The sequence below is a fragment of the Coffea arabica genome, chromosome 5e (genome assembly GCF_036785885.1).
Source record: "Coffea arabica cultivar ET-39 chromosome 5e, Coffea Arabica ET-39 HiFi, whole genome shotgun sequence".
NCBI lineage: Eukaryota > Viridiplantae > Streptophyta > Magnoliopsida > Gentianales > Rubiaceae > Coffea > Coffea arabica.
The window spans coordinates 47455328-47522060 of record NC_092318.1 but is presented as its reverse complement, the minus strand read 5'-3'; the positions used below and the strand labels follow the sequence as shown (position 1 = coordinate 47522060).

At 33.2% G+C, this 66733-nt stretch overlaps 5 protein-coding genes and 1 long non-coding RNA gene across 7 annotated transcripts; 1 reads left to right on the top strand and 5 right to left on the bottom strand.

The window, feature by feature from the left end:
• Positions 1 to 6822: 6822 nt before the first annotated feature.
• LOC113687575 (uncharacterized) lies at positions 6823 to 7623 on the bottom strand. The gene is made up of 2 exons (XM_072048141.1): positions 7322 to 7623; positions 6823 to 7175 (listed from the first exon to the last, which is right to left on the bottom strand). Exons 1-2 carry the CDS (start codon positions 7601 to 7603, stop codon positions 6981 to 6983), a joined length of 477 nt encoding a protein of 158 aa, XP_071904242.1. The 5' UTR covers positions 7604 to 7623; the 3' UTR covers positions 6823 to 6980.
• A 12026-nt stretch (positions 7624 to 19649) lies between these two features.
• LOC113687574 (transcription factor bHLH162-like) lies at positions 19650 to 20565 on the bottom strand. Its single transcript, XM_027205156.1, has 3 exons — positions 20437 to 20565; positions 19999 to 20319; positions 19650 to 19850 (listed from the first exon to the last, which is right to left on the bottom strand). The coding sequence occupies exons 1-3, from the start codon at positions 20563 to 20565 to the stop codon at positions 19650 to 19652; spliced, it is 651 nt and encodes a 216-aa protein (XP_027060957.1).
• A 2081-nt stretch (positions 20566 to 22646) lies between these two features.
• LOC140006312 (transcription factor bHLH162-like) lies at positions 22647 to 23783 on the bottom strand. The gene is made up of 3 exons (XM_072048140.1): positions 23610 to 23783; positions 23176 to 23511; positions 22647 to 23024 (listed from the first exon to the last, which is right to left on the bottom strand). Exons 1-3 carry the CDS (start codon positions 23736 to 23738, stop codon positions 22830 to 22832), a joined length of 660 nt encoding a protein of 219 aa, XP_071904241.1. The 5' UTR covers positions 23739 to 23783; the 3' UTR covers positions 22647 to 22829.
• A 4533-nt stretch (positions 23784 to 28316) lies between these two features.
• LOC140006311 (uncharacterized) lies at positions 28317 to 29514 on the top strand. Of its 2 annotated transcripts, none has more exons than XR_011813947.1 (4): positions 28317 to 28472; positions 28836 to 28996; positions 29125 to 29215; positions 29364 to 29514. It is a non-coding gene; the product is annotated as an uncharacterized lncRNA (long non-coding RNA). The 2 variants fall into 2 exon arrangements; XR_011813946.1 differs by lacking the exon at positions 28317 to 28472 and adding an exon at positions 28559 to 28753.
• A 5189-nt stretch (positions 29515 to 34703) lies between these two features.
• LOC140006309 (transcription factor bHLH162-like) lies at positions 34704 to 36310 on the bottom strand. The gene is made up of 3 exons (XM_072048139.1): positions 36091 to 36310; positions 35652 to 35972; positions 34704 to 35503 (listed from the first exon to the last, which is right to left on the bottom strand). The coding sequence occupies exons 1-3, from the start codon at positions 36217 to 36219 to the stop codon at positions 35303 to 35305; spliced, it is 651 nt and encodes a 216-aa protein (XP_071904240.1). The 5' UTR covers positions 36220 to 36310; the 3' UTR covers positions 34704 to 35302.
• Positions 36311 to 47747: 11437 nt separating this feature from the next.
• LOC113687878 (uncharacterized) lies at positions 47748 to 49571 on the bottom strand. The gene is made up of 3 exons (XM_027205401.2): positions 49151 to 49571; positions 48819 to 49044; positions 47748 to 48338 (listed from the first exon to the last, which is right to left on the bottom strand). Exons 1-3 carry the CDS (start codon positions 49466 to 49468, stop codon positions 47914 to 47916), a joined length of 969 nt encoding a protein of 322 aa, XP_027061202.1. The 5' UTR covers positions 49469 to 49571; the 3' UTR covers positions 47748 to 47913.
• Between the last annotated feature and the right edge of the window lie 17162 nt (positions 49572 to 66733).

Below are 66733 nucleotides of genomic sequence, written 5' to 3'. Positions count from 1 at the left end.
TAGCGCGCTACTGATATTTAGCGTCCAATATGTGATAAATGGCGAGGGCAAGGACGTATGGTGGACAAAGTCCTGATCCACAATAGGATTTTCTTCTACTGTTTATTTGTTGTTTTCGTTATATTTTGTGATGCCTAAAATTCTCGTACCGTGTGGTCCAAGTAGATAGAGTGACCTTTGTTGACTAGAATAAGAGCTTCCTTCATCTTTGTTTGGATAGGGTATTATTTGGAATAATTACTGTAACACTTTTTATGATGTGATGCATGTGAGATAAAAAGATGGTTGGAAATATAAAAAGGTGAATTGAGAAATGTGTTTATGATACAGGCGAAATATTATTTGGGATAATTTCACTATCCAAACAAATTTGGATACCTCATTTTTCCAAATAATATTTCGCTTGTATCATAAACACATTTTCCAACTCATCGTTTTGTATTTTCAATCACCTTTTTTTCTCACATACTTTACATCACAAAAAGTGTTACTGTAATTATTTCAAATAACACTCTATCCAAACAGATGATTCTCATCCGCTAATTAGCAAGAAATGAAGGTTACAATGGAAACATTGAAGCCTCTCCCAAATCTTTTTCATCATTTGAGTCATCGAAAAACTTTACACTAAAATTAACCATTTCTTCTTAAAAAGCATTCAATCGAGTCCAACAAAAATTAGTAGGCTATGTCAATACTCTCGGCAGTAACAATCGTGTTTTGAGGTTGTACCAACCCATCCATTGTCACCTTTCACATTAATCAAGAATTGGTTCTAAAGTTAAACAACTATCAATTCAATTCAAGCCCATATTGCAAATTCATGAATCTAAGCTCTTCATCTAGAACCCTTCAATTCAACGAAGTAAGATGGACCAAAATAAATACGAGTAGGTGATAGGTGTATTTATCATGTATGTTAACATCTATGTCGTGCACTTTCACATCTTTGGCCCAAAGATCATGTGCATGCAAGCCTTCTCTCTAGACATTTATTCTCATTAAAAGGACATATTTGACTATTTCCCTGTAGGAATAATGACTCGCAAGACAAATCTATACGAAATCACTGTACAAATTTCGGCCGTGGTCCAAGTATATGTGATCATGCTGGTGAACTGGTGTCGCCGGTTGTAAACAGTGAGGTGATAATTAATTAGTGTTTGCCACGTACTATATACTGATGAAGCTTAAGTCATTTTCATGGAAACTCGCAAGATGCCCCTTTGCCGTGGAAAGTGGAAAGTGGAAATAATTCGTGAGGACATTTCCTCGAATTTGTTTAAAATGTGGGTCGGTTCTGTGGAGATAATACTGGCTTGACTGTTGGCTTTAAAGTTGAAAGTGTACTGTTTTGAAAAACACAATAGTTGATTTGAAGAAAAGAAAGCATATATAGTTGATTTGAGCCTAAGCCTGTGCTAAACCGCAAACCTAAAAGCTAATTTACAACCTAATCTAATTTAGGTAGACATGATAAGTACTACAGCAATCTTAAAGAAGTGCATATAGCATATACTAGGTGTCTGGTTATGTTCTTGTGTTTGAGTTGTATGGATTCTGAAGCTGTTTGTCATCATTTTATCGGTGGCATCTGGCAAATGCCTGCTTTGTTGATAGTGAACCAAATATTATACCCAGTTTTGCAATTGTTTATTTGCAGTGTTGTTAATCAAAAGTTAAGGTTGGAGTGACAAAAGTGAGAGCAATTTTGGATCAAAAGCTGAGAGTATTTGGGGTTTCTTGGAAAGGTCCATATTTTTTCACTGCAATATCCAGTTGGTATGTATTCAACAACCAAAGCTTTTTGGTGCTTGTCCTTATGGTAAGAAGGCCTATAAGTCTGTAAACTATGAATATATCATCATGCTCAGGATATTTCAAGGATGGAGATAAGGCGCAGCAGGGACCGGGAGGCGCAGCTGGCTCCAAATTTTTTTTAAAAGAAAAAAAAATCTTATTTTTGTATGTACTTATTTATAGCAACGTCATAAAATCTCCCTATTTCCCCCCTTCCTCCCCCTCCTCCCAAAAGTAATTAGGAGTAATTTTTCACACTTTTTGTTTACGTAACTTTCACATCACATACCAACCTCTGATCTTCTGAATAAGGTGAAATGTCAATCAAATCCTAATTAAACTGAAACGCGAATTAAAATAGAAGTAAAATATAAAAATCAGCATAAAAAGCCAATACGTTATTGTCACAAACATGAAAGGTCAGAGTTTCTTGTTTTGAACTTTAACTATTGATCTCTTCTGCTCCGACTCCAAATACTCCAAGGCAAATACTATTGCTAATTTTTTTAATAGAAATTCCTCTAGTATATTTCCAATCTTTAGTTATTCTTAACTGGTGATCATTATTCTCCCCTAGCTAAAATTTCTAGATCCGTCTATGGGAGTTTTAATCTTGTATTTGTTAGCTTATATATACTTTGTGAAATTGTTGCAAATGTATCTTCTAAGCTCTTTAAAGATATATTTATGCTTGTGAATTGACGGAGAACATTGGATGTTTTCGCCTTGGTGTTATGCTTTTGTGCCTGATAACTAAGACAGCCTATGTAATGAAGGGAAAATCAGAAGTAGCAAGTAGGAATAGAGCGAACAAACAAGTAGATGCTGAATAGTTGGGAAGTAGCCCCAACCCCAAAACAAAGGTTAATTTTACTTTACACCCTTTAAATATATTCTGATTCCCACTTCAGCCCTTAAATTTTAAATTGGAACACTTTAATCCTTAAAGTATAAAATTTGTTCCTGCTTAAATAAAATATGTCCCAATTAGTCCTTAAAGCATAATATGTGTCCCACATTAGTCCTAATTATAAAATGTTTCAATTAAATATAGAATCTGTCCTGCTTCTATTAATGATTTTATTTAAATAGAACAAATTTTACACTTTAAGAATTAAAGTATCCCATTTTGGAGTTTAATAACCAAAATGAGAATTCAGATATAGTTGAAGGATGCAAAGTGGAATTATCTCTAAAAGCAGTTATTCTTGTATAGACGGGAAATAAATTTTGGAACATTTTTTTACAAAACTTTTTAACTTACATACATCATATTTTAAAATTTATGATAAATTTATTTTTGTGCTAGCTATTTTTATTTGGCTTTTGTTTGTCATGCTTTAGTTGGAAGGATTCAAGATATCAAATTCAATATTATAGCACCAAAGTAGCCAGCAGTAGATAAATATTAAATAGGGTTCAAAAGATTTTTTTTTTTATTTTAAAAACTTGATAAAGCCAACAAAAACGAGTGAGCCGTCAGCGATTGAGACGTCAGCTATCATCGTCAGCTGTCAAAGTCGAAAAAAAGAATAAGGAAAACGGGAATAAGATGACTGCAGTTTTTCGGCACGTGTTTTTTATGTCATGTTCACGGTCTCACGTGATACAATATGATCCAGCAACGAAGTTTTTACGAAGGATCAGGTTCGATGCTATGAGCTTCCGAAGTCACATCGTGAAAAAATAAGAGAAAAATGCAATTTTAATCCCAATGTTTAGTTTCTGTGCAGTTTTAGTTTCTAAAATTGTGGTAAAAGTTTGTAGTTTTGATCTCTAAACTTTTGGTAAGAGCAGATCTAATTTCTAATGTATTCAATTTAAAGTAAATTAAGACATTTGAATAATTTTTCCTAATTACTAACAGAATTTAGTTACATTTAGTCCTATGTCCCTTAAATTAAATTTCAAAATAGAGATGGAAAATAGCAGCTAATTTTAAATAATAAAATTCATGTTCTCACTTATTAACTGGTAAAAACAAGAAAAAAAAATTTAAACTAAAACTAGTCGCAAGACCAAGTTCATCAATATAGAGTTCATTTTCACTCGCTATCCCCACAATCTCAAGCAAAAAATTGAAATACTTAATTTTCGTACAGATTAATAAATTTTCTATCTTTTTCTTGACTTTTTAGATACTGATGTGCCATCATTTAAGTTATTCTTATTTTTCAAAATACTTGCTATTTTGCATTTTTTAAGAAATTTAATCCAACAAACATATAATCATACATGACTGATTTCTCCAGTTATGATTCATGATTTAAAAAGCAAATTAATTTCTTTAAGAAAAATCAAACTTCGTTTTCCAAAATTTCCAGTCCTTCAATACAATTGAATCCTCGTCTAGTAAGGATGAACTTCGACTTAAAAAAAAAATCTACTTAACAACTAAACTATGAATTTTGTTTTCGGTAAGTACATTTTAATTTTTATGGATGTTGCGTGATGAAACAAAGCTTCTGTAGATTCGATTTTTCCTGCTGAAACGTGATCACTTACGCAAGACCCTATGAAAGATGTGTTTTGTCTTCTTCACTTTCTTTATCTCTTATTTTTCTTTTTCTTATTTTTTTTTTGTCTCTCTTGTAGAACATTTTGGCTTTCTTTGAATTATACCGTCATGGAGTAAGAAGGATTTATGAAAATTTTTTTTTCTAAAAAGGGCAAAAAAGGTAGATGCTTGAAAAGAGTTACTTTTCTATCAACTTCTCAAAACTCTTCAAATTCTGTTTCTATCAACTTAAGGTAAAAATTAAATTAAATTAGACAAAAACTCCTCAAATTCTGTTTCTGAATTAGACAAAAACTCTGTTTATTTTTTCTAGGCTTCCTAACTAACTTAATATTTGTTCAAGAATTGCAAGATAATACTAAAATAATTTTCCACCATATGGAAGATGAAACATTTCAACTTTTACTAAACTTTTTTGCATCTCAAATTTTGGCACAATTATTACATATCTTTTTTTTTTTTTGAAAAATTGTACCTCTTACTTTGAATGCTAAAATAATAGTTGCTTTTTTTTTTTTTGCAAATTATAAAAATTGTTAGGGGACACTATTACCTTGTGAATAAATAAATATAGAGCAGATCATGTACAAGTGGCTGGCAATTCCATGGGATGCAACTGATCCAAGTTGTCTAATGTGTATTTTTGATTTACTTAACCTTGAACTCCATTTAATCGGTCTGTGTACTAGTAAATTGAAGCTCAATTTGGGCCTAACTTCCTGCCTTGGGCTAAATGATCGTTGTTCACAATACGTGGGGCCATGAATATAATTACATAATCTATAAAACTCAAGAAGTTCAAGAATTTGGCTAGCCAAGTATTTGCAAGATTGAGCTTGACTCGGTTGGTTAATTCAGCTGCCGGACTTTAATTAGTTGCTTAATTCCACTTGTAAAAATGTATCGAGCAACGTGTCATGAGACATGAGTTACTAATTAAGCTGAAATTTCCAGTTTGCTCATAGTCCAACTTGTTTTTGAAACATTCAATTGCTTAACCATTTATATTTAGGGTAAATTAATTACACTTTACCCCCCTTTGGTTTAGTATTTTATTACATAATCCCTCTATGGTTTCAAAAACTATACATAACTCCCTCATAATTTGGATTAAAGTGTCAAAATGAAGGAATTTGCAATCCATAACGGAGTAAACTAAAATGTCAAAAATACCCTTATGTAAAGTTAAAAATTATTTATTAACCACAGGAAATTATGTATATATATTGAAAATCATAAGGGGATTATATGGTAAAATACTAAACCATAAGAGGGTTATATGATAACATATAAAATCATACGAGGTTAGAGTATTATGCATATTTTGTTTATAAATTTTGGTCACTTAAGCCATTTTCATTTTTAAACAAGGGTAATTTTGACATTTTCATAGGTTTCGTTATAGATGATCATTTCCGTTACTTTAACACTTTAATCCAAATTATAAGAGGGTTATATATAGCTTTTAAAACTAGAGGGGAGTTATGTAAAAATTAGCTATACCACGCGCCCGAGAAGGGTAAAGTGTAATTTGCCCTTATATTTATCTTAATGCATCTACTTTCCAAGATACTTCAAAAGGTTTCAATTTTTCACCTAGAGAAGTTATACCAGAATCTTTATAGTTCTCTTAACTCTTCGGAGAATCCTTCAACTTACATCAGTGGCTTGGAAGTTTAGATCGAGATGCTTGTGTGCAAGCAATAAGAAGAGGCATCAGGCATGCGTTGGCTAAAAATGACTTCTCGATTTTGGACACCAGCAAGGGAATCTTCCATGGTTTCGCAAGGCTCTACTGGGACTAGTTTATCATGAAGTTAGAACTTTTAGACATTGGCTTCATCGGGTCAGACTCAAGATTCAAGGAAAGTGGCTGCTGACAGTAAGAGATTATTGCACTCGCCTAAACGTAGAGTGAGTGACCAGTTGCATGCTAAAGCCAGTGAGAAGCCATGCTTTTCTCTTATGACAGAACTCTCGGACTCAAATTAATCAAGATTTGTAGCTAGAGTTCAAAATTTGTAGATTGTAGCATCATCTTTAATCACATAAAGCAGCTTTCCTGCATTTAGTACATATCCTTCAGTTTTTCTTGGGATTTAACCAGGGCTGAGCCTGAAAACAAGTGATACAAGTAGAGACACGTAAAAATGATCTTGTCAAATTCAGTTGGAGCTGTGTTTTCATGATTTTGAATAAATAATTTAACATGAACCGATCCTGTAATCTTCTCCTGAATCTTGATTAGTATCGTTTTATCACTATGACGAATGATTATATACAAAATTGAGGAAAGACTTCTTAGAGTGGCCACATAAAATAACACTGAACGAATTCACTGCTTATATGCTCACCAATTGTTTGCTTCAGTCTTGTGCTAATAAGTAACAAAATCATGGCTTGTTATCTTATGTCTCATATAACCTCAACTGACCAAAGTACAAAACGAAAATGGTTCATCATATCAAAATCAAATGCATCCATTTTATCTACAAGACAAAAGCTTTTGAGATTGCAATGTATTCCTCAATCGGTCCTTCATTTGCTGTTTACAATACATAGAGGTAAGGTGTAAATATATAATCTGAGACTCCGTTATTGAAACTGAAGCATCACTCCATAATTTCTAATGGTAAAATCTCCCTGAAGCAACTCCAATGAATCAATATTGCTGCAGAAAACAAAATTTTTCTGTTGCAAAAGGTCCAAAGAAGTCAGAAGTTAACAGATCAGGTACAATTTCAAAGTCCAACAAGTCCAGTTTCGATTCAACTTCGCCCTGTGGATAGCCATAGATCAGTTCTTTTAACCTCTTGGAAACTGCTGTAGTTTCACTGCCAGATGTTGATGCTCCAACCTATAAAATGTGAATTAAATGATTGAGAAAATTAGTTCATTTGCAATGCCATTACTTGATTTGCTCAAGCATCTGAAAAAGTTCAGGAATAAAAAAACAAAATAAGAGATGCCTAACTTTCATTGGTTCTATACCTGACTACTGACCTTCTCATGAACAACTTGAAGCGTCGAGGTACCGGTGTTGGAAAAGTTAGCAGTCACAACCTCAAATCCTTCTGCATGAAGCCGGCGAATAATGCCATAAAACGAAGCTTGTTCTTCCAGCCCACTTATCAAAATCATATTCGCATCAGGTCCTATGTCTTGAACTTCAACATCAGTTAACGTTGAGCTGTTGTTAGATTCACTTGAAGCAGATGAACATGGTCTTTTGCCATGCAGCAACTTCTTCTTTATCTCCTGATAATCCTCCAGCTTCTTCTCCATGCTTTTGATGTGATATATCGCATCTTCTATTTTATCAGGCTGTGGGCACAATCCCTGCATTCATTACATAATCAAATGTTAATCTTTCCTATGCACAAAAATTATGCATGAAATACCATCTGAATCGAGTATTTCCTGAGGGTAAAGAGACCTTGGAGATGTCACTTGGAAGAAGACGGTAAAGCTTATTACAGAGATTCTTCATCTGATCTCTTCTATTTTTCTCTGTAATTTTTCTTTTCGTTTTGGTGTTTGAAGCTGAAGCATGAAACGTCTCCATATTCTTGAATCCAAAGTTTGGTTGGTACAAAGAAAGCATATGAAAGTATCAATTTTCAAAGTAAATTGAAACTGCCGAGGATGCTGGTTTTGCTTTTATACTCGCTTAGAAAGCGGACAAACTATTACAATTAATATTAATCCAACAGATTCATAGCGTCAGCCGTGACGAAACCACCAGAAAACCGCATCATATGAGATGGCGGTTTATCTTTGGATTGGAATTATCTACAATTATTATAGAAATTGCACAATGCAATAGAGGATCCATATAGGTTTAATTTGAAATTAGATTGATGGGATTAATTGTGTTACATAACTTTCCAAATTTTGTCATGTTTTCACTTGTTATTATATAGGAGTAAGGGTTAATTTTTATTATTTTAGTTTTTTTATATCTGTTTTGCTAGTACATGTAAAAATTTTATGGTGAATTAACACTAGCAGTTGCGGAAGCTCCCGTTGTCATTCAACAGATGGCATGTTGGAAAAATGTTTAGTTCACTTACACCATTTTGCAACAGAGTATACGTGTCTATACATACGAGTATCTGCTACAGTGTAAGAACCAAGGGTAGCTAATGCCTAAACCAGGTGTCACTAATGCCTGAATCAATCAGCATTTCTACATAGAGCCTAAATTATTAAGCAAACATAAGACAAGAACATGAAGGTTGTAGAAAGGATTCAAATCCTGGATCTGACAATTGAAGATAGAAAAAGTGTGAAGAGGGGTGAAAAGATAAAAAAGTTATATCTATATATATATGAACTTGACACAGGATCTAAGGAATAGTGATCAAAAGTTGGTAGAATTGATGTTAAATATTTTGTTATTTGTTATGTATCCTTAAGAATGTTGTATTTCCTTATAGGACAATGAAGAAAAGACTGTTGATAAGTAAGAGTTTACTACTCCACGTAGGAAACGAAAAACTAAGTCGAGGCAATTGTATTAAAAATTATAATTTTCGCCGTCCATTTGAATGCTGTCATCTTTAACTCATTATTCTAAGGAACAAGTCCTTTTTGTACGTTGCATATAGCACAAATATAGTTCACTCTTTCCAAATGTCGACATTTTACTGATTTAGCTCTCCTACTGTCAATTTTTGTAATGGTTTTTCAACTTGCTTGGTAGTAGCTTCACAATCACACCTTCCTAGTAGTACTGTCGGCATGACTAATTGAAGAGATTGGAGGCTAGTAAGTATAAGTTTAGAAACTATCATATCTGTTAATTGTAATATCCAAAAAGTGTAAGTGGCAGAGTCTGAATTCGACATCTCTCACTCACGTTCCCTTTCTTTTGGACCATCCAATCCATTTCTCCCACAGTTAAGGAAATAAAGTAAATTACATTATTACATTTGGTTAAAATCAATTCCCTGGATTATATATATAATAGAACAGCAAATCAAGGTTTTCAAGCCATTTGATTTAATCATCAAATAACTTAAATCAAAATACCCATATTAAATTCTAGGCATGAGTTCGATTTTTAATATTTAAATGTTTAAGTGAAGAAAATAAAGTGGCAAGGTGAGATTTAAGAATGCTCGAATATATCTCTTGGCACTGTCATTATCATAGTTCTATACCACTAGTTCTTTTACACTAACAAGAAGGTGTTTTAGTGAATAGTTTTTCTTTTTTCTCAGCAGGAGTTAACGAAACTATTTTTCCTTTCATCTGATTGGAATTTTGATTGTGGTCTAAAAGGTGGAAAAGCATTTGAATACTAAATAAATATGACTTATCAATTCCAATAAGAAAAGAATTAGTTTTTACCGTTACAAGTAACCATAATCAACTGTTAAAAAGACGGAACCCAGATTGAAGCATCATCAGCTTGGAATAAAAAATTCTACGAAAGAAGAATAAACATGCGCGACTAATCACCGACCTAACAATTCGTAAATGGAAGATGATAGAAAGCTATGGATTGCAATAAATAAAATCAGCATCTAGTTATAAATCTCATTTATTCTAGCTCATTCAGAGGAACAAATCTGTTCATTGAATTTCACGATTTTGTACAACTCCAAACTTTTTTCTTTCTTTTTTTTCTCTGGGGTAAATATTATTTGCCATCCTATTGCCAAATGTCGATTCCGCCACATTGTGAAATCATCTTTTTTCTCTCTCTCTCTCGCTTCCTCTCTTTTTTTTTTTTTTTTTTTTTATGTCTTGGAATTGTGATAAATAATTTGACCAAGTCAAGATAAACTAAAACCATTAGTTAAATCAAAAGAAAGCGAATCGATGAGGAGAGTTTTTAGCATTGAAGAAGCTAGAATCTTATAATGGCTATTCCACAACTTAAAGGGTATTTTCATAGGTACATTTTCGTGTTCGTATCATGTTGATACTATGACCAATAATGCAAGACTCCAAACTTCCTTCTTTCTTTTTTTTTTTTTAAATTTTTAAAAAATATATTATTTGCCCACCCTATTGCCAAATCGTGGCTACACTATAGTGTGAAATCAAGCCTCTTTTTTTTTTTTTTTTTCAAGTCTTGGGGTTGCCAATTCAAGATAAGCTTCAGTGAAATCAAAAGAAATCGACTCGATTAGGACAGTTTTTAGCATTGAAGAAATAGAATCTACTCTCTCTTTTTTTTTTTTTTTTTTTTTTTTTTTAAGAGGGAAGACGATGATTCTAGGTACTTAGTACGCATACTCTAATTCTTGGTCAATATTATTTAGAAGATATCAAATTTGCTAACAACTTTTAAGATGTAGATACCTTTAAATTCAATGAATCAAGATCCATTAGTAGTCAAGAGTCAATGGTTGTCCTTGTTCCCCCAAACCTACTTCAATTTTTCTGCCTCTTCTACGCTTCAAATCTGTGTTTGTTCCAGAGGCGCCAAGAAAGAATGCATGTACAGATGCACTATAATTCCATATTCAGATATCCATCGCACTTATGTTTCATGCCTAGCAGCAGCATAGTGGAGGTGGATCATGGCTAAGCTAACCGAACCAGTTAGTTGGGATTAAGAAAGTGTTAATCAACTAAATATGCTTAGTTTCTTAGTGCATTAGAAATGGATCGACTGCTTTTTAAGACATCGATCAACACTTTCTTACGGGACATCATTATATTAGCATTTCGTTATAAGCATGCATGAAGATCTATGCCGCTGCCACTTCCAAATGCTTTTCTAAACACAAGCTGTTTGCATAGATGTTATAATTTGATCGAGAAAAAAAAAATTATAGTGGAGATGCACTATTTGCAGGTAGAAACAATTCAAAGCGAACCAATTACACTTTTTTATGCACATAAAAAACAAGTTTTTTTTTAATTTTATAAAGAAAGGAATACATGTTCTGTTGATCTTACTAGTGGATTGATCGTGGTCCCAAACCCTGTGTTTGTACAAGGACCAGGCAAACATATGAATGGTTGTAGACTTTACTCAATTATAATCCTGGTGTTATCTTATCGTCACTATGCTTTACTCTTGCTTTTATAATTTTTCTTTTTTCTAAACAAATTTTTCTGACGTTTTAAAATATAAAACAAGGTTGATTAATCTAAGGGATATCTGCTCAGTAAGCACTTTTTAGGAGAGGTGTATATCAAATAATAGGTCTTTGAAAAATTGAAATAAAATAGGAAAAGCGTTTAGATCCATTAGGAAATAATAAATGTGAGTTCGTGCTTGCATATGATAAGTTTGGCGTAAATGAAGTACACTAAAAAGTGCCGGTTAAATATAACGAAAACCCCAATAAACCATTTGGAGATTATACAAGGAAGAGGATAGGGGAAAAATTTGTGGTGAATAAATCAGGCAGAAAAAGGTCTACCTACTGAGTATCTACTATGCAATATTTAACAAAATAACAAGTGCAAAAAAAAAAAAAAATCATGGTGGACAAAGGCTTGATCTACAATATTTATTGACTATCTCTTATTGTCACTACAATGTGATATCCAAAATCCCTTTGTCTTCCTTGTTTCTGGATGAAAAAGGAAGATTGGTCATACTATTACCAGTAAACTATGATGTTGCTGATAATACAAGCGACCTTGTCGGCTAGAACAAAAGAATCTCAATTCTATCTACTCCTTCATCCCAACTCCAAGCTTACTTGAAAGGGCAAAGATTTCAATGGAAACACTTGTGCCTCGATCTCCCGAATTTTTTTTTTTAATCATAATTAGAGTTTTTGAGAAAGTTTTAGGTTGCACCAACCCTTCTTTTGCCACGCTTCACATTAATCAATATTAAAGTTGAACAACTTTTTTTAGGGGAAAAAAAAGTTAAACAGCTTTTAATTCAAGCCCATGTGAAAATTTTTAGTATCTATCTAACCACTCCTGAATACCTCCTAACTCTTCAAGTAAGATGGACCAAAATAAGAACAAGTGCTTATCAATTGTGTTAAACACTTGTTTTCTATTCTTTGGCCCAGAGACCACGTAAATGCAAGTCTTCTCTTTGGGCATTTTTCTTCCTTAAGAAAACGATATAAGTTGACTCTTTTTCCTGTGGGAACAGAGAATATTGTAAGACGTACTCATCCTAAATCACTGTGCAAATTACGGCCATACAAAGAACATTTCTCTGAATTTGTTTAAATTAATGTTGGTCGGTTCTAGGGAGTTAACGCTTGATAGACTTCAAAGTTTGAAAATTTTAATAGTTGACTTCAGCATCAGCCTAAGCTTAACTTAACTGCTAAGCTACAAGTCTAAAACGTTATTAGGCAGCAATCAAAATCAACACTAATCTGTCTTAACGGAGGTTAGGTTCATTGGATAACCAGGATAATTCTGTGTACCCGAAAAAAAAAAAAACTTGAATATTTCTCATTTTTGGCTGGAATGATTATGCTATTAGGCAACATAAGCTGTTGAAAGTGTAACACAAAAAAAAGGGCTCCCGACTTCCTCGATTCAAATCAGTTATAGATTTTTTATCCCACTCCCTGTGCCACTCTCTGTCTCATTTTTTATTGTATTGCTATTTCTTCTTCATAAATATCATGTTTTAGTTCTTTTTTGTTTTCTTAAAATCCAATAACTATTAACTGAGTAATACACAAAATTCAACAAACCAAAATGCATAAAAATGAGATTTTTTTTAATGAATTCTCTGCTATATTTTTTAATAATCTATTATATATTGCTTTTTTGAATCTGTTGTATTTATTTTTTACTCAATTAATAGTTATTAGATCTTAAGAAAACAAAAAAGAACTAAAACATGATGTTTATGAAGGTGAAATAGCAATTCAATAAAAAGTGGGACAGAGAATGGCACAGAGAGGGGAACAGAAGATCTACTACCATTGGAATCCCCTCTTCCCCCCAGTCCATTTCTTAAATTTCACATTTTCCTTGTTAATTTTTTTTTAGAAAAAAGGGTAACACGAAATAATAGATTGGACCGTGGCGGACAAGCGGAATAAAATCAATTTTGATAAAAGACCATATCATAATCAAAGTCCACTAATCTTGTTTTAGGCAAATAATTTTTCTAGGCCATAGTCCACTAATCTTGTTGGGGCAGAAGAATGATAATCGATCCCACCAATTTTGAGATTTAAGGCTCAAATGCATACTTTTTTTCACTTGATTAGTGCTAAATGCGGCAGGTATTTTTGCTGGGATAGTGACAACGAACAGGGAAGATATTGGAACAATGACAAAGCCGCAACACATTTCCAGGTAATTTGGGGTCGATAATCAATGCAATTAGCATGGGATCAAATTACGGTGAAAACTCTTGGTATTTAATTAATTTTTTTTAATATCGAAAAAAAAGGTTCAAGAGAGTTTTCTATGAATAATCTCCTAATTTACGTGTGAATAGAGTCAGGCATTTCGAAATCAGAAGCTCTAAGGTGGCCTTAGTTATTGGCTTATTGGCATTAAAAATGCTGTTAAATCTTCAATACATCCATGTTCAATGACTAAACATGGGAAACTTAGATATCCTTATCATTTTATACTATATAAGAACGAGTTTAGGACAAAGACGGTTTTTATATTTCAACCGCAGGGATGGGGCTATTTTGGAAATGTGAGAGTGTTTGCAGTACAATTGAAGTATTGAGTACAAGTCATTACAGCTTTAATTTTGCTATAATTACTTATATAACCTTTCAGACATTTAAGGTTAGGGGCAGGTTTGGTAGGCTGCAATGTTTGATGCCAAATTGAGTATCAAGTACAACTGAATTAAGCTTGTGTTTTGATAGAATTACATAAAAGCCCTTTTAATCATTTATTATACTAACAACCAAGCCTTCCAATTTATTGAAACCATTCTCATCCGTTAAGGAATTAATTGGATGTGTACATAATTGGATTTTAATTACAATTAAATAACCTAATTATTATCTGAACAATCATTATCATATTTATGCCCCCATGTTTAGCCGATACCCTTTCTACTTTCTCCGTTTCACCCCTTTGGTTTTATTATGGCTATTAAATATTTGGTGGAAGGCGTAGCTTTTCCTTTAAATTGAGGTGAGTTCTTTGGGTTTGTCTTCTTCGAATGTAGTTTTTTTTTTTTTTTCTGATGATTGGTTTATTCAAGAACTCCATATAGCTTGCTTTTTGATACTTCTAATTCAAAAAACTGACTAATTGTATTGTTTTCCTTAGCATATCCCAAAGATTTTGTCTCTGGTCAAAGTACCATTTGAGATAATATTGTCACTTTCTAAAATAATCAGAAAAGCAATTTTATCATCTTCTCCTCCTCGGCCAAGGTATTATCTTTTTATTTAAGTCAAATAACCTTATTTCTCATGAACTTTCTCCTATTGACTCCAGGAATCTGTTGACTCCAGGGATCTGTTCTTAACAATTCTATCGTAATGTTACTGGCGTCGACGAAGACTCATCAATTTGCGACCTTTTTGGACAAACATTTAGAACCATGCTTAACAATTCTGTCCTAATGTTACAAGTTTCCACGAAGACTTCCAAGTCGTCTCATCAATTTGCCACCCTTTTGGGCAAACATTTAGAACCACAATTAACAATTCTGTCCTACTGTGGCAGCTTTCCACCAAGACTTCCAAGTCGCCTCGTCGATTTGTCTCCTTTTCCACCAAAAAATTGGTTGATGGTTTTCTACTAGTTATCATAATGCGTATTACATATTTATACATACTTACATGTAAATGTGCTTGGAGAACTCATAATTTGATGTTTATAGCCATTACCACATTCAGAGGACAATGGGCTATAGCAATATGATTGGACTGCTAACGTGTTATGTCAATTATTTTTAGACCTTTACATCAATTATTTGTAGACGTTTATATATAGTCATATATTAATATATGGATCTCAGAGATATGAAAATTAAATTCAGCTTTAGCTTGGTTTACTGTGTTTTACCAATTATAACCTACTTTTTTTTCAGGGATTTGTTTGGGGAATACATCTTTTTAGCACTTTTACAAGAGACTCTGTGGGCTTTCTGGGTGTGTTCATACACCAACTGAAGAGTCTCTAAGCAAAGATACGGCCCATTTCCTTGTCTTCAATGCTTGCTGCCATGACTTCTCCTATACAGGCAAAAAAAAAAAAAAAAAGGAGTACATTTGAAAGTCCATGGGAAAAGTAATTGGAGAAATTATAATTCATTGAAGATCAAGTGCATGTCTAATCCATCAGTCTTAATTAGAAACAATTATGAATTTAAATTACAAATTCATTAGCTACAAATCTCAATGGAAAAAATTTAGATCCTGTAAATAGCAATTAAAAGAAATTCAAATCTAGTATGTAAAAGATGTTCTTTGTTTTATATTGCTTTCGGAGATCTAAAAGAAATATTGTGACATTTCTTTTCGTATAGCCTTTTCAAATCGATCATTTTTTATGTAACAAAATGGATGATTTCACCGGTTATAATCGAAAAGAGTTTTAGCATCCTGGCGGTCCCGCTCATGATTATGTAAGTTTTTCTTGTATGGCATGCCACTGCTCTAGGAGCAGTTGATGTAAAAAAATTGGGATAATTTGAGAAACCTCTTTCTTAGATTTCTAACAATATTATTTAGTACCTCTAAAGTTTAAAAAATATCACTTGCCACCCTTATTTTTAAATTTTTATAACACAATTCAAATTATATGATAAAAATACTGTTATTTTTAGGAAAGGGAAAATTATTTCATTCCAAGGTTTCCTTTTTGTTGCGGTCTCTTAATTGCGATGATAAATTAATATAAAATCTCTTGATATTTGAAAACTTGATGGATGTGTTCTTTAATGAATAATTGTAAGTTTGAGGTTGAGAGATCTTTTAACAAATTTATCTGTGATTAGGAGACAAAAATTAAATTTGACAAATTATAAATAATTAACAAAGTATGTAAAAATAATTTGAAATATTGTAAAGATGAAGAAAATAATTTTTTTCACCTTTTAAACATCTCAAATAAGTTTTAAATGTAATTTTTTAAACATTTTATCCTTTTATAATTTTCAAGCCATCGATCTAGATAAATAAAAATCAAATATTCTAAACAATTTATTAAATTTTCTCAAAACATTTTACATCAAAAGAAAGGTTTTTCTCATTTGCTAATCTAAGGGCAAACAATAAACATATGGATAAATGAAGGTGAGCTCAATATTGAAGTTTTAAAAACATAGCTTCCCTCCTGAATTGCAACACTTTGGCAAAAGAAATATACGCTTTTTTCAGAAAGTGAGGCAAATAATATTTTTAATAATTCAATGATGCAGAGTGAAACTGTCAGAAACCTCAAAGGAGATTTCTGAAATGATCCCTTTTTTCATTTTTTTTTTCCTTAAACAAGTTCAGTATCTCCTGTGTCCTTTTTTTTTTTTTTTTTTTTTAATTTTGGTGCAATGAACTTGTTAGTATAAGCATATTAAATGGGTCGGCCAAATGCAAGTGAAATCTTTTAAATTTTAAGTTGGATCTAGAGCATATGCGAGATTATTCTTCTTAAACAGCAGCGGTACCTTAAAAGTAAAGTAGTTCGATTTAGTCACACACACGTTCTGTACCTTAAAATAAGTGCCTTGAAAGTTCAATTGTTCGATTTAGCCACGCCTTATGCGTGCTGCTCAAAGAATAAGTGATAATAATAGATGCTCTAAATATGCGAATCGGATTAGCCGGAGACTCGACTCAAGAGGTAGTCTGTAATGTAAAGAAGTCCGCCAACCCATGTGGATTAGTAGATTTATTATATCAATTACTAACATAAAATAACATTCTTTTCTTAGATATATACAAAGTAAGATTCTCCTATTGAAGATTTTTTAATCGGCTATTTTAAAATCAATCAAACCTAAGTGATGCTATTGTCATTCACTCACATTCTTTAGATAATCTTCAACTATTGAGATTTTAAATTGCAACTGGTCGAGACTTGAGAGGAATGGTATACTTGATCGCGATTACTAACTATTTATTATTCTTGTGGATTGGTAATCCATTGAGAGACAATCCATTGATTTTTCTTTCAGGTAATTATTGAATGTAAAAGTGTACATTTTACAAGTAGGTCGGCCGACAGTCTGAGTTCAATTCTTTTTTCTTACCCCAGGAGTCAGAATATTAAAACCCCAAATATCCTTTCTTTTGTACTTGAAGATGAACCTTGCCATCCCGTGGCGACAACTTCATAACTGAGAAGCATCAAAGTCATGAGCAGCTTCTATTTTTAATTTTGAGGTTGCTGGCACCTATAGTACCATTGCTGAAAAAAAAAATGGTCTGCCGCAGCATTTTTCTTTTCTATTTCAAGATTTGGTTAAAATAACCTGTTCCATCACGCTACTAATTAACTTATCTAGAGGAGAACCTAACTGGTGATGGTTGATAATTTTTTGGGTCATTTTTGCACTTTGCTTCCCTAATTAATGATTTGACCCCAAGCTGATGCTAAACTGCAAAGCTGCTAGTTAATTTAGAACCTAATCAAGTAGATGTTAAAAGTGTAGTGATCATAAAAATGGGTTGTTATGTAGTGATTTGACCAAGTTTAGATTCAAAACTCTGTGATAGACGATCCGTAAGAACTAACATAAACTTATAAACTATTAAAATCGCCGAGCTGGTTTTGAATTAAATAGTGTTCTCCTCAAAAATTTTAATAAAAAATAAGTAAATAAATAAATAAATAACACGACTATTGCGTCACATGAGACTTCATGTATCATTCATCAGTTGGCAAACCTAAAAAAATACTGTGGGATTAGTCGACTCCAGTTTTCTGCATGTGTTTGTTTTTTTTTTTTTAAACACCAAATTCTGGACATCACGTGCTATGGTGCATGGCCTTGGCTTACGGGTTTTCGAGGCCAACACGACGCAGAATTCGAAGTGAATCATTAAAACTAACGAGGAACAAAATTATCAATCTGGTTACAGGACAAAAATTGTAAAACCAATATTGAATATACTGTTGTAATTCGTAATTTATGTAATAAAAGATAAAATAAGTACATTTGTTAAGTTTTTTTATACACATCGTTGAAATTTTTATGTTATATTTAAAAGTTGGAACTGAATCACTCTAGTTCTCGTAAGAAGAATTATTTAATCTTATACTCTGAATTTTCAAACTTTTTTTTTGGAAAATTAGCAGGCGCACAATTTCGTCCATCTCTGGACAACAAATTTGAATTCACAAGGTCATCACAATCACAAAAGCAGCGATTAGTTTTCATTTGCTTTAATTTGATATATAAAATGTGACAATTAATAACTTCTTGGAAATTTTGTCCAGTGATCGCAGTCACTCTACTTGACACAAGTATATACCCATTTTGAAAATAGACCCCTTTTACCAAGGCTTAACAAGATAATTTGTTCGAGGGGCAGCATGAAATTAGCCAAGAGTTCAATTTTACATGCTCCATCTTCAACTTAGACCCTCAAACGTAGTTTTTTTTTTTTTTTAAATGCGAGGGATGGAACTGAAAAAATGAAGAGGAATGGAGAATTTGAATCTAAAACTTTTAATTTTTAGGGTTTCAATTCTAACCATTAGACTAAGTTCTCTACATTCAAATGCAGTTAAAGACTTAAATATTAGCATTTTAAGATTGATGGAAAGTTGTGAATATATCTCCCTTAACGCTTCTTTGTACGTACCGACAGAATTGTATTAATGAGGAAAATGGATTCATCACATATTATGCCGCATATGTAATCGTTAAAAACTCAAGTCATCTATGCAACATAAAATACTGACAATGTATTCAATGTGGTAACAAATTATAGACATGATGCAACATTTATCATTTAATGTAAAATGTCTATCGTATCTCCTTCTGTAAGATTTCCTATGGTTGAATACCGAAAATACAAAAAGAGAAACACTCCAGGTGCAAAATATGTGTAAAATTGACAAGGATTTCCCGTCAAATTGAAATAAATAATTAAAGGCTTACTTTATGAAGTGCGCAAACACAAAATAACATAGGACTGATTCACTGCCTCGTATGCTCACCTATTCCTTATCTTAAATCTTACACCAACAAATCAGGGTTTGTAATCTTGTCATCTCATGTAACCACCAAAAATCTAACGTAGACATGATTCATCATGTCGAAATCGAATGCCACTGTTTTGTCTACATGTCAAAAGGTTTGAGGTTGCAATGATATCTTACTCAGTCCTTCAAATACTGGTTGCACTGCATACAGGTAAAGCTGTAAATATATAATCTGAGATCCCATTATGGAAACCGAAGCATCACTGTTTAATTTCTTATGGTAAGATCTCCATGAAGGACTTTAATGTTGCTGCAGAAAAGAAAACTCTCCTGCTGGCAATGGTCCAAGAAAGCCAGAAGCTAAGAGATCAGGTTCAACTTCAAAGTCCCACAAGTCTACTGTTGATTCCACTTCGCCGTGTGAATAGCCATAGATCAGTTCTTTTAACCTCTCCCTCTTGGCAATTTCTATAGTTCCAGTGCTGGAAGTTGATATTCCACCCTAGACAAATATGAATCAAATTATTGAGGAAATTAGTTTATTTGCAATGCCATTACTTGATTTGCTCAACCATTTGAGATCAGCTGAAGGAGGATATGTAGTATAACAGGATGCCTAACTTTCCTTTGTTCTATCACTACGTACTTACCTTCTCATGAACTACTTGAAGCATTGAGTTTCCATCGTTGGAAAAGTTCGCGTTGACAACCTCAAAACCTTCTTCTTGAAGCAGGTGAATAATGCCATAAAATGAAGCTGGTTCTTTCAGTCCACTGATCAAAATCATATCCGTGTCAGGTCCCATATCATGAACTTTAACATTAGTCAACTCTGAGCTCTTGGTAGATGAATATCGTCTTTTTCTGCCCAGCAACTTCTGCTTCATCTGCTTGTAATTCTCCAGCTTTCTCTCCATGCTCTTGATGTAATTTATCACCTCGCCTATCTTATCAGGCACAGGCAAAACTTCCTGCATTCATCATTAATCAAATGTTAGTCCTTCCTATGCACAATTTCAATTTTTCTACACATAAAATCATGCACAAAATACCATATGAATTGAGTACATCTTGAGGGGTAAAAAGACCTTGGAGATGTCACTTGGAAGAAGAGAGTAAAGCTGAGAATAGAGATTCTTGAAGTGATTTCTTCTGTTTTTCTCCTTAATTCTTTTTTCTGGTTTCGAATTTGAAGTTGAAGGATGAAATCTCTCCATGTTCTTGATTCCGAAGTTCGGGTAGCAGCACAAAGAAAGCCTATATTGATTCTGAAAGTTGAAAATGTTGAGGATTGTCTTGCGTTTTGGTGTTGTTTCTATACTCACTTGTTTTTCCTTAAGCGGACTAAAGATAAGAATCAATGGTCCAACAGATTTATAGCGTCGAAAAGACAAGATACTTGACAAAGTCAATAGGCACGGCGTGATGACTTATGATAAATACATTAAGACTTTTTAATCAAGACTTTTTATTTATAATTTCTCCCATCTTATTACTTAAATCAATCCTTCTTATAATCACAAACACTATGACTATCATTAATTAGTTAATAGTAAGATATTTTTATTAAAACTCATAGAGGGTTTGGCAACTAGAATTGTAGGGGTTTTGTATTTTTTCTTCTATATTTATTCCACTCTCTTCATTTCTTCTAGTGCTTTTTTTAATTTTTAATTTTTAATTAAAAATATGAGATACACGAGTAAGTTTAACATTTATTCTTTACTAAAACTTAGTTAATCACAAAAATCATGAAAGTGGTTTATCATATCTATTAACTTACTATAAAATGAGTTAATCATATCTATAAGCTCATTCTGAAATGAGTTTATCATATTCATATCCATTGACTCATTCTAGTTAATATTAACTAAATTATAAGTATCAGTACTATCATTAATTTTGAAATCCATTCTTAAGTATGAAATTCACTTACCAAACCTCCCCTTATTTCAGAGCTTTGATTCATGAGATTAATTGCAAAACAAACTGTATTGGATGATACAATTTTTTTTTGGGTGCTTTTACACGTTGTTACCTTAGTATCTAACTAGTGTGTACTATACTTGATGGGTTAGTTTGTATATAGTGACAATTGTAATTGTAGAATTCCGAATTCTCGTTATCAGTCAATAGCTGGCAAGTTGGGGAAAATAAAACAAAAGTTGAGTTAACTTGCAACAGTACTGTTGAGTATTTCTTTATTTATGCCCGAGTGTTGATGGGTACCGCGAACGGAGCGAGATCGTAGGATCCAGCTGTAAATAATATCCGAATCAATCAGCAGCCCTTTAATAATGAAGCTAAAAAGAAACAAGATTATCAACTCCTTTCTCTCTACAGGCAACTCCAATGGCGTGTCATACCTCCCATGACACGGACTCATTACACGGTCACTGTGGGTGATCATGCAATGAATATTATACACATCACCAGAATGATATGGATAAATATTGATGAAAAAGAGGAGATGGTGAGCTTTTTTTTGCAACGGATAAATTTGAATAAACATAGATAACGACTAAAATTTTATGGTGAAGTCAACGTTCAATTTTTTTTTCAACGATCATTTTTTGGTTCTCTCTATATAAACACACAGGACATCTAAAATAACAATATATTATTTTTTGAAGGATAGGAAAAGATATATTTTTCAAACTTAGAAATTAATAATATTATTTTTTAGAAAATAAAAATTCAAAAGGTAAAAAATTTAAAGAAAGTTAATAATTTATTTTTTAAAAATAACAAAATTATTTTTAAAAAAGTTACTTTATTTATTTACGAGATATGAATTGTGCATTATTAAAATAAAATATTTGATTTGACGGTGAACCTATACTATTATATTGTATATAGTGTTATCCATTATGAGTGAGAATATAATAAAAGAGAAGATAGTGAAATATTGATGTGTATAGTGAAAGAGTATAATCCACTGTAGATGGCCTAAGAAATAGTGCTCAAAAGTTTGTACTACTGATGTTAAACGTTTTTATCACATATCCTTGAGAGGGTCGAAAAAAAATAAAGAAGAAAAATGTTAGTATACCTTATTACTCTACATATGAATGTTTGTTGATTAACACTTTGACGATTTGAGTCCTTGATCAAAGATTATGTTCCGACAAGCGTAGATGAAGTTCGTGGAAAATTCATAAAAAGGTCTTTTTTTTTTGGGAGGCTCGTAACTTCGTACTCACGCTGGTACTGCGTTGACGGACGACTAGGGCAAGACTCCATGGCTTGCTATCTTATGTCTCATATAACCACAACTGACCAAAGTAGAAGATGGAAATGGTTCGTCGCATCAAAATCTGAATGCGTCCGACATTTATTATCTACATGACAAAAGCTTTGAGGTTGCAATTTATTATGTAGTACGACATTTGCTGTTTACGATGCATAGAGGTATGGTGTAAACTCTGAAACTGAAGCTTCACTCCATAACTTCTAATGGTAAAATCTCCCTGAAGCAACTTCAATGCTGCTGCAGAAGACAAAAGTTGTCTGTTGTAAAAGGACCAAGGAAGTCCGAAGTTAGGAGATCAGGTTCGATTCTGAAGTCCCACAAGTCCAGACTCGATTCAACTTCGCCCTGTGAATAGCCATGGATCAGTTCTTTTAACCTCTTGGAAACTGCTGTAGTTTCACTGCTAGATGTTGATGCTCCAACCTATAAAAATGTGAATCAAATTATTGAAAAAATCAGCAGTTCATTTGCAATGCAATTACTTGATTTGATCAAGCATCTGAAAAAGTTCAGGGAGAAAGAAACAAAATAACAGAATGCCTAACTTTCGCTGGATCTATAACTGAATACTGACCTTCTGATGAACTACTTGAAGCATCGAGGTCCCATTGTTGGAAAAGTTAGCATTGACCACCGCAAATCCTTCTTCATGAAGCCGGGGAATAATGCCATAAAACGAAGCTTGTTCTTCCATCCCGCTTATCAAAATCACAGTCGCACCAGGTCCTATTTCTTGAACTTCAACATTAGTTAACTTTGAGCTGTTGTTAGATTCACTTGAAGTGGATGAACATGGTCTTTTACCAAACAGCAATTTCTCCTTCCACTCCTTGTAATTCTCCAGCTTCTTCTCCATGCTCTTGATATGATTTATTGCCTCGTCTAATTTATCAGGCAGCGGGCAAAATCCCTGCATTCGTTACATAATCAAATGTTAATCTTTCCTATGCACAAAAAATTATGCATAAAATAGCATCTGAATCGAGTGTCTTTCGAGGGTAAAGAGACCTTGGAGATGTCATTTGGAAGAAGACGGTAAAGCTCAGCACAGAGACTCTTCATCTGATCTCTTCTATTTTTCTCAGAATTTTTTTTTCCCGTTTTGGTGTCTGAAGCTGAAGCATGAAGCCTCTTCATATTCTTGAATCGAAAGTTTGGTTAGCACAAAGAAATCATATAGAAGTATCGATTTTCAAAGTAAGTTGCTGGCTTTTATAATCTACTTTCTTTTTAAGCGGACAAACAATTACAATTAATTTTCCAACAGATTTACAGCGTCAGCCATGACGAAGCCACTGGGAAAGGGGACGCCGGCTATCTTTGGGTTGGAGTTATCCACAATTGTTAGAGAAATTCCACAATGCAATAGACCATCCAAATAGGTTTAATTTAAAATTAGATTGATGGGATCGAATGTGGTAGGTAACTTTCCAAATTTATCATGCTTTTATTTGTTATTATGTAAGCGTTTATATTTATTGCTCGTTTTTTTTTATCTGTGGTATTAGTACATATATATTTTTTTTTAGTGAAATTACAATGCAATTGCAGAAGCTTTCGTTAACATTCATTAGTTAGCAAGTTGGCAAAACAGCGTTGACATCGGCAAAACAGCTTTAGATCACTATTCATCGATTTTGCAAAACAGCGTTGACATCTGGAGTTCGTGCCTGTGTACGCACATGAACACTTGCTACAAAGTGATCTTAGGAACCAAGTGTAGCTAATGCCTGAACCAGGTGTCACTAATGCCTGAATCAATCAGCATTTCTATATTGATCCTAAATTATTAAGCAAATATAAGACAAGAATACGAAGAGTATAGAAAGGCTTCGAATCTCGGATCTAACAATTAGAGATAGGAAGGGTGTGAAAAAAGGTGGGAAAATAAAAAAAAAAAAAAAAGAACTTGACAATTTGACAGAGGATCTAAGGTTTTTTTTTGTTGCACTGATGTTAAATGTTTTATCATTTATCATGTATCCTTTAAAAGGTTATACTTCTTTAGTTTGTATCCAACATTAAATCAGTTGTAAAATGACTGACAATGGATTTATTTCATCAAACAGTGCCTGATCATCTCATGATAGCAGAATTTGAATTTTACAGTTAATTACGTACCAAAAAATGTGACAAAATTCTACAATCAGTGTCGTTGGGATACTATAAGTTGTTGTTATATATTTATCAAATATTGTACATTCAGTACCTTAATGAAAAGTTACCAATAAATATGGCATTTCAATTCCAACAAAAAAAGAATTAGTGGGATAGAGTTTTTTTTCTTTACAAGTGCCCATAGTCAACTGCTAAAAGACAGAACCCAAATTAAAATATAAGGAGATTCGAATTAAAAAAAAAAAATCTGCGAAAGAAGGTTCAACGTGCGAGTAATCACCAAGCTGACAATTCATTAAGGGAAGATGATAGGAAGCTACTGATTGCAATAAATAAAATCAGACATTTAATTATAAATAGTATTTATTTTGGCTCATTTAGAAGAACATGTCTGTTTATTGAATTTTGCGATTTTGAATCATTGACCGGTCTTTAGGTTCCGAATGTAGATGAAATGCGTAGAAAATTTAAAAGGGTTTGTTGTGGGGATTTTCTTGGTTGGTTAGTTTTCGTGTTTATACCGTGTAGATACTATGACCAATGATGCAAGACTCCAAAACTTTTTCTTTTTTTCTTTTTTTGGTAACTATTATTTGTCCAGCATATTGTCAATTCTAGACTCAGTCACAGTGTGAAATCATCTTCTTTTTTTTTTCTAAGTCTTGTAGTTGTGACACAACTACAAGATAAGCTAAAATCATTCGCCAAATAAAAAGAAAGAAACTCTTTTAGTGCAGATTTTAGGATTGAAGAAGCTAGAGGTTACTCATTTTATTATTTTAAGAGAGAAGAAGATGATGATTCTAGGTACGCAGTATGGCATACTCTACTTATTGGTCAACACTCTTTTAAGGCATCAAATGTACTATGACAACCTTTAGGATGTAAGTATCTTAAAATTCAATGAACCAATATCTATTAGTAGTCAAGAGTCAATATGAATATATAGTTATTACCACGAGCACTAAGGAACGAATGCATGTATAGATGGACTACAATTCATTTTCAGATATGGCAAGACTTGATGACTAATTAGCTTCATTTTTTTTTTCCTTTTTACCTTTTTTTCAGATACATGTGAGTGTGTTTTTGCATATGATAACTTTGGTACAAATTAAGTACACTAACTAGTACCTATCATATATATATATAATAAAGTCGTATTCTCATTCTTATCACTTTATGGTTTCTCTTTCCTACGTGGCTTAACGACAGGGCAAGTGATTTCAACACGCTCTATAAAATAACTTACGCTCTTCCATCTCTTTCTTCTTTTGCCTTTGTTCATTTATTCCATGATTTCCACCCTTTTTTTTTAAAAAATAACCTATGCTCTATATGGAGCTTATCTCTCTCTTTTCATAAGCACAAAATCAATTATCAATATCTATCTAAATTAAATTTCAAATATAAAACCATTCTTATCATCCATGTATGACTTATAAAACCATCCTTAGCATTCTATCCTATATTCACGGCCGATTACTAGTCTATTATAATCATATATTTGCGGCCGCTTGCTCCTCTTTTGGTTTGTGAACTTTTAGGTATAGCAATAAGGTATGACCCGTATAATTTCTTTAGCATGCATGCCTTTAGTAAAACTATTTTTTATTATCATCTTTTTATGTTCTTATCAATATCTCTTTATATCCTTATCAATTTTTATTTCCTACCCAAAGTTATGTACTTTAAGCAACTTAAATTAAGATAAAACTACTTTTAATATTCTTATCAATATCTCTTTATATCCTTATCAATTCTTATTTCCTACCCAAATTTACATACTTTCAGCAACATAAATTAAGATAAAATTAACTACTTTTAATATTCTTATCAATATCTCTTCATATGCTTATCAATTCTTATGCTTACATATAGCCTCTTTATATGGTTAGGTATTTCCAGTACAAGCGGTTGGCACATTAAATTATCGATTTTGGGTTTCCACTCCTCTTGATTATCAGGTAAATCTTCCTCCGATACACATATGTTTTTTTTAAAAAGACATGTTCATTTTCAATTGTAAGAATTTAGTAACATATCTTGAATTTTGTGTGTTTTGGTTTTATTTTCTATTTGTTTTGTACGAAGAGATAGGATTTAAAATAGTATTTTCATCGTAAGTTTTCATATAGAAATATGTTAGATGTTTCCACCGAATTGGACAACATTCATATGCTATAGGATGCATGTTAGATGTTTATTAATTTGCCTTTGTTTCATTTGTCCAAGGTACTGGGCTTGTAACTGGTGCTGTGGATCCTTCCTCAACGCATACTCCAAGAGTTGAATTTGTTATTTTCTCCAACCTTTTTTTCCCAACCACATGTAAGTCTGTTAGTTATTTTAGTTGAACTATCTATTCTATGTTTTTTACTGCTGTTAAACATTCATATTATTTGGCCTATACCTCTTGAGTGATCATGAACTGAGAGGGGCAAATTTATTTTCGTTCCTTTTGCAAAGACAAAATGTCTACTAAATTTTCATCTTGAATTGTAAGTGATCATGGGTTTTGTTGTCCAGAATTGTAAATATACTTAAGAAAGGTTATAATAGAATATACATTAAGTTTGTATTTCATATCGACATTTTTATAAATTTGACTAAATAGTTTATCATTTTTCGAAGATTCCCGTTCAACGAACGGGTACAAAACTAGTTAAAAAATGAAAACCAAGAGAGTATTTGGAGATTGTACAGGGAACATTATAGGGAAAAATATGATGGAGTGAATTAATCAGGGGGTCAATTCCAAAGTATATGCAGAATTCCACTTCAATTCCTAAATTTCAAAATAAGACACTTAAGTCTCTAAACTACGAAATCCATTGCACTTAAATAAAATTAGTGATGAAATCCAAAAAATTGACGGTATATTAAGGGTGTGGGCTGCACGCTCCATTAGTATGATTATGTAATTATTATAGATAAAAAAGATAGGGACATAAAGATTATTTTGCCTTTTTTCCCTTCTTCATCATCTTTCCTTTTTTTTTCATTTTTTTCTTTTTCCTAATCTTCTTCTCCCCTTGTCCACCACCACTGACGTCTCTAATCCTGCATTTATTATACTCCCCACCACTGACTTTTCCACTACTACTGCCACCATTATCAAGATTTCTCCAGAAGACAAACTTTGATTTTTCACAGGAGGAAACAAAGGAATAAATAGGAACAAAAGGGAAACAAGAAGAAAAAAGGAAATTTTGTTCAATTTCAAATCTTGCTTTATCCAATGTTTTCAGAACCGGACCGGACCGGCCGGTTCGACCGGTCCGGTCTAATATCAAACCCGGAAGGTAATGGAAAACCGCTATGAACCGGTCGAACCATACGAACCGTTAAAACCCGCATAAACCGCGAACCGGCGGTTCTCAGATTTTCCCTCAAATTCAAAATAATAGCAAGAGTGGAGGCTGCTGAGATTCGAACACAGGTCTCCGCGACCAGAATAAGGCACGCAAACCACTGAACCACAGCCGAAGGACAAGCTATTGTTGCGTGAAATTTTACTTAACTAATAACTAAAATCAAATAAAATAAAAAAAACCCTAGCATTAAGAAAGTGCAGACGGCACAGGCACATTTCATTTCAATTCACTTCCTCCGTTTCTCCCTTTCGGCTCCTGCAGTTCTCATCTTAATTTTTTTTAAATTTTTTCTTCATAATCCTTTCACATCCAAATATTCAAGACAAGATCATCACGTTATTTTATGTGGACCAAACTCCAGAGCTTTTCCATCTTGGTAAGTTTAATTTTTGCCTTTTATTGTTTTTCATAGAACAGGTATGTTGTGATGCTCCGAATTTGCAAAAGCTTGCAATTTATCTTGGAAGTTATATGTTGTGATGCTCCGAATTTGCAAAAGCTTGCAATTAGAATTTTGAGTCAAACTGTTTCTTCTTCTGGGTGTGAACGTAATTGGAGCGTTTTTGAACGCATTCACACTAAAAAAAGGAATAGGTTGGAGCACCAAAGACTTAATGATCTTGTATATGTGCACTACAATTTGCGTTTGCAACATAGGTATAATTGATTTTTTACTTTATTCTTTACATTTTATTTTATAAAGTAATATTAGATTTGTAACTAATGTATTTTATTGTAGGTTTGATCACCGAAAGAGATCTTATGATCCCATTGATTATGAATCTATTGATAAAACGGAATTTTGGGTCATAGAAGAAGAACAAGATGGCGAGCTTAATTGTGATGAATTGGAGGAAGAACTCGAAGAACTTCCTAAAGATGATTCTCAACTAGTTGAAGGTTGGTTTTAATATTAAAATAAATATATTTTTAACTTGTAATATAAGGTGCTAAAAGTACATTTTTTAATTTGAATTGTATTATAAATATGGATAAATTCTTAATTGTTTATTTATTTATTTATATAGATGATGAAAGTGAAGTTGGGGAAGATAATGATATTGATTTGGAAGCATTTCAGCGTAGGCGCCTTTTGGATGATGATGAAGATAATGATTGGTAATATAACATATTAATTAGTAATGTTTAGTAGCAATTGATTCTTTTTGTGTTTGGTTGTATCTTTGTTTTTAGAAATTTTTTGACTTTTTTTTAGTTCCACCAATTAGATTTATATTTTTTGTAATAAACTTTTTTAATTTTTCAGGTTAAATTGATGAAATTGTGAAGGAGGTGTTGTTGCCTTGTCATGCCAATGATGGAAATTTGTTATTCAAATTGTTTGCTTTGAATATGAGTTGAACTCTGTTATGGACTTTTTGAGAATTGTGAAAGAATGTCAACATTTATTTTATTTATTTTTGTGTTTTTGTTTGTGATAATTGATGAACATTTGGACTATATCTATTTATGTTTGTAATGAATTTATGAAAACCTACGATGAATTATGATATTTTAGTTATATTTATCATGCCAGGTTTCATGTATAACTTTTAGAAAATTTATTATTATCTCAACTTAAATTTAATTTTAAGTTATATTGGTAAATGTATTTTAGGGATTTAAGTTATTAATAATCATATTAGATTGTATATTAGCCGTTAAGTTTCAGTGTAGACTGTAGAGTAAAGAACTATGAAGCAAAAAAAAAAAAAAAAACGTTGAACCGTTGAACCGGCCGGTCGGACCGTGAACCGTCCCTATCTCCGGTTCGCTGGCCGGTCCGAGTTTAAAAACATTGGCTTTATCATAATAATTTCATCGAGCAAATTATCCGGTTGACCATTAAACTTTTGCCATCGTTGAGTTTTGGTCACTCAACTATTAAAAGTCTGATTTTGGCCACTCAAATATATAAAAGCGAGACGCGAGACCATTCTGTTAGATTTAGCCGTTAACTTCATGGTGCGTCCGTTTGCACGATTTTCAATATAAAAAGCAGGGTCAATTTAGGAAGTTGAAAATAGACCTTCTTCTTCTTGTTGTAAAAAGCTAATAAAGATTACTTTACCAACTATTTATAAAATTTTAAAAAAATTGTTTACAGAATAGGCCTGAAAAAATAGATGCAGAATAGCGTGCCTGCTGATCAGCAAGCGAATTGATCCCCCAAAAGGGAAAAAAAAAAAACAAACAAAAAAAAAGAAAGCCCCACATCACAGAACCTAAACCAAAAAGCCCACACTGATTGCTCTTTTGACGGATGCTATAGCAGGCAGGAGTACCTTTTTGAGGGTAAAAGCAAGAGTCTTGGAAGTGAATTTTTCCAAGCTATCACGAGCTTTTCTGGCACAATCGACAGCATGAATCTGCATAAAGGGCGGCATGTCAACAGCCACAACCTTGACGCCGGTGCAACAAAAGAAGTCAGCCAACTCAGCTTGCGAGCAGCAAAATGACTTCCTTCTGCCATTCACCGCAAGCGAAATACATGGTCTATTCATTTCACACAACGGCGTGGCTTGATTAGGTTTCTCCAATTCAAGACTCTTCGACATCAAGCCATACGCTTTCTTCACGCCTCTCCTCCTGTCATAGAACTCCTCCTCCTTTTTTTGGGCTCCTCCTCCTCTTGCTCCTGACGATGATTTCTTGATTTTAAGATTAGATTTATGCCCGTCTAATAAGGCCTTCTGAGCTGGAGGAGCATTAGCCAGGCCTTCCTAAATGGTCCCTGCTTTTTGTATTGGAAATCGTGCAAACGGACGCATCGATGAAGTTAACGGCTAAATCTAACAGAATGGCCTCGCGTCTCGCTTTTATATATTTGAGTGGCCAAAACCAGACTTTTAATAGTTGAGTGACCAAAACTCGACGATGGTAAAAATTTAATGGCCAACCGGATAATTTGCTCTAATTTCATCAGTTGGCAATTATCTGATTACCTCATCTCTCTGGTACTATTTTGGAGGTATTCAGACGCATCAAAGTCATGAGCAGCTTGTATTTTTAATTCTGAGGTTGTTGGTACCTCTAGGACCACAGCCGAAAATTTTGGCTGCCACAACATTTTTCTTTTCTTTTTCATGTTTTGGTTAAAATAATCCATTCCATGCTACTAGCTTATCTAGAGGACAACCTAATTAGTAATGGTCGATAATTTTGTGGATTATTCGTACTTTGCTCCCCTCCAGATTTGTTTGACATCTCTTTATTGCCTAAAAATATAGTTGATTTGAGACCAAGCTTATGCTAAACTGCAAAGCTGCAAGTTGACTCACAACTTTATAGGTAGATGTCAAAAGTATAGCAATCTTATTAAACGAGTATATTAAATGTCTGATTATGCAGTCATTTGATCAAGAAAAGTTTAAATTCAAAACTTTTTAATAGACGTAAGAATTATTAGTATAAACTATTAGAAATGCACTTTCTTTTATAAACTAGTATAAACTACTCTTTGGAATTAATTAGTGCTTTCCCCTCGAAAACTTTTAGTTTTAACCAAAAGTATAAAAATAAACCCAAAAAAAAAAAAACACGACTAGTGCGTCACAATATGCGACGTCATCTATCATTCATCAGCCGGCAAAGCTGGAAAAGTAGTGGGGTCAGTTGACTCCAATCTTCTGCACGTGTACTTTTCACGCCTTGCTCTGGACGTCAAGTGCTACGGTATGATACTGCCACGTAGTCAACGCGATGTAGACGTCGAAGTCAATCATTAAAAAAATTTAAAAAAAAACGTGGAACAAAAATTATCAATCTGATTATAGGAGATAAGGCACGAGAGAACAAAAGTTTGTAAAACCAATATTAAATGCTTGATTATACTAAACATTGTTGTAATTCTTAATTAATGTAATACAAGGTAAAATAAATTTATTTATTAACTCTTTTGATACATATCGTTGAGATTTTCATGTTGTATCTAAAAGTTGAAATTGAATCACTCCAATTCTAGTAAGCAAATTTGTTTAATCTTATGCTTTAAATTTTGAAATTTTTTGGCAAATTAGCACAGGCACAATTTCGTCCATCTTTGGACAACAAATTGTATTTCACAAGGTCATCAACGTCACAATAGCAGACACTAGTTTTCATTTTCTTTAAATTAATATATAGAAAGTGACAATTAATAAATTCTTGGAAATTTTTATCTGGCGATCATAGCCACCCTACTTGACCACATTATATAATTCCTATTTTGAAAATAGACCCATTTTATGAAGGTTCAACAAGCTAATTTGTTTCGAGGGGCAACATGAAATTAGACACGAGTTCAATTTTACATGCTTCATCTTCAACTTAGACCTTCAAATGCAATTTTTTTTTGAAAACAATATTTTCAATTAAGGCAAGGATGGGATTAAAGAAATTGGGATGGGGGAGAAAATTTCAAATCAGCCTGAAAAATTGTCAATTTAGTCCATCACATTTTCAAGAAAAATGTTTTTAGTCCTTCATATTCAAAATCAACCAAAATAGTCTTTCAGATATAAACAATTTTGTGCGTTTGATCACAGAACTCGTTTTTGTCTAGTTTTACACCCAAAAAAATGTATGTCTACCTCATGTGCATATAATTGCAAGGGCAAAATTGAAATAAAGTTCGTTTCTCTTCAGAAAACATACGCTCACACAAAACCACTATCATATTTCAACCATTAAAACTCTATTTCTAATTCTTAAGCAACCAAACCCCAATTCCTAGTAACAAAATTTCAGCAAGTGCACCTTCACAAAAGGTGAAGAAAAAGGGTGTACAGATCATATTGAAAAAGGATAAAAATGATCTGAGAAGTATTGGTGAATCATTGTATAGACGAAGAAGGAAAGTAAAACTTGAGTCATATGTTAGTTGTCTGAGGACGTTAAAACAAAAAGAAAAAAAAAAGTAGTTATATGAGTTTGGATATATTTTCCCTGTCCCCAAATCAAACAACTCTGAAGACTCGGCAAAACGTAGACAATTGCAAAGGGAGAATAACATCACGACTTTATCTCCGGTTATGATTTATTTGTTTCCCAATCCTTCAGTGCAATTGAAACTTCTAGCAGTCGAGGATGAACATCAGCCAGAAAATAAATGCAAAGTGCATATCGCTACAGCAAGATCGACTGGGGCCCCACTTCCCTCTTTCGTGGCCAAAATGTTGCAATACAGACATAATCACATGGGAAGATGGGAACGTTAGATAAGGAAATACGCTTAGGTAACTCACAACGGAAAAAGTTTATCCTGGTCTCAATTAATTACGTGGCAAGCCTCGTGTTGACCAATGCGATATCATTAATTAAACAAATATGGAATCCATAATCTTACTTTTGTTTGGCAATCAGAGCCGAACCTACTCAAATTTTTAATCCAGAAAAAAAAAATCCTATTTTCATTTTATATAATGTCAAATTAGGGTTCCAATATTGAAAATTTTTAATATCTTATCTCCTTATGGTTATTTAAATGGTACTTTCACTCGCTAAATTTTACACACTTCTGCGAGTATGTAACATCCCAACCGGTTAAGTAATGTTGAGGGAATTTTATATTTTTTTTGTAAATTTAGAATCTTAATCACGTAATCTCTCAAAATATAGAAGTAAAAAATATATGGAGTTCCATTAAGTTCTGCAAATAGGCTAACCAAGTATCAGCAAAGTATCAGGGCGCCCTTGGATACTCATTATTAGGGAATATGATAGGTATGATTAGTTTTAAATGCAATTGATATGGTTGTTGTACTCTTTTAAGTCTCTTTTCATGATTTAATGTGCATTCACATAATTTTGTCATATTTCATAATTTGATATACATTCGCATAATTTTTGTTATACGTCATGAAATATATTAAAGTTACGTAATTCTGTACCAAATTATGAAAAAAAAAATACAGTAACTGTGCCAATTGCACCTAAAGCTAACCTTATCTACCCCAAACCCCTTGTTATTATACTTAAATTATACTTAACTTGTTATGTATATATACAAATTCACTTTTAATGCACCCCCTACTTTATTAAACTTCTCCACGTTAGTTTCACTCTTATCGAATGATAAGAGCTAACGCCTAAACTCCCTCTTGACCGCCCCGGGCACTGTTGACCAAACCCTTTGCCTAATGCGTCTACTTTTAAGAATACAACCAAGCCTGCTACTTCAAGAGGTTTAGTTTATGGCTCTCTTTAACTCCTTAGAAAGAATCCTTCAACTTACATCAGAGGCGTGGAAGTTTATCCAGATGCTCGTGGACAAGCAACAAGATGAGGCATGGATTGGTTGGAAATGGGTCATTCTTGAGCCTCTTTGCATAGTTATTCTTGATTGAATTGGATTGCACTTTGCTACTTCTAGATTTTCGAAATCGCCAAGATAATCTTCCAGTGTTTCAGAAGGCTCTTGGGACTCTCATGAAGCTTGAGTGAAGTTTGACATTGACTAAATCAGCTCAGGTTCTTCACTAAGGATTCAGGAATGTGGCTGCTGAGCGGACAATAAGCACTCGCGTAAAATCAAAGTAAATAAGTTGCAAGCTAATTAAGACAGTGACAAGCAATGGTTTTCTCTTATAACAGAATTCTCCGGCTCAAATCAATCAAGATGCATAGCTGCAGTTCGAAATTGTTGAGATTGTATTCATCTTTAATCTCATAACAAGGGCCGGAAACAAGTGTTAATTACAAGCACAAATACATGTAAATGATCTCGTCCAATTCAGCTGGAGCTGTGATTTGAAATTTTTGAAACATAATCTTACACGAACTAATCACTGTACTCCACTTCTGAATCTTGATGCATATAGATTTTTGCAGAACCATATCACTATGATGAATGATCATGCGTAAAATTGAGGAAAGACTTAATTTATGAAGTGCGTAAACATAAACCAACATAGGACTCATTCACTGCTTTATGCTCACCTTTTCCTTACTTTAGTCTTGGACCAACAAATCAGGGTTTGTAATCTTGTCATCTCATATAACCACCAAAGTCCAACTTAGATATGATTCATCATGTCGAAATCGAATGCCACCATTTTGCCTACATGTCAAAAGCTTTGAGGTTGCAATTATACGTTACTCTGTCCTCCAAATACTGGTTGCACTGCATAGAGGTAAAGGTGTAAATATAACCTGAGATTCCCTTATGGAAACTAGAGCATCACTGTTTAATTTCTTATGGAAAGTTCTCCCTGAAGGTGAAGGACTTTAATTTTGCGGCAGAAAAGAAAACTGTCCTGCTGGCAATGGTCCAAGAAAGCCAGAATCTAAGAGATCAGGTTCAACTTCAAAATCCCACAAATCTAGTGTTGATTCCACTTCGCCATGTGAATAGCGATAGATCAGTTCTTTTAACCTCTTCCTCTTGGCAATTTCTGTAGTTTCAGTGCTGGATGTTGATATTCCACCCTAAACAAAAATGAATCAAATTATTGAGGAAATTAGTATATTTTCAATGCCATTACTTGATTTGCTCAACCATTTGAGATCAGCTGAAGGAGGCTATACAGTATATGATGATGCCTAACTTTCCTTTGTTCTATCACTATATACTTACCTTCTCATGAACTACTTGAAGCATCGAGTTTCCATTGTTGGAAAAGTTAGCATTGACAACCTCAAAACCTTCTTCGTGAAGCAGGCGAATTATGCCATAAAAAGAAGCTGGTTCTTTCAGTCCACTTATCAAAATCGTATCCGTATCAGGTCCCATATCATGCACTTCAACATTCATCAACTCTGAGCTCTTGGTAGATGAATATTGTCTTCTTCCGCACAGCAACTTCTCCTTCATCTGCTTGTAATTCTCCAGCTTTCTCTCCATGCTCTTGATGTAATTTATCGCCTCGCCTATCTTGTCAGGCACTGGCAAAACTTCCTGCGTACATCATTAACCACATGTTAGTCCTTCCTATGCAAAATTTCAATTTTTCTTACTCATAAAATTATGCACAAAATACCATCTGAATTGAGTACATCTTGAGGGGTAAAAAGACCTTGGAGATGTCACTTGGAAGAAGAGAGTAAAGCTGAGAATAGAGATTCTTGAAGTGATGTCTTCTGTCTTTCTCCTTAATTCTTTTTTCTGGTTTCGAATTTGAAGTTGAAGGATGAAATTTCTCCATGTTCTTGGATCCAAAGTTTGGTTAGAAGCACAAAGAAAGCCTATATTGATTCTGAAAGTTGAAAATGCTGAGGATGGTCTTGCGATTTGGTGCTGTTTCTATACTCACCTTTTCTCCTTTTTTCGGTTGGTTTGATTTTTATACTCACTTGTTTCTTTTAAGTGTACTAAAAGTCAGAGTCATTGGTCCACAGGATTTATAGCGTCGAAAAGACAAGGGACTTGACGAAGCCAAGAGGAAAGATGCGGGGCGTCATGACTCATGATGACAATATGTATCATTTATACGTGACGTGGGAGATTTTGAATTTACAATCTCTTTCTACTTTGTCATTTAATCTAATCCTCCTCAAAATCATAAATACTATGACCATCATTAATTAGTTAATAGTAAAAAAATTTTGTTCAAGCTCATAGAGGATTCAGCAAATAAAATAGTATGGTTTTATATTTTTTTTCCTTCTATTCTTATTCCACTCTCTCTGTTTCTTCTAGTATTTCTTTAAATTTTTTTAAATTTATTTTTTAATTAAAAATATGAGATACACGAGCAGGTTAACATTTATCCTTTACTAAAAGGTAGTTAATCACAAAAATCATGAAAGGGGCTTATCTTATCTATTAACTTATTCTAAAATGAGGTGATCATATTAACTAACTCATTCTGAAATGACTTTATCATATTCATATCTATTAACTCATTCTAGTTAACCTTAACTAAACTATAAATGTCACTAGGGGAGGGATGGGTTGGGTGGTACCGGGGAGGGAGTGTAAGCAAGAGGGTCTCGAGTTGAGTCCTCCTACTTATACTAAAAAAAAAACTATAAATATCACTATCATTAATTTTGAAACTCATTGTCAAGTATGAAATTCACTTACCAAACCTCCCCTATTTCAGAGTTTTGATTCATGAGATTAATTGCAAAACAAACTGTAATGAATGATACGATTTTTTTTGTCCTTTTACACGTTATTACCTTAGTTTCTAACTAGTTGTGATGGGTTAGTGTGGATATAGTATCGTGCAATTCACATTTGACAATTCTAGAATTCCGAATTCTCGTTATCATTCAATAGCTGGCAAGTTGGAAAAAATGTTGAGTTCACTTGGAGCAATGTTGAGTATTTCTGTCCCTTGAGTTAATCGGCACCTTCGATGAAGCGAGATCGTAGGACCCTAATGCCCGGATCAATCAGCATCGGTTTACAGATCCTTCTTTCTCTCTAAGAAGAAAAGAAACAAGAATATCAACTTCTTTCTCTCTAAGAAATAGTGGTCAAAAGTCTGTACTACTCATGTTAAACGTGTTTTCACGTATCCTTAAAAGTGTTATACTTCTTTCGAAAAAAAAAACAAATAAAGAAGAAAAATGTTAGTGTACTTTATTATTCTACATATCAAGCAAAAAATTAAATCTACCCACAACTTTTCATTGTCAAGTTCAGCATTCGAATCTTACGCATGATAGTGGAGCGTGAAAAAGGAGTAAGGAAGGATAAAAGAAAAAAAAGGTCAATGCACATAAATAGTTTATACTTTTGCCATCTATGTCTATCATGTTAACATTAACTTATTATTTTAGGGAACAAATCATTTTAGCACGTTGCACATAGCATAGATCTAGTTCCCTCTTCCAATTGTTGTAATTTATAGATGCGTAAACTTCATTTGGATTTAGGTCACAATCACAGTTTCATATTTGTTAATGCGGACATGATTAATTGAAAAGATTTGAACATCATATTAAAGGAACTTAAGTTAACCACAACACTATTACCATTTGGTAGGAACCGATTCAATGGATTAAACGAAAAATTATAAAAACAAGTTTCAACCCATTTGGTTAAGTCATAAAATAATTTTAATACAGCGATACTAAATTCCAAGAATAAGTTGGAATTTGAAGCTTAAATGTTCGGATTGTCATTATCATAGTGCTATAGCACTATGTTTTTTACATTTAGAAGATGGAAATTTTTTTTTGGTTTTTTTCACCACGAGTTAAGGACACTAATTTCTCTTTAATTAAATGAGATGTAGCCACAGAAATATCCCCCTGGATAGTGCCAACGCGTACAACAATGTGTTGAAAATGGATAATCTATATAATAGATATTAATTAATTAATAATGAATGAAAATTGATTTGTTACATTAAAGGGTTCATCATCATTTCATGATAGCAGAATATGTGTAAAGAATTAAAGATAAAATTTATTATAACTATGGTCCCAACAAAAAGAATTAGTACCTGCCAGCTGCCAGAAAATAGACCCTGCACTGAAACATCAGCCAAGCTTCGTATGGGAAAATGATAGAAGCTACGGGCTGCAATTAACCAAATGAGACAAGTCCAATGGAAAATGATAAGACGATTCAAGTTGCTCTAGGCTTTTAAGAAAACAAGTTTGTTCATTGACATTTTGACGATTTGAGTCCTTGACCAAAGATTGTTATGTTCCGACTAGCGTAGATGAAATTCGTGGAAAAATTACAAAAAAGTTCTTGGGAGGTTCGTATTCTCGTTTGTACCGTGTTGATGGACAACTAGTGCAACGACCCCATCACCTTAATTTTCCTTTTTTGTTGTTTTCTTTGTTGTAGTATTATTTCACTCCATGACTTTTATGTACCTTGTTCGGCCTTCTGCTCATCTTTAGCTTCTCCATGAATTAAGAGTCAGGATAAATTGGGACAAATCAGTAGCAAAGAAATCAGGACAGTTTTAACTTTTGAAGAAGTTACAAATCTACAATCGACTCATTTTATTATTTTAAGAGGGCAGAAGATGGTTCAGATTTTCTTTTCTTTTTATTTCTTTTCTTTTTTAGGTAATGTTGGTTCTAGGTTATTAATTAGTAGACACACTCTAATTGTTCAATATTCTTAAAGATGTTAATTAAATAATTCAACTACTTAAAGAGTTTGAGGATGTGAACACCTTCATGGCATGAAGACCTCTCCCATTTTTCCTACCAAGAAATTTAATGAACTGACCAGGTAATTAGAAGGTCCTAGTAAATGGACTCTTAAACACTTTTTTCTTTCCTTTCTTCCTGTAACACCAAGAGTTTTTTTCTTAATTTAAAAAGAAAAAAATAATACTCTCTAATTGTACATCCCGATCTATTTCTATATTTCTATCTCTTCTATGCTTAGAATTTATCTTTGTTTCGTGTTGTTACCACTAGCACTAAGGCAAGAATGCATGCACTACACTTTTTCTTTTTTTTTTCAAAATATGGCGAGACTAGATGACTTCAGCGTTTTTCTTTCTTTTTCCTTTCCACTTTATCCTTCTTTTTCTTTTCTGTCTGTCTATTTTTGGTCTTCTTCCAATGGTATGATCCATGACTAGCATGGCGGAGATGGATCATGGGTATACTAATCAGTTCCTTGGGATTAAGGAATAATTGATCAACTAGACATGCTTAATTTGTTAATGCAGTAAAACTTATCGACTGCTTATTATGACATTAACACTTTTTTTCGGGGCATCTCATTATGGATTTGCATCAACAACTTTGTCATTACCACTTCCAAGTGCCTTTTTAAGACGTTTGGGGCGTAGCCATAAGGTGTTTGTGGACACATTTCCGGTATCATCCCGGGATTCATGGCCAAAACAACAATTGGTTGAAAGATCTCATAATGCAGATGCTCTATTTTCCAGTGTTAATGCTTCAAAATGAGCCAATTACTCTCTTTCATCACACACCAAAAAACTCAAGGTGGACAAAGACTTGACCTACTCCTACTCTGGAGAGGCCCAACGAAATTTAGAGAAAATCGATGGAAACTGAATTACCATCGAACCAGATGGGAATCATCATCAAACCAGACGAGTGTAGGGACTGAATCACCATCGAACCAGTTAGGTGCGCTATACATCCGTATAGATTTAGAATAAATTACTATAAACCCTTAACCTCCCACCCCACCAAGACTTGAAGTTTTTTGTGGTGACCAACAACTCCAAAGACTTTGGTTAGTCATGATCCGTAATTGAAATTTTATTAGTTGTTCATTTCTTGTTATCACTATATTGCGATACCAAAAATACACTTTTGTCTTCCTGGGATCTGGATGAAGGAGAGAAATTGGTCATACTTGGTAGACTTTGATGTTGCTCCTAATAGATGTGACCTTATTGACTAGAACAAGAGCTTTTCATATTTGGCTTGGAAACCATTTTCATCCAAACTTTGTTTTCCAAACTCAATTCTGATTCACTTCTCCATCCAAATAAACTTATAACGGAAAAGATTACAATATGGCATTAATGGCTCTCCGAAATATTTATTACAATTAGAGTTTTTCAGAAATTATTATTATTTCTTTTTGCATTTTTCCAAAAATTTTTTAGTTAGAATAATTATTTCTTTGAAATTCGTTTTAGTTGAACTTCAAAAAATAAATAATCAGACTAAAATTTTCTCGCAGCACGACTGGCTTTAGGTTATGCCAATCTTCCACTGTCACATTTTTCATTAATAAAAAAGAAAAAGAAATAGTAAAGTTGAACAACTTTTTATTGAACCCCTTATCGCAAATATCACCATCTAAGCAGTCCCTGTGAAATAATAAATTTGATCAACTTTTTATTGAACCCCTTATCGCAAATATCACTATCTAATCAGTCCTTCCGAAAACCACGTCATCTAAAGAGAACATGGACCAAATTAATGGTAAGTTATCATCTATGTTAACACATCCATCGTTGGGCCCAAAAACCTCGTAACAGCCAAGTGTTGCCTTTGGGAATTTTTCTTCTTATGAACAGGACGTAAGTTGACTGTTTTCCAGTGGGAACAAAGACTTGTAAGACATATGGATACTAAATCACTGTACAAATTTCGGCCGCACAAAGAACAGTTCCCTAAATTTGTTCAAAATGTTTGATAGATTTCAAAGTTGTTCGTGCACTATTTCAAAAATAAAATAGTTGATAATCTAAGACTAACCATATACTGGTATTGTAATTAACCCGTGCTAATGCAAGAGATTTTTTTTTCTTTAAATTAGTTGTTGAACTTGAACGAATATGAATAATTCATAAAAAAGATATAAAAATATTTTTACTTTATAGGTAATATCCATTTTAGAAAATTAATATATCTTTTTTTCTAAATACTTCTTTATTGTAAGTAGGAGGTTTTAAACTCAAGATCTCCTAGGTATAATCCCTCCTATCTTACCATCTAAATTGAAAGAAATCAAGAAAATGCCAAAATTTCATTATCCGACAGTTGTCAAGGGCTTGCTGGGATCTGGTTCAGAGGACCAACAAGTGGGAAAGGAAAGGTAAAATATGCAATATTCAACATGCCTCATGTAAGTTGTTAATTTTCTTTGCTGGTGTGTGAAAATGTTAGCTAACTGCAAAATAGTTTTCGATGAGAGTTAAACTTCATTTTCGGACTTGTCCAGTAACGAAAGACGAGTATATTATTCTGAGAATGTATTGTTATTGAATCATGTCTAAACTGAATGTTCTGGTTCATTGGGTAAACAAAATAATTTTACCAAACATAAATTTGAACACCTCTCAAATTTGGCTAGAAATTTTTGAATGCAACTTTTTGAGATTTCAAATTTCTGAAAACATCAAGTCCTCATTCGCTTATTCAGAGTCCAAAACTGTGATTTTTGGCTAATTCTGAATGAAGTGATACCATGGTATCAACAGCAACAACCGTGGCATAGTGCGTCAAGATGCACTAATTAAAAGTGCAAATGCATTTTTAGTACTGGAAAACATTAAAGGTGTAACACAATAAATAGACTAGACCACCGTACATGAAGGGAAGAAAATCAAAAGTTTGAGTGCAAATTAGTGACCAGACCATAATCAATTAATCATAATCCGCTGATCTTGTTGGCCAGAAATATGATAATGCGACCAATTTTGATAATTAAGGTTAGAATATACACTTGTTTAGCTGTTCATGCGGCTGTTGATTTTAGCCAAGATGGCGACCAATAGGCGAGACGTTGGATCAATGATAACTAATCTTCAAGTAATTTCTGGCTAATAATCACAAGTATTAGCACGGGATGACACGTTTCTACTGAATTGAATTGTAACTGGTTGATCAAATGCTGTTTTCAAAGGAAAAATACCGAAATTATCGGTGCTGCGATTTCAAAAGTTGTAGGCATCTCTATCAACTATTAATAGACTGTGTTTTTATATAAATCAATCTTTCAACCTAATCCTATTCTTATCTCTAAAGTTTAGATATACCCACCTCTGAAAAGTAAACACCCTCGTGATTTCTTAAAATCTCACGTGTTTACGTTGTGTTTGCAATTTTGAAATGATCTGTGATGTACTACTTATCGTCCCTTTTCCAAATGAAGAACAAAATTTCAATAATCTCTTGGAATAATGTCAAAGTTAGACTAGTCTCCCGATTTGACGCGTCAATAGACTTTAGTCGTTTCTAAGAGCTATATAATGGCCTTATTGGCCTAAAACACATATGGTTTTACCTTTAAATGTTTTTCATGTGCTGTATTATATGGTATATAGCTTTGCACTATACTGCATATTTGTTTGGATAAATAGCAGTGTTTTGAAAACCGGACCGGACCGGCCGGTTCGACCGGTTGAACCGCGAACCGGCCATGGCTCCGGTCCGGTTCAATGCCAGGTTTGACTTTCTCAAGAAACCGGTCAAAAACCGGTCAGACCGCGAAACCGCTGAACCGGATGTGAACCGGTTATTTCCGGTTTTTGAGTTTTCCTTTTTTTTTTTTTTTTTTTTTTTTTTTGCAAAATGTAGTTATCAAGATTCGAACTCAAGACCTTTGTAATAGAAGACCAATGTAGTAACCGTTGCACTATCACATCTTATTAGTTTTTTTTGATAACTTATTTATATAAAACAAACACTCATATTTCTTTTGTTCCATTTTTTTTATAAAATATCATCCTTTCATGACTCTTTCTTTTTAATCTTCAACACACACACACACACACACTCTCTCTCTCTATCATCTTTTCTTTTGCCACTCATTTTTTTAATCAAACCTCTTTATTTTTTATTTATTGATGTTTTCTTCCATATTTTAATTTTGTTTTTGTCCATTAAATTTAAAAAAGTTAAAAAAGAATTATTTTTCTTTAACCCAATTTATTTAATATCACAACCACTCACTTTTATCTCATTTTTTGTTTCTTATCAAATTTGCATTTCTATTTTCAATTCTCTTGATTTTCTTCGAACTCCAAACTTCCTTTTTTAAATTGTAAATTTAAATTCCAAAATGTAAATTAAAATTTAAGTTCACAATGTCTAAATTTTCATGGACGTGAATTTTGTATAATTTCAAATATTGTGATATTTTTGGATTATATTTAAGATTTTTTTGGTAGATATAATTGAAATTGAGATGAAATTTATTTGTTTTAACTTATAATTTAAAAAATTTATTTTTAAAAATCCAAATTATTCAAAAATAGTAAACTTTTCATCATATAAAGTATTAAATTATCCATTACATGTCTTATTTTGTACACATATATATTTATATAAATTATTTTTAAAAAAATTCATTGAACCGAGGTTGAACCGGTCCGACCGGTTGAACCTCGACCCTTTCACTTCACCGGTTCGATTAACGGTCCGGTTTTTAAAACATTGATAAATAGCTGTTAGACCAGTCCATTGTGACTTGTCAATAAAGACTTTCAGCTACGACTTGCCAAAGTTAGACGTTGGACTTTCCAGTACGTTGTGTGGAGGTGAGTGTCTTATTACTAGCTATAAAGAGGTTTCATACAAAACTAAACAAGTAAAAGGATAATATCAGAAACCTCCCTTGAGGTTCATCTAAAAATCACTTCGCACTCCTAAGGTTTTAGAAGTATCACTTATCTCCCCTAATAATTGTAAAACGACTATATTAACTCTTACTTGACACATAATTCACAACACATCAAATAAATGGAGGTCAAAAATTTTAAAAAAAAAAGAGAAACAAAAGTCACTTTTTTCTTTTTCCCTTTGCACCATCATTCTCTCTTACTCATTTTTTGGATGGCTATGCAATATTTTATTTGTAAATTATAACAAATTGAATTTTGTTTAACTTTTACTTTTTGTGATTATGATAAAGTGGGGTATATTTATTTGCTTAGTTTGAATTGATTTTCATAATGATTGGTACAGTTTAATGATTTGAGCAAGAGTTGAGAAGATGTTGGGAAAAAAATATAAATTTGGTAAGAAATCGTTTAAAGCATATACAGTTAAATTGATGTAAGTGTATTTCTTTTCAAATATCTTTTTTATTTTTCAAATTTATATTTTAATGGGGTATAACATTATGATGTAGTAGTACTATAAGAGATTGTTTTTGAGGTGATAGTTTTCTTAAAGTGAACAAAGTAGTTTAGGAATATTTTTATTTAGAAAGTGAAAGGGTAGTTTAGGGTTTTTAAAAATTTTGTTACACAAATAACAAAAGTAACCAAGGTAAGTGATATTTTTAAAATCTTAGGAGTGCCAGATGATATTAAAGAAAAACTCAAGGGAGGTATTTGATATTATCCCCAAGTAAAACGATCAATTTGGGATTATTGAAAAATAAATATATTAAGCCTCAATTTAGTTGATAGAAACATTAACCAAATAATGATGAGCTTTCAATTCGACTTTCAATTCCTCCCAATTCTCTAATCTCATTCATAAGGTTTAAATCAGTCTTTTGAAAATCGGACCGGACCGGCCGATTCCATCGGTTGAACCGTGAACCGGCCAACGCACCGGTTCGATTCTATACTAAAGTTGACTTTGTAAAAAAACCGGTCAAAACCGATGAACCGGGGGTTGAACCGATGGTTTCCGATTTTTCAATTTTCCCCTCAATATTTTTTTAAGTTTTGCAAAACACAACTGCCAAGGATTGAACTTAGGATCTTTGTGATAGAAGACCAATATAGTAACCATTGTACCGTCGCATCCTATAAGTTTTTTTGCTAAATCATTTATATAAAATAAACATCCATTTTTCTTTTCTCCATTTTTCTTACAAAATCTGATCCTCTCGTGACTCTTTCTTTCTAATCTTCAATTCTCTCTCTCTCTCTCCCCTCTTTTCTTTTGTCACTCCCTTTTTAATCAAATCTCTTTAGTTTTAATTTATTGATGTTTTCTTCCACCTTTTAATTTTGTTTTTGTCCATTAAATTGAAAAAATTTAAAAAAAAAGAATTATTTTTCTTTAACCCTAAAGACTAATTATTAAATGCCACAACCTCTCACTTTGATCTCATTTTATGTTTCTTATCAAGTTTGAATTTCTATTTTCAATTCTCCTGACTTCCTTCAAACTCCAAACTTTTTTTTTTAATTGCAATCTCTAAATCCCAAAAACGTAAATTAAAATTTATACTCACAATGTCTAAATTCCCAATGACATGAATTTTGTATAATTTTAAAATATTGTGGTATTTTTGGGGTGGATTTAAGATTATTTTTTGGTAGATATAATTGAGATTGAGATAAAATTTATTTGTTTCAACTTATAATTTAAAAAAATTTATTTTTGAAAATCCAAGTTATTTAAAAATATTAAAATTTTCATCATATAAAGTTTTAAATTAGTCCATTGCATGTCTTATTTTGTGCATATATATATATTTATATAAATTATTTTTAAAAAAATTCATTGAACCAGGGTTGAACCGATCCGATCAGTTGAATCTTGACCCAAATACCTCACCAGTTCAGTTAATGGTCTGAGTTTTAAAACATTGGGTTTAATGCCTACCTTTGAACTAAAAAGAAATTAAGTACTTTCTTCATCTTTGCCAAACGGTTGATAAAGAGAACTGAGAAGCGGAGGAGTGAGAGATTTGACTAACTAGTGCACCACCAATTAACACGGTAATCATTGACCAAAAGCAAAAAGTAAGAGAGAAATTCTTGGTCTAATCTACCCCTAAACCCAAGTAAAAGATTTAATTGGATATTTCTTGACTTTTGAGGCAATTCAGCTTGAGTTTGTTCGAAAAAAGAATTTCTTTTTTGGGATACATGTATGTTACTATTGTTGTAAAGAGAAATTTACACTCATAATTTCACTATCAGAACAAATCTATTTCATATTATTTAATCATCGTGTGATTAAATAAATCTTCGTTCCATCAAACACGAGCATCAATTGCAACAATAATTTGTACTTTGGTTTTCTAAAACGTTTCACGCCATGGTTTAGAAGCAAGAGCACGTAGACTTTTCAGAATTTTATTGTTGTCTTCTTGCTTATGGAGAATATTTAACTTCTCCTTCATTTTGTGTAATTATGAAACTAGCTTGTAATATTTTCTTGTGGGTACCAATAGCAAGTTAGCAACTATAACTTGGTTTAATTAAATCATCATCTTGGTCCTAATAATAACATACCTCTTTATCTTGAAACGTGGAATTAACTCGTTAACCTTATCTAATCATGCAATTGACACTGCATGATGGTGATTTCTTGTGGATTAGCCTCGAGTTTGGATGACACGTACGATGATATCCATGAAAAGGCCAAGGTGATCAGAAAGGTTAAAATATATTTTATTTTATCGAACTATAATAATAAGTTAGATGTGGTTGGAAAAACACATTATTGTTATTACCTGAAACATTAAGCTCCTAGATTTACAAAACAAATACTCTATTGTTTGAACTTGACTGTATCGAGGACAAATGATGACTATTAAATTTCAGATTTCATTGAGAGACAATTTATGTTTTTGCCAAACATTATTGATCCTTTCGATCTATTATTTCCGTGTCATGTTTGATAATGTATTTTCTGTGATTAATACAGATTTCATAAATAAAATGATGATTTTTATTTATTTATTTATATATATATATATATATATATCAAAAAAGCAATCTCTAATTCTTTAACCTTTCTTACAAGTGTAATAAAATGATTTGATGATAGGTAGAGGTATTATTCCAATTCCAAGGTACCTTACTAATTTATACATTTCTTTTCCCTTTCTAACCTTCTTTTTCACCCTTTATACAAGTGTACAAGAGTAACACGACCAACTCATTCTTTATAAACTTTTTACCTAATCAACATGATTATGGGCCTTAAAGCAACGGCAGTATGCCAAATCTGTTTTCCCACCCTTAGTCTGTTTATTCCCCACATTTCAGAAAGTTTTTTTTTCCTTAGTCCTAAATATATTTTTTTTCAATCCAATCATTTAACTTTTTAATAATAAAGAAATAAAAAGATTGAATGGTACAGAAATTGTTGCCAATAAGTAGTATTTAGAAACTTTATATTTCTAAAAAGCTACAAGAACACTCGAACCAGAAATGATCGTAAGACCTTTCGACAATTACAAAAACATGAAGTACAACGATTCAAGAAAGTAATATATAAACAACATTTTCAGCTTGAGACCATGGTTATCGTTTGCTTGAAGTTGCATCCATCATGCTAGCTAGACAAGATTGACGTTTAACCTACTTTACATTCGTTTTAGTGCTTCGTAACAATATAATTTCCTTCAAAACAATTAAATCTCTTCCCTTATTTACAAACCAACACTTTCTCTGAAAAGAAATCATACACAAGACACTCAAAAAACTCAACTACCACCATCACTTCTCATAATTTAGAGCAAAACCTAAGAGATCTAGCTTGCAAAATTGACAATAAAATTATGACTACAAGACTTTAATCATGGTTGCAGGGTGCAAGGTTTTCAAATTATCCGAGAAATCAAAGGTAAGCATGGAGGCCTTGGGCCTTGATGGCCTGATTTCCTTATGCAATTCAGGCAAGGTTAATGTTGGTTGCTTTTCAGGTTTGCCAAGCCACTTTGCTTGCATGTATTTATGCTTCCTCCATGGTGCCATATGCATTTTATTCTCCTTCATGCACTTCTTTGATGCAGAGCACAATATTTTGATCAGAGTTTTCAGTCTTTCAGTCTTTCCAATATATACATCGGGCAATCGTTCAAGTAGCCGGTTATATTCCTCACAACCTCTTGCCATCATGAATTCTGACTTGAAATTCAACTCAATGATCACCTTCACTTCACCTTTAGATGTTGTGTTTTGAACAACTTCCAAGTAGGTATGCTCTCCTAAGCAATTAGCAAGATTTGGTTTAGTTAAGAAGACTAATAAGATAGCATCTATTGTTTCATATCAATTTGAAGTCAAGAAAAACACACTCACGCAAAAAACAAAAAACCATCAAATGTTGTAACGTGCTTTATTAGCCATCATTAGGAAAGATACGTGCAAAATTGTTCTGAAACTTAAACTCATTGTATTGCTATATATAGAACCATTACAGATAAGGTCCACTCAATGGATAAAGATGTGCATATGGGTAAAGTTTCCAACGTATATAGTAGTAATTTAAACATTTTATTCCCAAAAGTGTGACATGCTGGACCCAAAGAATGAGACACTTAGGGACCACATTTCTAGCACTAAAGTAGAAAATTTGGTCCTAACAAATGAAATTTAGTAAGCAAAATGCTACTCATAATAGTTTATTTTGTTGCAATCGCATAATGTCAATTCAATTAAGTAATAATAAATTTAACTCAACCTACCGGCTGGAATTTCCTGTGAGCTTTTCCACTTGGACTTGCAAATGGTGCAACTAAATCCATCTTTCTGAAGCCGATCGCAGACTTCTTTTAGCATGCATTTCCGGCAGCCATCAACAGCCCTATTCTGGCAGGCACAATTAACACAAATGGTATTTAACTCCATTAAAGCTTCCTTTGTTGCCTTCCTGATTTTTGATTCAAAAGAAGTGGTCCTACGTAAAGTTGACTGCATTCGAAAACAACCAAGAATATGAATGTAAAATTTCAATTCATATTAAACAAAGGAAAACAGAAGCAAGAAAAAGCAGCCAAATATATATGTCATAAATTACCAGCAAAAGCTCCTCCTGGGAATCCCAAAAGGCCTTGGCCGCATCAGCCTTGCAACCATTTCCTTCGGTGTCAGCAGCCGCCGCCGCCTCGTCATCCTCCTCCACAGCCTCATGATAAACGCCTTCTCCACCATCAAAGCCAGTGCTAGAAGAACAGCACGATGAACTACCAGATGAAAACTCCTCAACTTCATCAAAGAAGTGAAAAATCATTTCCCCAACAGCTCGGGATTCATAAATATTCGTATCACCAAATTTTGCTGCTATTTGCTCTAAAATTTCTTTGGAAACCACTTGAATTTTGTTTGTGGCAGCCATGATAATGATTTCTTGAGATGCTATGGAATGAAACTGCTTTTGCTACATGAAATTTAGCAAGAAAGAAATGCACGTGAAAAATGGTCCTAGAGGCTAAGGTATTTATATAGAGGGGCACATTCGGGCCCAAAGGTGACTCACATACTGGCCGCCGCGGCGCTCATGATTATCTATATATTTTCTTGGAAGGCATCCCTCTACACTACCAGACTAGGAATAATTGATGTAAAACAAATATGGATATTCTATAGCTTGTTAGTGAATATAGGATGTACCCTTTTTTATGCCTAGCAAATATGAAATTACCGCTAGTCATATTCAAATTTACTCCAACAGGGTATATTATGCACTCTTTAACTAAGGTTCTGTAGGATACAAGTAATACTCTATTATTAAGTATAACATAGTTAATGTATAGTTACAGTATAACCTTTATCCTTTCTCTTGGGTCTAGATATCCTTTGCAGTTACGGGTGCAAACTAAAATCACGGTTGGCACTTTGAACGATTAAGATTGATCTGATTCAAGATCATTTTGAAATCTGTTCAGCCCATCTCGATCGTTAAAAGTCCTTTCCGGTTGCACTTGCAGTCACAGAGGATCAGCATCCCCTCTTTAAATAATTAACTTATTTGTTTAAGCATATTAAATGGCTTGAATAATGGGAAGTAGAAGCCCATTAACTGTAATTACGATTTCGTTTGTAGGCTTAAATTCCAATGTTCACGAGTTTTTGGCCAAAACAATCAACTTCTCAAAGAATAATCCCAAAGTCATTCTTTTCCTATTTTTATTCCCTTGTTAATCCATTTATTGCCACATAGGATCCCTATTAAAAGAAAAGAATCACTTGTAATTATTTTTTCCTCATATTCAAGCTTTTTTTGTTTCTATTTGGTGCCCCAGGAAAGTAAATCCATATTAATTAATGCTTTAAAATTATCAACTATCCCTTGAATTGCAACAATTTTGCTAAAGAAATTTAAGAAAAGAGCAGAAACACATATGGTATTTTTTGGTGTTAACTTCTTCTGATTTTTATCTTCTTCTTTTTTCTTTTTAAGGTAGCTGCATAAACTTTTCTTCCTTTTTTTGGAGAAAAAAAATAACTTATAGGTATATTTTATAGAAGTAGGTTGATAGGTTGGCTCCTATCCTCATTTGCCAGAAGGATAGGACATTAGCACCAATGTCAGTTACTACTTAGTAGATTCAAGAAACGTTAGAATAGACATTCCAATCGCTTATGCGAACATTAGTAGGAGAGCAGAAATGGCCCTTGGGCATCTGAATTATTCCCATTTCCAGATCTCATTTTTCTTAGTTTATTTACTTCAAAATGGACCTTCCCATGCTGCAGGCACAAGTGCATGACTAAATTCACAACTATGAACCTGCCCATCCTGCTGGTATAAGATACTTTCTTGGAGCTATCTGAGAGACATCAAGGTTCTATTATCACTGTTGAGGATGAACAGATTAATACCTGTCCCAGCTGTCCATCTTTGTCTCTCTATCTCTCCCTCTTTCTGTCTTTTCAAAAAAAAAGAATGATCCATTCAGGCTACTAGATTGTAGAGAGGACAAAATGGCTTAATAATTTTGTCTGTAATTTGCACTTTAACCCCCAAGGTTTGCTTAATATCTCTTTGCCCCTTGAGTTATTGAATGTAGGCAGACTATTTTGGCTTACAGTTTCTTTAAAATGATTTATGTTTAATTACTTTGACTAGCTAAAAGAACAGTAACCAGATCTAGATATGATCCTATCATGTATTTATATTCTAAAGTGTTCTTAATAATCCTATAATCAATTGTTTAGCACCTTATAAGGATCAAATGATAAAATATTACACGAAATAAAACAAAAAAAAACAGTAACCAGATCTTATCATGTATTTATATTCTAAAGTGTTCTTAATAATCATATAATCAACTGCTGAGCACCTTATAAGGGTCAAATTATAAAGTATTACACAAAATAAAACCAAAAAGTTTGTACTTAAAGAATAGGAGTTAGTCATGGTGCGACAAATTGCACCACCGAGTTACGTATTCTTTATCGTGAGTTAAAGATGTTTAAAGACTTCCTTAAGAAGCTGTAAGAAAGGTAAGGAATAGATTATATTATGATTAAAACTATTGTTTGGGAGCCCTCCCAGGCCTCCCTTCACTTGTTGGTCCCCCATGGAATCCCAACCCATGGGGGGAATTCCTTCAAGCGCCGGGGGCTAAAGTTACAGGACTGTTATGATAAATAACTTAAAGTATAACTCAAAGTAGGGTTTCATATTAACGTAGGACCAAGAAGACTTTCGGATCAACTATGACGAATACGCTACTTCTTCTATTGTGACGGAGTTCAAATCTCAGTCACTAGCTTATGAGTAATGTGCTTAACACTAGCTTGCCGTCCCTCCTTGAACTAAAATTAAAAGGCAAAAATCTTGTTTCTTGGCTTTGAGTTTTACGCCAATATGTTTTCTGAGTTTTCTATCCCAGGTCTGTGGATTAACCCCAAACGGTCGAGAAATGGAAGAGGTGTAGTACAGAAGTAGGACTTTTATGAAGATAATTAACTTGTAGTGACACTTTAATGTAGTAGTAGAAACTACAAAAATAATCTACAGGAGAATTCGATGGTCAAGAGAGGGTGATTTTGGGTTCAGTTTTCCTCATACTATGTCTGCTGACATGATTAACATCATTAGGGGACTTCCATTGGTATCGGTATGGGGGATCTAGTGTTATTCCTATTAAATCTGATGAAATCCAAATGCCAGTGGGGCTAATTTATATGGTATCTGAACAAAATAAACACATTTTTAAGGCCTAACGAACTTGCGATTTACAACTATTCACTCTGGAGAAAATAAAATATTTACCAAAATGAAACCATTGAAGTGGCGAGCTATTCATTCACCTAGTCGAGAAGAATGAAAGAAAAGAAGTGAAAAGAATCAGAATCAAAAGACAAGGATCCCAAATAATTTAGAGTACGTAGTTTGATTAATCCTAGTTAAAAATGATATAGCTGCTTTGATTAAGTTCCTATCCTAACCAGTTGGCATGCAAAAAGGACCTCCAAAAGCACAGAGAAAAATGTCATCCATAAAATTGATTCAGGCCAAAATGGATTTAAAAGTTGTACATGTTAGTGATAGAGGCTAGTACAATATAGGAAAGAATAAATACAAACTGGAAAGAAAGAAATGATTGAAAATAACAATCTGAAACTTGTGAGCACAATTTCCTTAAAACAGATTCGCCCCCTACAGGTTGAGTGCTTGAGGTTCAATAGGTGTCTGTCTCCCAAGATACAACGGATTAAAGGTGAAAATGTTAGCACCAAACTTCTTCACAACAGCGAACTCGAACTAGAGCAATATGGAACACTATAAAAGATGAAGATGCAAGAAGGAAAAATAAAGAGAGCGATTGTTTTTGAAACAAAAAGAGAGTCATCTATTTATAGATGCTGGCCAAGGGTGATTGTAGAAATTGGAAACAAATGTTAAATTCCACTTAATTATCTTTTCACGTACATACATGTATTCTTGATAAGAAAGCTCCAAATTCATGTATCAATAATTAAGTACATAAATACTTAATTCCTAAGTACATGAATCCTTTCTCGAGAAGAAAACTTCAAATTCATGTATCAATAATTAAGTACATAAATACTTAATTTCTAAGTACATGAATCTTCAGGTACATGAATGATAGATAATTATCCTTGGATTCTATTGATAAGTGACTAATTTACGTAATAATTGTATGACATTTTATATTATTTTTAGTCACTTTGGTTATATTATTGGAAGAATATGAATCATTTTGGCTATAATTGGTGAATAAATGTTTTTAAGTGATTAAATGAGGTTTTTATCACTTTTTACTTGGATTTTGTGTATTTTGACAGTTTTGACACATTTTCGTATTTTGGCTATAACTTGAGTTACAATGATCGGATTGGGATGATTCTTGAACCCATTTGAAGATAAGAGATAGATCTACAACTTTGGTGAAGACATCTAAATCCAGTTTGAATTTTTTCCAGGTCAAAATGCCGAATTACAATAGCAAATTTCTACTGGTCGAAGCTGGAACAGGGCAATGAGCAGGCAAGGGTATTTCAGTCATATCTCAGCCTACACAGATCCAAATGAGGTGATTCTTGATGCATTAGAAAGATAACTCAAAAGGCTACAACTTTCGTGTTTTAGACATGAGCTGGTTCAGCCTCTAACATCAAGAAAAGATTGGTTGAAGTTGGGCCAAAAACAGAGCAAGTGATCCACACTCGGATCCACTATTCATCCGAACCCTCGGTTGTTTCTGGGTTAGTGGAACCGAGCTCGGATCCATACGGATCCGAGGTACTGTAGCAGCTCGGATCACTGGCCGGATTGTGGTCAGAAAAGGCTGCTCTGTACGCGTAAAACTCAATTTCACCTCCACCAACTCACATTGGATGCTAGACATGTGAGAAACATTCCCAGCTGTAAAAGGGAGATGTAATCCTCATTTTTTGACCACCTTTCATCATAAAAGAGCCAAATTCATTGCAAAAAGGAGATTGGGAGTCCATAGCAAAAAAAATAGAGAGTGAGCTACGGGAGAAAGCTTGAAGCTGCAGAAATGTAGCTTTTTCATCTCTCTAGTGTTAGTTTAGCTTAGTATAGAGTAGTGTAGCTTTCCATTCTTGTTTATTATCTAGATTAGGATGAAGATGGAGGATGAAGAAGGCAAGGAAGAAAGCTCATGTGACAAGGGTTATATTCCTTCCAAACTCTTTATCTTTTGTATTTGATTCCAAGTTTAGTTAATATATAAGTTCTGGATTTTGTGTTCATTATGTGTTTCTAAAGTTTATACCTTGGGTTTGGTTGAACTTTCTATGATTGTTAGTGTTAATTGTTTGGTTATTTGATTGCTACGATTTGAGCAAGTTATTTAGCACTTTGGCTCTTTAAATCATGATTAATCTGGTACCATTAATTGTGATTATCTAAGGTGTTGTTTCTGCAATGGAAATTGAGATTTAACACTAGTTCAAGAAGTGCTAAACATAGGAAGTACACTCACGAAAGTAGAGGTGCATCTATGTAGTTTTTAGTGATTTATTTCATGTAATTTCATTGAAGAAATGAACTTGTAGCTAATTTCATAACCATGAGAATAGGTATGGATTAGTTATAAGTATAATTGATTCACTACGAAAGTATGATTCAAATGCATAAGGAAATTACACCATAATTAGCCTAGATGTAGTACTCAATGATCCAAATATAACACTTGCATGAGTAGTTAGGGATACCACAACCTAAGGAGCTTTCATTTGTTAATTTCTTGTATAAGTGCAGTAGGTTAAATTTCTTATCATTAATTGATAGTCTAAATAATAGAGAAGCTTTAGTAGTACCGGTAATTGCAATCTTCCTTGTGGGATCGACCCTTAATACCCTATACTCGCTCACGATTCGTATACTTGCGATAAATCGCGTGTGGGGTATTTAGGAGTTTATAAATGTAAAACTTGATTAGGATGAGCTTAATTGTATATGTATACTCCGCGCACGTCAAGTTTTTGGCGCCGTTGCCGGGGAAGATTTGGCAATATCGGTGTGAAGAGCAACTTTATTAGTTTAGACATATTATTAGTTATACTGTGAATGTTATTTTCTGTGTTTTATATGTGTATGTGTTTTATCACCTATTCTTCTTACTAATTTTGCTCTTAAGTTGTTTAAAAGCAATTTTAGGTGATGAGAAGGGTAGGACAATTTGGAGGACAATGCTTGAGAAATGGAAGATTAGTAATGGATGGTTACCAAGTGCAAAGCTCCTTTAATAGAGGTAACCAAGAATTTACTGAATGTATGTCTTTTGAAGATGGTTTAAGGTGCTTAAAGGCAAAATTTGATGTAATTAAGTTACAAGTTCAAATGGACACCATGATGCATGAAATTGAGCAGAGGAGGAATGTTAATGTTTTTAATTCTTATCATGTGATTTGTGACTTGTGTGGAGGTTATCATGCTACTAATACATGTATGCAAGCACAAAATATGGATTATTATGATGAATTAGAGCATTACAATCCTTGTTTTGATCAATATAGTGCTAATTGGAGCAAGTCTCCTGCTTATGGTTGGCAAAATCAATGTGCATATAGTGATTATCCGTATTTTTATGATTACCAACCTGAAAGTGTCCAATATGAATCAAAACCATCTTGGGAGTTAGCAATAGAGAAGTTAGCTAATGGACCTCTACCTTGGGAGTTAGAAAGTGAACCATTAGCTAATGATTCTAATGCATTTTGGGAGCTAGCTGCAAAAAATTATTCTAATCAATTTGATTCAGCAATAGAAAAGTTAGCAAATGCAACTTCCGACCATTTTGATAGGATTGAGGAAAGGTTAGATGAATTAGCTTCTCACTTTGGTAATATACATGAGCAATTGAATGTATTGTGTGAAGTTATTTCTTCTAATAATTTGCAAAATAATCCTAGCATGAATGGTGAGAATGTTGTATGTGAAAATGGATTGCATTTGGATGAAAATGATGAATCTCAATTATATTTCAATGAGCAAATATCCATTTCACATGATAATACCTTTGAAACTAACTTTGAGCCTCAAGAGGTGAGTTTTAATGATTCATTTTTCACCCCTCTTGAGGAGTGCAGTGAAAGTATAGGTTCTAAAGGTATTCCTGCCCAAGATACTCTTATGACATGTCCTTTGGTAAGTTCTCAAGTGGTGCATATTCAAGGTAATATCTATGGGACACTTGGGATAGGTAAGTCACTTTCATTTCTCACATCATTAGATCATGTGGCTTTGGCTATAAAGTCACCATTTAATGATCCACCACGACCTAAAATGGTGGATTATTCGTTAACTAAACCTCCTTGAAAAATGAGGAGAAATAGTCAAGCTATTGACTTTAAAGAAGCGCTTATTGGGAGGCAACCCAATGCTTGTTTAAGTTGGTGTTACTTTGGAGTGATTTTATGTTTAAAGTATGAGTTTGAGTTATTTTGTTATTTTTTCATTTGTAGGTTTTGGAAAAAGATGCAAAAGTGACCAAATGAGGTGAAAAATGCGAAGTTTGATCAAAGATCTCAATACCTCAAATTCAGTAATTGTGATTTTTGATGCATTAAAGAGGTTTAGAATGCATGTTTAGATCATTTTACATGTGCGTGAACGATTTATTTTGACATAGAAATGATCTAGGGTGTATTTTGAAGAATTGGGGTCAAACTGAAAATTGCAAAAATTCTGCAATAAGTGCAGATTCAATGGATCCGAGGCCTCGGATCCACTTCTGCAATCAGAAAAAAAATTCGAACTTCTTGATCCGAGCTCACTCACAATGATCCGACCTCGGATCCTTTCAAAAACGACATCGGATCCTTTTAAAAACGAAGGCTTGGATCACTTTTCAACTCCACTTTTCTTCATGTTGGCTTGTTTTTAGTAAGTTTTAGTTGTTCGATTAATGTTTTTGTGTGTTTTGTAGGTGGCAATGGCAAGAGTTCATGCAAATGATCTCAATTGAAAAGGGTGCAATAAGTGAACTTCCATTCTTTCTCAAATACGGTTGGAAATTCATCACTTGGACATGGATTCGGATTGCGCAAGTCATAAGGGGAGTATTTTCTTTTACTCTTTCTTTATTTTCCTTTTCTCACATTGAGGACAATGTGAAGTTTAAGTGTGGGGGAGGAAATATGTGAACTTGCATTCTAATGCTATGTGATGATATTTTGTGGATTTAAATGCTTAGAAATATTGGAATTGTGTTTGAATTATTTGCCATGTGGATAATTTGCTTGAAATTGGGTTTGTTGGCAGGGAGTTTTCATCCATTTATAAGGAGAAACTCTGTAAAAATTTTTCTAAAATCTTTTCCAATATTTCACTATGGCCCAAAAGTTCTTCAAATTTTTGCATTTTCATTCAAAAAGGGCAAAGTATTTCAACCTTAAGTGTTTTATTCTTCCAATTGTTGAAACTTTATGTGTATTTTGGAAGGTTTAGTCCTCATTTAACTTGGAAATAGTTATTATGCAATTAGAATTTTTACATTTTAGAAAGTATATTTGGTAAAGTGAGGAAAATTATGCCTATAATTTTACATGTTTAATGAGATTTCTTCTCTTTATTTAATTTTGCAAGTAAGTGATTGATATAGTCGATAAAGGTTATACTCCTCCTTTGATTATTTTTATATATTTTTCTATGAGGGAAAAATAAATAAATAAATAAATAAATAAAAAGAAAAAAAAGAAAAGAAAAGAAAGTAAATAAAAATTGTTCTACTCCAATGATTCTCGTACCCAGTAACCGGGGGTTGGCATCTAAAAATGTCGATTTTCGCGTAAAAAGGTATTTGAATTAAGAGTATGCATAGCAACTTGAATAAGTGAAATGTTGAGTAACCGGGGATCTTCACCTAAAAGTGTCGATTTTCGCGTAAAAAGGCATTTTCACTATTTAAGTAAAATTAGTATGAATAAATCCCTCTTAGTTATAGAATTTTGAGAAAAAGATGATTATAGGAGGAGGAAGGCTATAAATCGACTATGTGGGTTGCTTATTTGTGAAATTAGGTTAGGGTAAGAGATTAAGTTTAACTTGTTGAATTTAGGGTATAATTATCTTTCCTTTACTTGATATTATGAGTATTTAGTGTAAATTGAATAATTATATAATAATTATTTTCCAAGTCTTGAGGAATTAAATTGGACAAAGTGCATATATTGTTTCACCTCTTGAATCATTGCATTTGATTATGTGTGAATTGCTTGAGGACAAGCAATGATTTAAGTGTGGGGGAGTTTGATAAGTGACTAATTTACGTAATAATTGTATGACATTTTATATTATTTTTAGTCACTTTGGTTATATTATTGGAAGAATATGAATCATTTTGGCTATAATTGGTGAATAAATGTTTTTAAGTGATTAAATGAGGTTTTTATCACTTTTTACTTGGATTTTGTGTATTTTGACAGTTTTGACTCATTTTCGTATTTCGGCTATAACTTGAGTTACAATGATCGGATTGGGATGATTCTTGAACCCATTTGAAGATAAGAGATAGATCTACAACTTTGGTGAAGACATCTAAATCCAGTTTGAATGTTTTCCAGGTCAAAATGCCGAATTACAATAGCAAATTTCTACTGGTCGAAGCTGGAACAGGGCAATGAGCAGGCAAGGGTATTTCAGTCATATCTCAGCCTACACAGATCCAAATGAGGTGATTCTTGATGCATTAGAAAGATAACTCAAAAGGCTACAACTTTCGTGTTTTAGACATGAGCTGGTTCAGCCTCTAACATCAAGAAAAGATTGGTTGAAGTTGGGCCAAAAACAGAGCAAGTGATCCACACTCGGATCCACTATTCATCCGAACCCTCGGTTGTTTCTGGGTTAGTGGAACCGAGCTCGGATCCATACGGATCCGAGGTACTGTAGCAGCTCGGATCACTGGCCGGATTGTGGTCAGAAAAGGCTGCTCTGTACGCGTAAAACTCAATTTCACCTCCACCAACTCACATTGGATGCTAGACATGTGAGAAACATTCCCAGCTGTAAAAGGGAGATGTAATCCTCATTTTTTGACCACCTTTCATCATAAAAGAGCCAAATTCATTGCAAAAAGGAGATTGGGAGTCCATAGCAAAAAAAATAGAGAGTGAGCTACGGGAGAAAGCTTGAAGCTGCAGAAATGTAGCTTTTTCATCTCTCTAGTGTTAGTTTAGCTTAGTATAGAGTAGTGTAGCTTTCCATTCTTGTTTATTATCTAGATTAGGATGAAGATGGAGGATGAAGAAGGCAAGGAAGAAAGCTCATGTGACAAGGGTTATATTCCTTCCAAACTCTTTATCTTTTGTATTTGATTCCAAGTTTAGTTAATATATAAGTTCTGGATTTTGTGTTCATTATGTGTTTCTAAAGTTTATACCTTGGGTTTGGTTGAACTTTCTATGATTGTTAGTGTTAATTGTTTGGTTATTTGATTGCTACGATTTGAGCAAGTTATTTAGCACTTTGGCTCTTTAAATCATGATTAATCTGGTACCATTAATTGTGATTATCTAAGGTGTTGTTTCTGCAATGGAAATTGAGATTTAACACTAGTTCAAGAAGTGCTAAACATAGGAAGTACACTCACGAAAGTAGAGGTGCATCTATGTAGTTTTTAGTGATTTATTTCATGTAATTTCATTGAAGAAATGAACTTGTAGCTAATTTCATAACCATGAGAATAGGTATGGATTAGTTATAAGTATAATTGATTCACTACGAAAGTATGATTCAAATGCATAAGGAAATTACACCATAATTAGCCTAGATGTAGTACTCAATGATCCAAATATAACACTTGCATGAGTAGTTAGGGATACCACAACCTAAGGAGCTTTCATTTGTTAATTTCTTGTATAAGTGCAGTAGGTTAAATTTCTTATCATTAATTGATAGTCTAAATAATAGAGAAGCTTTAGTAGTACCGGTAATTGCAATCTTCCTTGTGGGATCGACCCTTAATACCCTATACTCGCTCACGATTCGTATACTTGCGATAAATCGCGTGTGGGGTATTTAGGAGTTTATAAATGTAAAACTTGATTAGGATGAGCTTAATTGTATATGTATACTCCGCGCACGTCAAGTTTTTGGCGCCGTTGCCGGGGAAGATTTGGCAATATCGGTGTGAAGAGCAACTTTATTAGTTTAGACATATTATTAGTTATACTGTGAATGTTATTTTCTGTGTTTTATATGTGTATGTGTTTTATCACCTATTCTTCTTACTAATTTTGCTCTTAAGTTGTTTAAAAGCAATTTTAGGTGATGAGAAGGGTAGGACAATTTGGAGGACAATGCTTGAGAAATGGAAGATTAGTAATGGATGGTTACCAAGTGCAAAGCTCCTTTAATAGAGGTAACCAAGAATTTACTGAATGTATGTCTTTTGAAGATGGTTTAAGGTGCTTAAAGGCAAAATTTGATGTAATTAAGTTACAAGTTCAAATGGACACCATGATGCATGAAATTGAGCAGAGGAGGAATGTTAATGTTTTTAATTCTTATCATGTGATTTGTGACTTGTGTGGAGGTTATCATGCTACTAATACATGTATGCAAGCACAAAATATGGATTATTATGATGAATTAGAGCATTACAATCCTTGTTTTGATCAATATAGTGCTAATTGGAGCAAGTCTCCTGCTTATGGTTGGCAAAATCAATGTGCATATAGTGATTATCCGTATTTTTATGATTACCAACCTGAAAGTGTCCAATATGAATCAAAACCATCTTGGGAGTTAGCAATAGAGAAGTTAGCTAATGGACCTCTACCTTGGGAGTTAGAAAGTGAACCATTAGCTAATGATTCTAATGCATTTTGGGAGCTAGCTGCAAAAAATTATTCTAATCAATTTGATTCAGCAATAGAAAAGTTAGCAAATGCAACTTCCGACCATTTTGATAGGATTGAGGAAAGGTTAGATGAATTAGCTTCTCACTTTGGTAATATACATGAGCAATTGAATGTATTGTGTGAAGTTATTTCTTCTAATAATTTGCAAAATAATCCTAGCATGAATGGTGAGAATGTTGTATGTGAAAATGGATTGCATTTGGATGAAAATGATGAATCTCAATTATATTTCAATGAGCAAATATCCATTTCACATGATAATACCTTTGAAACTAACTTTGAGCCTCAAGAGGTGAGTTTTAATGATTCATTTTTCACCCCTCTTGAGGAGTGCAGTGAAAGTATAGGTTCTAAAGGTATTCCTGCCCAAGATACTCTTATGACATGTCCTTTGGTAAGTTCTCAAGTGGTGCATATTCAAGGTAATATCTATGGGACACTTGGGATAGGTAAGTCACTTTCATTTCTCACATCATTAGATCATGTGGCTTTGGCTATAAAGTCACCATTTAATGATCCACCACGACCTAAAATGGTGGATTATTCGTTAACTAAACCTCCTTGAAAAATGAGGAGAAATAGTCAAGCTATTGACTTTAAAGAAGCGCTTATTGGGAGGCAACCCAATGCTTGTTTAAGTTGGTGTTACTTTGGAGTGATTTTATGTTTAAAGTATGAGTTTGAGTTATTTTGTTATTTTTTCATTTGTAGGTTTTGGAAAAAGATGCAAAAGTGACCAAATGAGGTGAAAAATGCGAAGTTTGATCAAAGATCTCAATACCTCAAATTCAGTAATTGTGATTTTTGATGCATTAAAGAGGTTTAGAATGCATGTTTAGATCATTTTACATGTGCGTGAACGATTTATTTTGACATAGAAATGATCTAGGGTGTATTTTGAAGAATTGGGGTCAAACTGAAAATTGCAAAAATTCTGCAATAAGTGCAGATTCAATGGATCCGAGGCCTCGGATCCACTTCTGCAATCAGAAAAAAAATTCGAACTTCTTGATCCGAGCTCACTCACAATGATCCGACCTCGGATCCTTTCAAAAACGACATCGGATCCTTTTAAAAACGAAGGCTTGGATCACTTTTCAACTCCACTTTTCTTCATGTTGGCTTGTTTTTAGTAAGTTTTAGTTGTTCGATTAATGTTTTTGTGTGTTTTGTAGGTGGCAATGGCAAGAGTTCATGCAAATGATCTCAATTGAAAAGGGTGCAATAAGTGAACTTCCATTCTTTCTCAAATACGGTTGGAAATTCATCACTTGGACATGGATTCGGATTGCGCAAGTCATAAGGGGAGTATTTTCTTTTACTCTTTCTTTATTTTCCTTTTCTCACATTGAGGACAATGTGAAGTTTAAGTGTGGGGGAGGAAATATGTGAACTTGCATTCTAATGCTATGTGATGATATTTTGTGGATTTAAATGCTTAGAAATATTGGAATTGTGTTTGAATTATTTGCCATGTGGATAATTTGCTTGAAATTGGGTTTGTTGGCAGGGAGTTTTCATCCATTTATAAGGAGAAACTCTGTAAAAATTTTTCTAAAATCTTTTCCAATATTTCACTATGGCCCAAAAGTTCTTCAAATTTTTGCATTTTCATTCAAAAAGGGCAAAGTATTTCAACCTTAAGTGTTTTATTCTTCCAATTGTTGAAACTTTATGTGTATTTTGGAAGGTTTAGTCCTCATTTAACTTGGAAATAGTTATTATGCAATTAGAATTTTTACATTTTAGAAAGTATATTTGGTAAAGTGAGGAAAATTATGCCTATAATTTTACATGTTTAATGAGATTTCTTCTCTTTATTTAATTTTGCAAGTAAGTGATTGATATAGTCGATAAAGGTTATACTCCTCCTTTGATTATTTTTATATATTTTTCTATGAGGGAAAAATAAATAAATAAATAAATAAATAAAAAGAAAAAAAAGAAAAGAAAAGAAAGTAAATAAAAATTGTTCTACTCCAATGATTCTCGTACCCAGTAACCGGGGGTTGGCATCTAAAAATGTCGATTTTCGCGTAAAAAGGTATTTGAATTAAGAGTATGCATAGCAACTTGAATAAGTGAAATGTTGAGTAACCGGGGATCTTCACCTAAAAGTGTCGATTTTCGCGTAAAAAGGCATTTTCACTATTTAAGTAAAATTAGTATGAATAAATCCCTCTTAGTTATAGAATTTTGAGAAAAAGATGATTATAGGAGGAGGAAGGCTATAAATCGACTATGTGGGTTGCTTATTTGTGAAATTAGGTTAGGGTAAGAGATTAAGTTTAACTTGTTGAATTTAGGGTATAATTATCTTTCCTTTACTTGATATTATGAGTATTTAGTGTAAATTGAATAATTATATAATAATTATTTTCCAAGTCTTGAGGAATTAAATTGGACAAAGTGCATATATTGTTTCACCTCTTGAATCATTGCATTTGATTATGTGTGAATTGCTTGAGGACAAGCAATGATTTAAGTGTGGGGGAGTTTGATAAGTGACTAATTTACGTAATAATTGTATGACATTTTATATTATTTTTAGTCACTTTGGTTATATTATTGGAAGAATATGAATCATTTTGGCTATAATTGGTGAATAAATGTTTTTAAGTGATTAAATGAGGTTTTTATCACTTTTTACTTGGATTTTGTGTATTTTGACAGTTTTGACTCATTTTCGTATTTCGGCTATAACTTGAGTTACAATGATCGGATTGGGATGATTCTTGAACCCATTTGAAGATAAGAGATAGATCTACAACTTTGGTGAAGACATCTAAATCCAGTTTGAATGTTTTCCAGGTCAAAATGCCGAATTACAATAGCAAATTTCTACTGGTCGAAGCTGGAACAGGGCAATGAGCAGGCAAGGGTATTTCAGTCATATCTCAGCCTACACAGATCCAAATGAGGTGATTCTTGATGCATTAGAAAGATAACTCAAAAGGCTACAACTTTCGTGTTTTAGACATGAGCTGGTTCAGCCTCTAACATCAAGAAAAGATTGGTTGAAGTTGGGCCAAAAACAGAGCAAGTGATCCACACTCGGATCCACTATTCATCCGAACCCTCGGTTGTTTCTGGGTTAGTGGAACCGAGCTCGGATCCATACGGATCCGAGGTACTGTAGCAGCTCGGATCACTGGCCGGATTGTGGTCAGAAAAGGCTGCTCTGTACGCGTAAAACTCAATTTCACCTCCACCAACTCACATTGGATGCTAGACATGTGAGAAACATTCCCAGCTGTAAAAGGGAGATGTAATCCTCATTTTTTGACCACCTTTCATCATAAAAGAGCCAAATTCATTGCAAAAAGGAGATTGGGAGTCCATAGCAAAAAAAATAGAGAGTGAGCTACGGGAGAAAGCTTGAAGCTGCAGAAATGTAGCTTTTTCATCTCTCTAGTGTTAGTTTAGCTTAGTATAGAGTAGTGTAGCTTTCCATTCTTGTTTATTATCTAGATTAGGATGAAGATGGAGGATGAAGAAGGCAAGGAAGAAAGCTCATGTGACAAGGGTTATATTCCTTCCAAACTCTTTATCTTTTGTATTTGATTCCAAGTTTAGTTAATATATAAGTTCTGGATTTTGTGTTCATTATGTGTTTCTAAAGTTTATACCTTGGGTTTGGTTGAACTTTCTATGATTGTTAGTGTTAATTGTTTGGTTATTTGATTGCTACGATTTGAGCAAGTTATTTAGCACTTTGGCTCTTTAAATCATGATTAATCTGGTACCATTAATTGTGATTATCTAAGGTGTTGTTTCTGCAATGGAAATTGAGATTTAACACTAGTTCAAGAAGTGCTAAACATAGGAAGTACACTCACGAAAGTAGAGGTGCATCTATGTAGTTTTTAGTGATTTATTTCATGTAATTTCATTGAAGAAATGAACTTGTAGCTAATTTCATAACCATGAGAATAGGTATGGATTAGTTATAAGTATAATTGATTCACTACGAAAGTATGATTCAAATGCATAAGGAAATTACACCATAATTAGCCTAGATGTAGTACTCAATGATCCAAATATAACACTTGCATGAGTAGTTAGGGATACCACAACCTAAGGAGCTTTCATTTGTTAATTTCTTGTATAAGTGCAGTAGGTTAAATTTCTTATCATTAATTGATAGTCTAAATAATAGAGAAGCTTTAGTAGTACCGGTAATTGCAATCTTCCTTGTGGGATCGACCCTTAATACCCTATACTCGCTCACGATTCGTATACTTGCGATAAATCGCGTGTGGGGTATTTAGGAGTTTATAAATGTAAAACTTGATTAGGATGAGCTTAATTGTATATGTATACTCCGCGCACGTCAAGTTTTTGGCGCCGTTGCCGGGGAAGATTTGGCAATATCGGTGTGAAGAGCAACTTTATTAGTTTAGACATATTATTAGTTATACTGTGAATGTTATTTTCTGTGTTTTATATGTGTATGTGTTTTATCACCTATTCTTCTTACTAATTTTGCTCTTAAGTTGTTTAAAAGCAATTTTAGGTGATGAGAAGGGTAGGACAATTTGGAGGACAATGCTTGAGAAATGGAAGATTAGTAATGGATGGTTACCAAGTGCAAAGCTCCTTTAATAGAGGTAACCAAGAATTTACTGAATGTATGTCTTTTGAAGATGGTTTAAGGTGCTTAAAGGCAAAATTTGATGTAATTAAGTTACAAGTTCAAATGGACACCATGATGCATGAAATTGAGCAGAGGAGGAATGTTAATGTTTTTAATTCTTATCATGTGATTTGTGACTTGTGTGGAGGTTATCATGCTACTAATACATGTATGCAAGCACAAAATATGGATTATTATGATGAATTAGAGCATTACAATCCTTGTTTTGATCAATATAGTGCTAATTGGAGCAAGTCTCCTGCTTATGGTTGGCAAAATCAATGTGCATATAGTGATTATCCGTATTTTTATGATTACCAACCTGAAAGTGTCCAATATGAATCAAAACCATCTTGGGAGTTAGCAATAGAGAAGTTAGCTAATGGACCTCTACCTTGGGAGTTAGAAAGTGAACCATTAGCTAATGATTCTAATGCATTTTGGGAGCTAGCTGCAAAAAATTATTCTAATCAATTTGATTCAGCAATAGAAAAGTTAGCAAATGCAACTTCCGACCATTTTGATAGGATTGAGGAAAGGTTAGATGAATTAGCTTCTCACTTTGGTAATATACATGAGCAATTGAATGTATTGTGTGAAGTTATTTCTTCTAATAATTTGCAAAATAATCCTAGCATGAATGGTGAGAATGTTGTATGTGAAAATGGATTGCATTTGGATGAAAATGATGAATCTCAATTATATTTCAATGAGCAAATATCCATTTCACATGATAATACCTTTGAAACTAACTTTGAGCCTCAAGAGGTGAGTTTTAATGATTCATTTTTCACCCCTCTTGAGGAGTGCAGTGAAAGTATAGGTTCTAAAGGTATTCCTGCCCAAGATACTCTTATGACATGTCCTTTGGTAAGTTCTCAAGTGGTGCATATTCAAGGTAATATCTATGGGACACTTGGGATAGGTAAGTCACTTTCATTTCTCACATCATTAGATCATGTGGCTTTGGCTATAAAGTCACCATTTAATGATCCACCACGACCTAAAATGGTGGATTATTCGTTAACTAAACCTCCTTGAAAAATGAGGAGAAATAGTCAAGCTATTGACTTTAAAGAAGCGCTTATTGGGAGGCAACCCAATGCTTGTTTAAGTTGGTGTTACTTTGGAGTGATTTTATGTTTAAAGTATGAG

Excerpts from the sequence above, each read along its gene's own strand:
- LOC113687575 (XM_072048141.1), bottom strand. The coding sequence starts at position 7,603 with ATGGAGAAGAAGCTGGAGGATTATCAGGAGATAAAGAAGAAGTTGCTG. Across the intron at positions 7,176-7,321 it reads TTCAAGTTGTTCATGAGAAG|GTTGGAGCATCAACATCTGG; the intron begins GTCAGTAGTCAG and ends CACATTTTATAG.
- LOC113687574 (XM_027205156.1), bottom strand. The coding sequence starts at position 20,565 with ATGGAGAGATTTCATCCTTCAACTTCAAATTCGAAACCAGAAAAAAGA. Across the intron at positions 20,320-20,436 it reads TTCCAAGTGACATCTCCAAG|GAAGTTTTGCCTGTGCCTGA; the intron begins GTCTTTTTACCC and ends TGATGAATGCAG. Across the intron at positions 19,851-19,998 it reads TTCAAGTAGTTCATGAGAAG|GGTGGAATATCAACTTCCAG; the intron begins GTAAGTACGTAG and ends ATATTTGTCTAG.
- LOC140006312 (XM_072048140.1), bottom strand. The coding sequence starts at position 23,738 with ATGAAGAGGCTTCATGCTTCAGCTTCAGACACCAAAACGGGAAAAAAA. Across the intron at positions 23,512-23,609 it reads TTCCAAATGACATCTCCAAG|GGATTTTGCCCGCTGCCTGA; the intron begins GTCTCTTTACCC and ends TAACGAATGCAG. Across the intron at positions 23,025-23,175 it reads TTCAAGTAGTTCATCAGAAG|GTTGGAGCATCAACATCTAG; the intron begins GTCAGTATTCAG and ends ACATTTTTATAG.
- LOC140006309 (XM_072048139.1), bottom strand. The coding sequence starts at position 36,219 with ATGGAGAAATTTCATCCTTCAACTTCAAATTCGAAACCAGAAAAAAGA. Across the intron at positions 35,973-36,090 it reads TTCCAAGTGACATCTCCAAG|GAAGTTTTGCCAGTGCCTGA; the intron begins GTCTTTTTACCC and ends TGATGTACGCAG. Across the intron at positions 35,504-35,651 it reads TTCAAGTAGTTCATGAGAAG|GGTGGAATATCAACATCCAG; the intron begins GTAAGTATATAG and ends ATTTTTGTTTAG.
- LOC113687878 (XM_027205401.2), bottom strand. The coding sequence starts at position 49,468 with ATGGCTGCCACAAACAAAATTCAAGTGGTTTCCAAAGAAATTTTAGAG. Across the intron at positions 49,045-49,150 it reads CCCAGGAGGAGCTTTTGCTG|TCAACTTTACGTAGGACCAC; the intron begins GTAATTTATGAC and ends TTTCGAATGCAG. Across the intron at positions 48,339-48,818 it reads CTCACAGGAAATTCCAGCCG|GAGAGCATACCTACTTGGAA; the intron begins GTAGGTTGAGTT and ends CTAATTGCTTAG.